This window comes from Phragmites australis, chromosome 20 (assembly GCF_958298935.1).
Source record: "Phragmites australis chromosome 20, lpPhrAust1.1, whole genome shotgun sequence".
Lineage (NCBI taxonomy): Eukaryota > Viridiplantae > Streptophyta > Magnoliopsida > Poales > Poaceae > Phragmites > Phragmites australis.
The window spans coordinates 4,974,999-5,035,946 of record NC_084940.1 but is presented as its reverse complement, the minus strand read 5'-3'; the positions used below and the strand labels follow the sequence as shown (position 1 = coordinate 5,035,946).

Here is a 60,948-nt window from a genome sequence, read left to right as displayed (position 1 = left end):
AGGCTCCGGACAACCCTGCTCCGTTTAGCCTCATCGCAACTAATCGTTGAGGGGGTTGCGTACTGCCTCCCTCGGCATCACCGTCGACTTCGTCTCCGGCTACCCCTCTGTCACCCTCGGCAGGCAACACCATTGGCCTCCACCTCTGGAATCACCAAGGGAGTCTCGGTGGCATGTCTCCGTCAAACCCCGCCGCAGCGACGCTTCAGGTAGCGCGACTCCGCCAGGCTACGCCACTATCACCACTTGGCATGTGACCTCGACGGACCTTGCAGCACTCGCTCTTGAGCAAGGACGTCCACGCTGCAACAACGGAAGGCCACCCCATATATCTAGACTTCGAGGGGGCTAGAGCTAATTCATGGTGCATCCGCTCGCCCCTCAGAACCTCGGAACCAACAGATGAGGGGATACTATTGGGAAAACGCCATAGTCTAAAGATATTTAGACGATGCACTGTGGTATTACCATAGCTATCGTAGTATCATAACCACCATGTGGTATATAAAAGGGATGAAATACCCGAAATACCTCTCTATGTACATCATAATATTTTGGAGCAGGCTAGCAATTTTCTCTACCTCTTCTCTCTATAAACAAGACCTTAAAGGGTAGGAGAGGAAGGGCTAGAGATTTTCTCCATAATACTGGCTTCATTTCTCTCTCTCTCGTTCTCTCCTCTTGATTCACTGTTCAACTCCAAACTTAATTCTTCTCTTATGAGTGGGGCTCTCGTCGTGCTCATAAAAAGCAAAAATAAATGAACACAATTTAAAAATTAATTCCCACAACCTACAATCTACGTTGTACTATAAAATTATATAATTCACACTCTGATAAGAATAAGCTTTTACAGATTATATAGACTAAACTAGATTTTCACCTTCTGCAACTAAAACCAAGAAGCCCTAGGCTAAAACAAACACGTCCTAAGATTAGGCAAAAACAGCGGCACGCAAGTTGGGTCAGTCACCCAAGGCGCTGTGATGGAAACAAACTTTGCCACGCACGTTAAAGTCTGCTTACGCACTAACTTCCCATATTAATCGAGCTTAACCGAGGTCGTCACGCACTAGCAGCCAGCGATTAGCGTGGATGATGGACGTGGATAACGAAGGCCATCAGGCCCTTCTGTTCCTAAATCCTAACCAAGGGGCAAGAACCCAACTACACGCTGCTCTCTCATGGCGATCGATTATTAGTTTAACCGCCGCGTCGCCGTCGAACCGCCGGCCCCTCGCGCTGTCGAGGCTGCTGCTGACGCGAGGGTGTCAGCGTCGCCGGGCCGCCGCCGGGGGTAGTGGCTTTGCAGCTTGCAATCTGTCGCGTGACGCCGGGGCACGCCCTTCTCGCTTGGGATTCGACTGGTTTTCTCGCGTCCTTGCGTGCGGAATTTGGCCAGGCGGTGGTTTGCTCGGTGTGCTTTTGCGGGCTGCGTGCCTACGTCGAGTTTACGCGCGCGACTAGCCTCTAGCCTAGCGACATTTGTCTGCGTCCGTAGGCGAACTGGTTAGAATAGCTAGTCATCGTGGATGATAGTGCCGAACACAAGGGCGTGACGAGAAAGGGGATCATAAAGTTGGCTGTGAGGAACACGATCGTCCAGGAATGTCTCCCACCCACGGACGGACTCAACTTTAAAATTAAGCGAGCATTTACCAATGATTAGATTTTTTAAGAAAAACTGAGTTCATTAAAACTCACTGAAAAATAAGAATTTCACTAGACCTCTCTTGGGTCCGCCTCTACGCCCACCCGAGTATAAAGTGTGGCTTCCGCTTCGCCATTAGGGCAGGTAAAATGTCAAAGTGTGGATAGCTTCTTACCAACAATTTTTTATGTTTTTAAAATTTTAAATTACAAATATATGTGTCTATCTTGAAAATTTTGCAAATCAATACACAAAATGTCGAACCAACTATAAGCGCATCTAGTCATGTGGTGGGCTGGCGGCTCATTTGGCATGCATGTAAGAGGAGCTTTTTTATTTTTATATTTTTTCGATTAAAAAATTAAATAAATAGATTTTTGCTGAAACAAATTCTAAAATTAGGCGTCTACCGCTCTCTTAGTGGGCGATAAGAGCCTTACCGCCCCCTGAGAGGGCGGTAAGCATTCCAAAACCTCTTACCGCCCTTTTAGGGGGTGGGTAGGCTGTATACCCTCTGAAGGGTAATAGCAGGACATCAACAGTAATTCGCGATAAACAGAGCTGCGAAATTCAATTTTCTCTCCTATCTTCTCTATTCAAAACAATGATATTTTGTTGCTCCAAAAATTCTAAAAAAATTTGTACATGTTCCATAATTCATGTGCAACCCATTTTAATTGAATTCACCAAAAAATCCAGTGTAGAATTTAAACTAAAATTCTCTAATAAGGCTACTTTTATAACTTCTAGCAATTGTTAGAGCTCAAATAAATTTTTAAAAATCTGGTAAAATTCACTAATATTCTTATTGGATGATTTGATAATTTCTAAAATTGTTTTCAGCCCTATATTATATGGTAAAAAAGTGGATTCCTTTCTAATGCACCATTTATATGTATTTTTATAATTTCATGTGATATTCTTCTTTTAACTTAATTTGAATTAAAACATATATAAACCTACTACTAAAAATAATTTTAGAAATTATCTCGTCACATAAGAAGAATATTAGTGAATTTTACCAGATTTTTAAAAATTTATTTGAGCTCTAACAATTGCTAGAAGTTATAAAAGTAGCCTTTTTTTAGAATTTTAGTTTAAATTATACACAGTATTTTTTGTTGAATTCAATTAAAATGGGTTGCACATGAATAATGGAACATGTAAAAAAAATTAGAATTTTTGAAGCAACAGAACATCGTTGTTTTGAATGAAGAAGATAGGAAATTGAATTTCATATCACTGTTCATCGCGAATTACTGTTGTAATTTGTTTTATCAGAAGTCTATTTATTTAATTTTTTAATCGAAAAATATATATAAAAAAAACTCCATGTAAGAGTGTCTATAGTACGGGCCTAGTAAAGTTGGGCCTACCAACGTTAACAATGGGCCGGAACGACGGAATGCCACTTCCCCTCATCCGCCTCGCGACGCGCCACGCACGGGCACGGCACGTCGGCACCAGTCGCGACACCGGAGCGCGCACGGCGGCCTCCTCGTGCCGTGACGCGCGCCCCCCTGCCGGTCGGGTGCGGGTGACCCAGTCTCGTCGCCGGGGGCCCGTGCGGCAGCCTCGCCGCTGCCCGAAACAATGACTCCCCCAACTGTCCCCTTCTTCCTCACCTCCACCACGCTCGCCCCCACGACGAAACCGCAACCGCCGCCGCAGCCATGCGACGCGCAGGCCCAGGGCGCCGCCTCCCTGGCCTCGACGGCGTCGGCGTCGTACGCCGCGCGCATGCGGCTCAACCCGCACCTCGCGCTCCGCCTGTTCGACCACCTGCTCCGCTCGGGCGCCGACCCGGATCCCGCGGCGCTCGCGCTCGCACTCGCGTCCTGCGCGCGCGGGAGGGACTCCGCCGCGGCCTCGCAGCTCCACGCGCACGCCGCTAAGTGCGGGCTCGCATCCCACCGCCGCGTGCGCGGCAGGCTCGTCCACACCTACGCCGTCTGCGGGATGGTCACCCACGCGCGCAGGGTGTTCGACCGCGGGACCGACAACGACATGGTCGCCTGGAACTGCCTTCTGCGCGGGTACGCGCAGGAAGGTGGGGGCGCGGGCGCACTCCGGGAGTTCTTTGCGAGGATGCCGTCCCGGGACAGTGTCTCGTGGAACACAGTTCTTTCATGGTGTGTTGCGAACGGGGAGTATGAGGAGGCAATCACGGTGTTCCGGGAGATGCTGGTGAGCCGGGAGTGCCAGCCTGATAGGGTGACAATAGTGAGCGTCATCTCGGCAATTGCATACTTGGGGGCAATTGCATTGGGGCTCTGGGCACATGCATATGTCATCAGGAAAGGGATTGAGATCGAGGAGAAGTTGACCTCAGCATTGATAAACATGTACTCCAAGTGTGGGTTTATTGAGGGTGCAGTTTATGTGTTCGAGAACCATGGTGCAAAGATGACCCTGGACACATGGAATTCCATGTTATCTGGTTTCACAGCGAATGGTTGCAGTGAGAAAGCCCTAGAGCTCTTCACTAGGATGGTGTCAACAGGATTGGTGCCTAACAAGATTACTTTTAACAGTGTACTGAATGCTTGTAGCCACGGGGGGTTAGTCAAGGAAGGTATACAGTGTTTTGAGAGAATGTCCACAGTTTATGGTATTGAGCCCGACATTGCACATTATGGTTGCATGGTGGATCTGTTCTGCCGTGCCGGGATGTTTGAGAAGGCTGAGGAGATGATTCAGATGATGCCGATGGAGCCAGATGCTTCCATGTTGAAGGCCCTTTTGGGTGCTTGTAGAACTCACAAGAAGTTGGAGTTGGGAAAAAAGGCAGGCCATAGGCTTATTGAGGCTGCCCCAAATGATCACGCAGGGTACGTGTTGCTATCCAACATATATGCACTAGATGGAAACTGGGGAGGAGTGCACAAGGTGAGGAAGCTGATGCTGGATCGTGGCATGCAGAAGATTCCCGGGAGCAGCTCAGTTGAACTTGATGGTGTAATTCATGAGTTCATCTCCGGAGACAAAAGCCACTCGAGGAAGAGGGATATATATAAGATGCTAAGTGAGATGTGTCAACGGTTGAAAAATGCAGGATATACTCCTGACACTTCACAAGTGCTGCTAGATATTGATGATGAGGATGTGAAACAGAGCTCGCTAGCACTTCACAGCGAGAAGCTTGCAATTTCCTTTGGGCTGATCAGCACTGCTCCTGGCACGCCTATTAGGGTAGTAAATAACCTCAGGATCTGCGGAGATTGTCATAATGCTATAAAACTTCTAAGCAAAATTTATGGGAGGTGCATAATTATTAGGGATGCAAATCGATTTCATCATTTCAGAGAAGGGTCTTGTTCTTGCCTGGATTACTGGTAAAATTTTGCTTGCAATGATTCTACTTATTACACTAAATTGTATAGTATGTGAGACAACTGTTGCCAATGGTTATTATTTTTGTCCATTCGAGAAGAATTCTTAATGTGCCATGAAGCTCATGACTTTATTGCATGTCTGTTGAATGCTATGGTACCCTTGAACCAACACTATGATTGGCATCTCTTGTGTCTCAGCAACTTGAAACCTAATTATTGTTCTTTTCAGTCTCTATGATTCAAAACTGAACATGAATCTGAGATGTATGTCCTACGCAAAAGTGTCATTAAATTCAGATAAATTTAGCTTCTTTCATATGGTAGGGACAAGGAACCATCAATAACCTGAGACATACTTAATGCTATCATCATACAGTTGCGGATGGCAGCTTCACATGAAATTTCATTTGAAAGAGAAATACATAGGTGAGGTGACAGGGTCAACTGGGCCTGCTGCTTTCCTTTTGAGGTAGTATGGTTCATTTTAGTTTCCGTCTGGCAATGAGGGTGACCTTATTTGTACATATTTGCTTTCGAATAACAGGTTAGCATTTGGGTCATTTTTTCACACATTAAATTCATCTACCTTGTTGGTACATTTTTATTTTCACTTTATTAATAAAAGGTTTGCATATTATAGCATATTATAGGTTCATCCATGAAATTCCTCACATGTGACACTAGATGTCAACATGTTATTGAAAATTTGACTTGTATAACACACTAATGGTATCATAAAAAGGTATTGCAAGTTACAATATTGTATGTGAAAAGATATATAGTACTCCCTCTGTTTGCAATGTTTGTCCATTTCTTTGGGAAGCGACATATCAAAATGTTGTCTATTGCGTAAATTTAAAGTCCAGCTATTGCAATATCGCGACTCACTACCACTACTTTGATTCTGTAAAAGAGTTTGAATAGTTATATCATGTCATTTGATATATATATATATATATATATATGTGTGTGTATGTATGGTCCTATGCCATTAACTATTTCTCGGTGCCGCCTTGGTTTGTATGCATGTTGAGCTGGACAATTTTTGTGAAATGGAGGGAGTTATACATGAGCAAAATGGCATTAGCTGTCCCATGGGCTATACCTTTCACATGATTTGAGAAAGGCCCAATAGATACATTTGGCTTGCTGTTTTCTTCTTTCTTAACTGTGAAATTTGTGTGCTAGAAATGATATTTCTGGGAGGGTAATTACCTCTAATACTTCTAGTATTGATATTTCATTTGCTGCTCTGTTGTTAATTTTGAAAGAGACATGAAGCGTTCTGCACAAGAAATTATGGTCATTATTAAATTGATCAAAGTATGGAGTGGTATTTGTGATAAGTACAAAGATCAAAAATGTTTTTTTTGGGTTGGGGGCGGGGGTGTAATCACTTCCGCCGTGCTGTTGTTAATACTGCCTGGTGGATGTAGTGGGGCTCTGAACATAAAGACAAGGGACACCTTTGATGCAAATGCACGCTTATCAGGCATTTGCATGCTTACAGCATGGATGCTGTCTTTTGTTAAAACAGATTTTTTTTGTTGCTAGTGAAATGGTTGCATCAAACCCAGTAAAGGGGGGAAAGTTCAAATCTTACATGAGTCAAATTTGAATGTTTGTGCTCATGTTTTTTATATTTAATATCTTATCTCTATATGAGACTTGGTAAGGACATCATCAAGGTAAACGAAGATGGTTATACACAATCTTCACATGGTTTGATGTTTCTCTACTGCTTTAGAGATAGCGCTGAACTCGGAGAGACCCAGGAAATATAAATCTAAGTAACCCCGTCCCATTTAAAACAAGATATTTATAGAAGTAAGCACCTATAATTTTAATTTCTTAGAGAAGACCAAGCAAAACTGGGTAGTTCTACGTGAATTATATGGAAACAGCACTTGTTCAATGGGATAATTTGCACCCTAGTTGTTTGATACATTGAAATAGCACTAAAAAGGCAAAGGCCACACTAGTAAGTGACCAGATCTGGTACATTATTGCTGTGATTTTTTCCCCTTCGCACGCATATGCAGATGCACACGCACATAATGTTATAGGATATACAGTAGAATTGTCCTAGCTCCATGCCAATCATTAACAGGTTGGCCTTGACAAAATAAGCAGCCTGCTGCCCTTATCAACTATATTAGTTTATTTCCCCTCTTGGGGATAGTTGTTTAGTGTTCCCCAGATATGCATTTTACAGTTTAATCTCTAGCTTACAGCTCTAATTACTACTCTATGAGTATAATAAGACCATTAGCATACGACATAATGCATAATTAGGGTTTAGAATAATGAGTAATTTTGGAGTATTGGTTCGGATGATAATAACCCCCAAGGTTACACCTAACATAGACCTTTACCAAAAAATATACTCACTTGCATCTCGCGTGCAGCTGGCTTTGCCACGGACTGTTCTTTGTTAATGGTTTTCAGAAAGGTGTCACATACGCTTTCCTAAGCACAATTAGAGATCCTGTACCCTAGCACATGGGAATCGAATGCTGAATTAGCACACAGGTGCACTCACAATGTTGAGATATTGTGGCCTAACTTGTACTGTAATTGAATCATCCATGTTCAACTCTCATCATTCATTCTTTGTAATGATCCCATTAAGACTGCTTTTGCGTTCTTTGCTCTCTTTTTTAAACGTAACCGGCAGGAGAGCTGCCTGTTATATTAAATAGGAGAAGAGCCCGACGGACGAAAAGATAGTCCTTCTACAGAAAAGGAAAACAGAGGATCAGGGAAACTGTTCTATGGCATGGTCCCCGATCCGAAGAACAAAAGGTCTATTCTCGCCCTAAAATGCACCCTAGGTGGTGCGCACCAGCGAAGGCCCAAATCTCGGCCTCATCAATGATTCGCTTCTCAATGGCAGTCACCGGTTGCTCCTCTTTCTCGAAGATTCTTTTGTTTCTCTCCTTCCAAATCTCCCAAGTGACTAACATGAGAAGAGATTTAAGGCCTTTCCTTGAGCTAGTGACGCAATTTGCCATGGAAGTCCATACAATTTGCTAGAAGTGTTCTTCGCTTATTGATACATCTTTCTAGTAACTGTGTGTACAAACTTTTGAAGCATGTACAAATTATGATAGGCGTGGTGGATTTGGTTTGATCATTCTTTTACTTTGAAGAAGCTTAGCATGCCCCTATCAAAACCCTTTCTACTCTGCTCTGGATCTTAAATTGCTACCATTTATCTTCTGAATCAAACCCCAGATCATTTGCTGGTATGCTCTTCCCATGATTCCTAAGTTTTAAAGAAAAGCAGTGCTGTTTTATTGTAGTGTGAAAGAAAGAACCCCTCTGAAGCTGCTATGCAGGAGGACAGTCTAGACAGGGAGCAGCGTATGTGAGATCAACGAATCCAATGCCAAAAATCTTATCTTCACTATAACATGGATGTGTTTTTTTTTTTTTACCTTTAGACTTACCCCCAAAAGACACGATTGCCAGCTAGTCCCATGCAGGCATTGTTTCATTTGTTTACTTTGAGTTCTTTGGCCGCTATTTCTTGGGGCTGTTTTGTTTGCAGGAATCCTCTGACCTCTCTAGCACCGGATGGCCCGTTGCCGACAGGTAGGACCTGATCAACACAAGTAGTCTCATCCATATGAATACTGTGTTTCCTTTCATTTTCTTCCCGAGGAGAAAAGGATATGATGTTCATATTTCTCAGCTCTTCCTCTGCTCCTGTTGACAGGCAAGCTCTGATCTGATATCATCCTGCCCTCGCATTATCCGGTTCTGAGATGCAGGCGCATTTGATGTGATACGAGAGCATATGGTACATATGAATATGCATGGCAATGATTGGAAAAGAAGACACAGATCTGCAGCAACCTTTCTGGCGAGCATAATGATGCACGAGAAGATAATCTGGTGGATGGTCGGGTCCATTGTCCCATCCTTCAATGACTCCACGAGTCCGGAGCAGCACGGGTGAATGCGCTGCGCCGAGGCCAGCCAACGCTGCCGTGCACAAGACCGGGCAAAAAGAGAGCGGCAAGGAGCCATGGATGGCGGAGGAGGTGCGTAGTGCTAGCCCCTATTGGGCTACGGTCTTCTCCTCCGCGAGAACAAGAAAGCTGGCTGGGCGTGGCTTGGAATCTATCAAGACTTGTTATCTACGTAGCCTGTGGTCCATCTTCTGGGGAGTTTGAAGTCGTATCCTTTCCAGTCTTTAGTTTACATTTCTCTCAAGATTCGGTTCCGTTGCTTTCCTTACTCCTTTAAGAGCGAGCAGCTTAGCGAGGGTGCCACTAATGGTAGGCAGATGGTCGAGGAGGACACTGAAGCTGCAGCTGCGCCGTGCTGAAAGAAAGGTAAAGCAGGCAGGGAATAACTTGTAACTTGCAGGCCACTTCTTGCAGTGTTTAGTGAGTGACCGTGGGGGGTAGATTTATCATCAGCTTCCTGATGCTTTTTCTCAAAACCCAAATTTAAAAGCTTAAGGGAGGCAAAAGCGTGTTTGGAGTGAATAAAAGTATTGCATGGGTGGGGGGCTTTAACTAATCTAAAGCTAGATTCGGGCCTTCGAGCGCCCCGAGGCTAATGAATAGTTTTAGCTGTTTATTTACTGCAAATAAAGGTTGAGATTAGGATAATCTGAACCCTGGAGCGGATCTCTCTCTCTTTCAGCTGCCTGAAACTTGCACCAATTAAAGCTTAAAACTCTAACCCTGGCTTTGCTCTTGATTTCTCTTGGCTTAAAACGTTCATAAGCAAGAGTCCATACGGTTAGAGGCCTAGAGAGAGAGAGAGAGAGAGAGAGAGGAAATATATGGAAGAAATGAAAGTAGATTTGCTTTGTTGTGGGGTCAGTAATGCCTCGATTGGCACCCCCTGCTAATGTTGACCACCATTTTCTTCAACAAAACTAATCATGCCGATCATGAAGGGCGTGTAAATAATTGTCCGTGCCGACCATTAAAAATTCCTACAGTCAAATAATGATTCGAGTATATGGGGGAGGGGGCACAATTTACAGCCAGGCTCCTTGAGAAAGCGAGCAGTTGAGCCGATAAACAATTGCCTGTGAGAGTTGGCAGTGTCAGGGATGCCGGTATGCTGTGCTGTGAACTCACTCCCAGCTCCCCCTTCCTCTTTACGTTTGTTGCGGGTGTGTGTAAGCGGTAGTAGGGAGTAAGTAAACAAAAGCAAAGGTAAACAGCATGATTAAAGGGCTGTTAAGAAAGATAAAGGAATGCAAGGAACCACTTAAAAATAAGCTCCCTCAAGGTTAAACAAAACCAACCATGGTGGTGGTGATTAGGAGTAAAGCGGCTGCCTACATCGCATTCCCTTGGCTGCTAAATTCTGCGGTTCACCATGTACTAGTGATTAGTAGTAGTTACTACTGATGAAACTACAAGAACTAGTGAACAACTGCTAGTGGCCCTATAAATGTGACAACCCTTTGCCTACAAGCCCTCTCTCTGTCTCTGTTATAGTCTATGATCTTCCCTCTTTCCTAGCTCTTCTTCCTATACCTCTTCCGGAACAGATAGCATCAGAATCTGCAGTGGGCATCTTTCCTTTTCTTGCCATAGGCTGTGACGAGAGCTCTTGCTTGCTTGCTCCAGCTATCATATTGCCTACGCAGCTGTGGCCAATGGAGGAGTTTGTGCATCTTCTCTAGGCTCCCTCTTCTCTCATTCGTCCATTGACCTTTTGGTTATTCCCCTTCTGCGCCCTGCAACTTCTGCGTGTTCTGTGAGCGTGAGCAAGATCGATGGACATGAACGAGAGCAACGAGAAAGGGATGGAGAGCAATGCCTCCTCCGGCGCCGGCATCCCGGTGGAGTGGCAGTGCCAATTCAGCGCCGCCTACGCGTCGTGCCCGCCGGCGCAGCAGCATGCCCCTATGATGGACTCCTTCGCGTCGGCCGGCCTGTGGGCGTCGACCTCCCAGGCCATGGCGTTCTCGGACGTCAGCACCATGTCGGCCGCGCGGGGGCGCGGTTTCTTGGCGCCGGTGCCCGGGTTCCTCCCGCAGAGCCTCGGCCACTTCCCGGTGGATTCGGGCTTCATCGAGCGCGCCGCGCGGGCATCGTGCTTCGGTGGCGGCGGAGGGGTGATGGGCGCTTACGCCGGCTTCGGTGCAGCTGATCAGACCATGAACAACGCGTTCAGTGGCTCCTCGGAGGCGCTCTTAGATCACCAAAGGAAGAACGGCAACGAGAAGGCCGAGCCGGAGCTCGGCCGGAACGGCCACGACGACGTGCCGAGCTCGGAGGTGGCCGGTGGAGACTGCTCGTCCAAAGGGACGTCGGACTCCAAGAAGAGGAGAAGGCCTAATGAGGTGAGCACCATTCTTGCTTATGTCTAATTTTTTTCTAGCTTCCTTTCATCAATCTTTCAACTAGCTAAACTCAGATGTTACATGGATGTATCTGTGTGTGTTTTGTCTAATGAAGATGGGAGCCGATCAGGTTCAGTCTTCCCACTTGCCTGCTGATTCTGCAAACGAGAGCGTGCATAGCAAAGACAAAGGCGAGGAGAGCAGCCCGGCAACGACCACCGGCAAGTCGAAAGGGAAGGGAGCGAAAGAGACCTCCGAGTCACAGAAGGAAGAGTACATTCATGTCCGAGCTCGGCGCGGGCAGGCAACCAACAGCCACAGCCTTGCAGAAAGGGTATAGATTTGATCACTGAGTAGCATCCCAGTGCTTAGTGTCGATGCGTTATGGAAAATTACTGAGTTGTTTTCAGAACTCTGAATGTTGCATCTCTTTGTGCAGTTGAGAAGGGAGAAGATAAGTGAGAGGATGAAGCTTCTGCAAGACCTTGTTCCTGGCTGCAGCAAAGTAGGTCTATCTGACAAAAAAAAGGAACTTGTGTATATTTATGTTGATTTCAATACAAATGTAAGATCTTTGTCTCTTGAATTGAACTCAGGTCACTGGAAAGGCGGTAATGCTTGACGAGATCATCAACTATGTTCAGTCCCTGCAAAGACAAGTTGAGGTAACAACACAAGGAGTCTGAAAATCTTCACAGCTTGTGAATTAAGGCTTTAGCTTTGAACCGAGTTGTCATATCATATAGCAGTAGAACAGAGGAAGTAGAACGCTCGATACTGAGACCTGAATAGTATTTCTAGTAACTATGATTAACCGTTGATGCCAAACGGCAAACATTGACCTTCCCTTTATCTTGCAGTTCTTATCGATGAAGCTCGCCACAGTAAACCCAAGGCTTGATCTCAACATAGAAGGGCTTCTGTCAAAAGATGTATGATAGCTTCTTGCAGTCTCTTCTCCTTTCCTAATTATCCATCTAGGAATCTCACAAAGCCAGTTATTTTTTTTCTTATCATCAGCTGCTTCGCTTTCCTGGGGTCTCTTCATCTTCCATCGGATTCTCGCCAGAAATGATGCACCCACAACTACAGCTATCGCAGCCAGGCCTGATTCAAGGGGGTGCTGCTGGCATGGCCAACCCAGATGTGTTCCGAAGAATCATACATGCACAGCTAGGTGCAAAAGATGGATCACAGGTTAGCATCTATTCAAAACAATCTAACATCATACAATATTATTTTTATTTTTAAAAAAGAACAAAGCATACAGTATTCATTTCAGACCTCAGTCTTCATCTAACGAAAAATATAGTAGTTGACATAGCTTAAGCTATCATGTAGCAGCACAAATTGCTCCCAAAAATCGTACCTCGACAGTCTACAACCCTCCAATATTCAATGGATTATCTGAACATCTAGATACCTTATTTTCTTAACGGACAAGCTACAGATATCTCAAATTTTAGGCTCTCCTATTCCTATTTAGGTTGTCGAGTTCATGAACAAACTCGTGTCCCCAAAATCTTCAGTATAGCAACACGTACTAATAATCGATAAACTTGAGCAACCAGCTGATTTAAGTTTTCAATTGTTCAGCAGATGCCCCACGCATTGAATGGGTCATTCAGTGACGTTACGCAGATGGCGTACCCGTCCCTGGGCTCACAGGACTTGAGCATCAGGCCATCGCAGGATGGGTTTCAAATGTGAAGAGCAGGCCACTTGCACATACGAGCAAAGTTTCCATCTGATTCATGGACAGGCATGCAGGCAGGCACAGGCACATAACTGATGCTGCTACTGCTGGAGTTGCAGTGCTAGCTCATCGCGTTACTGAAGCCTTTAACTGCGTCATGGCTGTGTATCGGCCGGTTTTTTGTTGTGTTCAGAAATGAAAAGGCTCGAGGAGCCCCACAGAAGCGCGCGCTGGAATGAATGAAAATCTGCGGCCTGGTCTGGATGGTTGGAAATTCTGTCTGGGTTAGTGCATTCATAGCGCACAGTGCAGCAACAATGGTTGTGTCTGTAGCGAGCAAATGAACTGCTGTGCAGGATGTAATGCAAAGAGCCTTGTTAAGTTCGTTCCATTGCTTTGTTTCAGGATGCAAAAACACTCCTAAACCGGGGGCGTTGTTTATGTTAAAAGATCAAACATTTGACTTGCGCTTCTATTACAAAGAATGATGCTAAATCATACGCGTTCATTCACCGTGTTCCTTCTGAAAGAGCTCTACAGCATCAAGTGTGCTTACAGCTTGTTAGGTTGGCTACCACACTTCATCGCATCAAACCGTGATAGCCACACTTCTTTGTAACGAAGAGTTCTTTCAGCTATGACTTAGGCAAATGTCACAAAGAAAATGAGTGCACCACATATAGATAGACTTGTGTCACACCACAACTGTGGCAAAAAAAAAATGACGTGAAAAGACAAATTTACCATTCTACTACTGTGAACTACCTCATCTTTTCTGAAAAAATTAAAAGAAGATGAGGTAGTTCACAATCGATTAGAATGCCAAACTTGTCTTTTGAAGATGAAAAACCTCATCTTCAACATAAAACTAAAAGAGCACAAGAGCTCATAACCTCGAGAGCAGAATCATTTTTTCCCTGGTTCTTTCCCCAATACGAAAGCCCCAACTTGTGACTAATCATGATCTCCAAAAAAGAACAAGAAACCACTTGCGACTGATCATGCATTCATGCACAGTGAAACTTCTGTTCACTTTACAGCTATCACCGAAGTGGACAACCGACGTACAGAATAACAAGCGTTTCGGTATATTCTGCCGGTCTCGCTAGGGTCACAGGACAAGGATAGACACCGTCAGATCCCCGGGTCACTCCAAGGAGCTGCCGCTTGCCTGCTTTTGTATTCGCCCGAGCCGAGCCCCTGTACGCAGCCGTACGCTGGCGCAATTCCGCCCGTGTGCGAGCAGTCCGCCCGAGGTGCAGGCTCCGGCGACCGCGACGCCGCGTCGGACAAACTTCTGATCGTGTGTCCGTCGCGGCACTCCGGTCGTGCTGCTGGTGCCGGCATCCGACACGTTTCCGCCGTACGGCGCGCGTGCGGAGGCAGAGCCGCCGGGCGCCTGCGGGGAGCGGGGCTTGAGCGACGCGGATGTGGATGGATGGACGAGGTGGGACGCGGACGCGGCAGCCGGCCCTTGCGGCCGGCGGGAATGTGGCGAAAGAGCCCATGCCCGCGGACCGTTTCGGAGGGTGGGCTGAAGCCCGCGTTGGCAGGCCGAGCTAATTTTCTCATCACGCAATCAACAGTAGTATAATGCGTCAATGAACCACGCAACCACTCTGTTCAGCCGGGCAGACCCGGTATAGCGACATAGGTGTACAGATGTACACCTAATATTTTTTATAAGAAATCACAATTAGAGATGATAAAATATATATACACTTATAAATTTTTGAGCAAAATATATATTTACAGTTAGATCACATTATGTATATTTGAGCATAAACTTGTTAACTAGCACAGGCTAACCCAACCAGGTTGCGCTGTCCTCCCCACCCATCATATGATGGGCTAGTCTGCCCCCTCTTGTTGGCAATTGGCCTAAGAGCACAACTACCACGCATGGAGCCACGACGTCGACGCCTTATACGCTCTAAGCTGAGCGAATAGAAACATCGTTTGTATATTACATACACATACTGTTCCTGAGCACTTAACCATATTATAGAACCTGACATCACAGTCTACGAACACCAAAAGATATCATTTTTCTTGAGCTGGAGCATTATGGTTCCATTAACAGTGAATGACCAAATCGTCTGCCACCACATTTGTTATAGAAATTGGGAAGCGATCGATCCATCTCTGACTGGGGCTCACTCCTGACACCAGCAACCACATTATTACTTTCTCTCAGGAAGAAACAAACCATATAAGAACTCAAAGATAACAAGAATCGACTTTTAATATCTCGAAAGATCACACCCGCTGGGGCCAAATCGTGGCTAGAACTTGTTAACGCTTCTTGGACTATACAGCCTCAAAGATCACTCTAGTCATGCCTCTGTGCTGCGTGCAAAAAAAGATATCAATTTTGAAACATCTAAAACAATATTATCAATTCAAACATTAAGCCTTAGCTAAACAAAGAAACATATATTATTTCAGACAAAGTCAGATTCTGATAAAACCCATTATAGATTATTTGACACAATAATGCATTAAAAACACAAAGATGATATCGCTCATAATTTTTTAGAAATAACTGCAATGATGTAAAGTTATCGAAATATTAATATTTTCATATGATGTTTCTAGATAAAAGATATCTAAGCAGGAAAGAGCATGAAATCATCATGTATGGCAATGATGCAACGACAAACCTAGGTTATAAGTTTTGGGGTGATCATGAACTAGTAGCTGCATCCAATCTCCGAAAAGTTCCGATTGTTTAGATTTTTGGAATGGGATATTTACGGAGTTATTTCAATATGTTGGTCTAGCAGAAACAACTTGTTAATTATTTTATTTGTGATGTCATGATTTTTTAGGAAAATGAAACTTTTAAGCTAGAATGGACATATTAGAAAAAATAGAGGGTGCAATGTTTTGTATACCCACTCTTATAATGTTGTGTCTACCACTGTTGTTCAGCATAACTCAGTTCAAAAGCAACGGAGTCGCAGCTGATGCGCTCCTGAAGTCCTGATGAATCCCCTTGGGCTCGATCTGGTCTGGTCAAGCAGTTGCGATGTCTCCACCGAGATGTGCTTCTTGACTTTTTCCATCTCCTTTGGCTCCAGCATCGCCGCATCACCCTAGTAGCAATTGTTGAACAATGTAACAAACGTAGGTAGTATCACCCAAGACTAACACAACTACACAAACGACAAATGGACACATACGGAAGCACATTTTATTTATTTACAAAAAGAGAGGTAAGCAAGGGCAAGAAGACCATAAGTAGATTTAATGATTCACACAAAACACAATGTAGCATCATTACACTTGTGCATACATCCACACCTGAAAAAGTAATGATCGGATAATCAGGAAAAACCTTCAGAACTTGATGTCAAAAAGAGGGGTGAAAAGAAAGACGTACCATGCATGCCTAACACTATGAATAAATCACTGTTGATCATGGTAGAGATAAAACCTATGCACGAGCAAAATGCTCAAGAAGTTAGTAAGAATAAAATACAAAAATAACACAGAAGAAGTTGAAAGAACAAACAATTACGCACCATGCTCTTACCCACTGTGCAGGGAAAAAAGCAAGAAGGACGAGTAGTAAGGGCAGAATGGACAAAGCAGTGAAACGGTGCAAGGAACACGAGGGGAATCGTATCAGCAAAGTCAGAGGATGAATAGTATCGTGACATTAGCATTTCTGACCCGTTATATTTGGAACGGACGCACCAGATTATGTGCTACAGTACCACTATAAAAAGTAGAATTGCTACAGTACCGCTATAAATAATGGTAAAGTATTGTTCACTCAGACTCATATTATTGTGCATTTCGGTGACTTTGTAAAGCAAAATCAGAGGATGCGCGTCCACATGAGGTTGATCATCTACCAGGCAATTTACTCTCCTTGTCGACCTCTCCAGCTTCTTACTCCCCTCTTCTTAAAATATGCACTAACAGATATATTAAGACAAAGTTTTAGAGTCTGATGAGAAATTATTCTAGAGATAAGCAATTGAAAAGTTATCTATAGAGTTGCCCCTGCAATAGTAAGCGTTATTTTATGTCTCTAATCAGCAAGGTCATGAGATGTGTGGTGGGTGTCAATATGTTTCACGTACCGGTTCCTAATTTTCCACCGTGGGAGGAATTGGTAGCCATGGCTAAAGGGTAATCCAAAGTCAGCTGTTGGCCTGCCAGTTTATTTCCTTTTGAGAAGGAAAATTTGTCGATTTATTCATACGCACGGATAAGGTAGTAACTTCACCTAGCCTACCTGCAAACTTAGTCTGATTGCCTCGATCGCCTTGGTACCATACACACGAATAGGATGTAAGCGGATAGCCCACTAGTCCACATAAGAACTCGCGCGTATGTTACTTTATTTTTCACCTACTAGTATAAATGGATGCAAAAATATAATTATAACTATGGTTAAGCAGGCCTCAAAACCCACAAGCCCACCCTGCTTGCATCCCTACACATGGACAGGAGGATGTCCTCGAAGATTCGGAATGCTTCGGTGTCGCTGATTGCCTCAGCCTCCACATCCATGCCGTCAAGCCACAGCTCCTCACACCTCCCATCTCCCATGGAGAATCTTGACTCGGCCATGGCGTCGTTGGATACGGCATAGCACAGACACCATTGCGCTGCATGGCGCCTGGAGCTCGTGGTGTGGAAGTCCATGACCACCGCCGCATCCTTTGCTCGCTGGCCTCTTGCCTTCTTCTCATTTGGGTGCTCTGGCTGGCAAGATGACTGCAGCCGCCACAGTAGTGACTGTTAACTCAGTCGTTGTGATGGGTCGGAGAATCGAAGCTCCTTGACCTCAATTAGGGTTGCACCCTTGTGATCGGACGACACAAGTTTGGCCCCTCTGGCTAACTGTGGTCTATAAATTTTACATAAAATCCTCGCATTTGGATCAGGATTAATAATCGCGGTCTAATATTTTGCAGTAACCTCTAACTTGTGGTTATTAATCAAGACTCGTATATTTGCATATAACCCCTAAATTAGATCGTGATTATTAATCATGATATTAGTATTTTAGAAACCTTGAAGTGGGACACTATTATTAATAGCAATCCAAATATTTAAAAAAATAGTTCTCTTCGCCGCCTTGTTTTCCTCCGCGTTCGCTCATGACGGAAAAATTGATGATTTGCCAAAAAAACTTAAACCAATTTGATTGCAATGCCATCAGAACCAATGGCAAATAGCCCCCTCTCTAAGTCTATAACAGTGAGATCAATGGCAAATAAGAAAATTCCATTTTTAACGGTGGCAAATAGTCAATTGGCCCGCTGATGGCTCCCGCTTCCCGTCCGGCGATGGCGATGGTCCCACTCGTCCTCCGGATATCCCCTCACCCCGTTGATCTCCCCTGCCAAACGCCGACGTTGGGTGGCATAGAGGATTCCAACCACTTCTGCGAACCCGAAGCAGACGAGGTCGGTGAGGAGGAAGAGGCGGTGACTCCTCATCTACGTTCACGAGAAGCGCTGTCAGACCCCCTCTTTTGGGGTCACCTCGTGTAGTCCATACCAGTCCCTGGATCAGTAGTTGGTATGCACGAATTCCAACAGAAGTAGACATCACAGACATACATCGATTAAATACGATAATAGAGTACAACACATAGTTCATTACAATAGAGGCCCGAAGGCATAAATTAACAAACCCTCAAAGCACAGCGAAAACACATAAAAGCGATCCATGCCCTACATGCAGCTTGAGTGCAGACAAAACCGACTTCTCTAATTTTCATCTTCTCTTTCGACGAAGTCGGCCTCTGGATCATCTGGATCCACAATTAGCAAGTGTGAGTACATAAGGTACTCAGCAAGTCCTACCTCAAGGGGGGAAATTAGATGCTTAAGGGTAGATCAAGGATAAGGTTGTAGAGTCTTTTAGGTTTTGCGGAAAGCTAGTTTTATTGATGCAAGGTTCATTTTGCAAAGACTAACTTTAAAAACACTTCCGAAAAGAGCACATAAGTTGAGCTTATGGGGGTTGACGGCCCTGGGGGAGATACATCCATCCCGCCAGTTCCCATAAGACTTTTGCCAGCAGACACACAGTCCAGGAGGCTTAGGGCACAAAGCCAAAACCCTTCTTTTCGAAAACACGACACACAGCCCACTCACACACCAAGGAGATACTCACGCCGAAAGCGGCGGCGGCCGGGCGACGGAAAGCGGTGGCGGCCGGGCGACGGAAAGCGGCGGTGGCCGGCGACAGGAGGGACCAAGGTACGCCCACAGGGGGAGGGAAAGGAGGGAGAGGGAAGGAGATAAGGGGGCCGGGGCGGGGCTCACCGGCGGTGGCGCTCGGAGTGAGGCAGCGAGGCGGCGGAGTGCTCGGGGAGAGGGAGAGAGTGGGAGTGAGGTGAGGGAGAAGGCACTGTTCACCCTTATATAGGGGTCGGCGACAGGTTGCACAGCGCGAGGGGCTGCGCGACGCGGGGCGCGAGGACTGCCGGCACGGCAACGGGACAGCGCGGCGCGACGTGGCAGGCGACGGTGGCAGACGGGTCACGGGGAGGGGATGGAGGAGATGGAAGAGAGAGGAAGAGAAGAGAGAGAAAGAGGGAGAAGGGAAAATTTAGGGATTTGACAAGCGCCGACCAGCGCGTCGATCTCCTCGTCCGCTCCAGTAATGCTCGGATGGCCCAGCAGCACCTTGGCGGCGCCGGCACTCAGGGCGCTGAACGCGTCCTCGGCGCGCGCTCGGGCGTCCTGGATCTTGGCCAGAGAGAGCCGCACCGCGCGAGGCCGTCGTCGTCGCAGAGGTCATTGATGGAGGCCGGCAGCGCAGCCCGGGCTGTTCCCGCAGCTGCGCAACGCGAGGAGCTCGACCACCCCATCCCGGCGTGGCGTCCGTGAGATTGCTGGACGTGTCAGGAGCTCGTCCTCCATGAGCGTGATCAGGTCGACCCTGAACTCCGCGTCGCCCGTGCCCACAGTCACGGCGGAGGCCGAGATGCGGATGTTGGTGCGCCAATGCACTGTCGCGGAGATCATGCCGGCCATCGAGGAGTAATAAGTGCTTCATCAAGGCAGCCGATGCCGGCAACGTTGTCTCGGAGATCCTGGAGGCCCGCCATGCAAGATCACAACTTCCGGCAGCTCAACAATATCGATGGTACTCAAAAACCAAATTTTGAGTCGAATGGTCGTAACGCTCTCCGATTTCATCGATGTCTGGCCTAGGAAGACGCACGCCTTCGTGGCGATATGGCTTTGGGGGATTGGTGGCTCAATTCGTCATGCGACGAACGGCCAGCTGCGCCCGTCTGGGAGCCGTTTCGCCGTGGAAGGCCGGCGACGGCGCCAACTGGAGCAGGAGCACCGAGAGCAGGTCCCTGACGAACGACAGTCTCTTGATGCTGTGCGCGCATAAGGCCATCTCCAACCGTTGCCCGTCGCAGTCCCAAATCCCTTCCCGATGGGTAAACGCGTGCGACGGGAACAAGGCGGCAGCTCCAAGGAGTTCCCTTCCCGGGCCGGCAGCGGACGGGATAGGAGAGAGGTTCCCACGCCCGGGGGAACCTCTCTCCTTTCCCTTCGCGGATTCGCAGCGCGGGGCAGGGGGAGTCGTTTGTGGGCGCGCGCTCGGGCGGAAGAGGCGGCAGCGAGGGGAGGCGCTATCGGCGACCGCGACGGAGGAGGAAGGTTGGCGGCGTCGGCGAGGGGATTCAGACGGCTGCCTCGACGGGCGCGTGTGCAGGGACGCGACGCCAGCCAGGGGAGCAGCGTACGAAGCGCGGCGGCGACGCGGAGTGACGACGGGAGGTACGAATCTTTTTCCCCCAAAGTACTTGGATCTGTGGATGTCGCGGTACAATAGGCAATCCGGTGTACGGGTGCTCAAGGAGGCGGTCTCCTCCGGTGGGGGGCGGGTGGAGAGTAGGGTTCCCGTGCGAGGAATGGATGTGGAGGCGCTGCAGCGCGAGGACGGGCCGAAGGCCAGCTCTGCGTGAGGGCGACGAAGGTGTGGTTCCAGATCCAAGGAGTCCGGATGAAATGGAACAAAATGCACAAAGTATTTCGTTCTTCATCGTCGCCCTTCTGTATTGGATTGTGGACGAAGCATGGGTCGCCGGAGTGCTCACTGACAGAACCACCTTTGGCTTGGTCTGGGCAAACACCTTGGGGTTCATACACTCTTCTTTCCTTCACACGAGCTAGCCTTCGGTATACGAAACACCAAGAACATTGCTTTTCCCCGCACGTTTGATGTGTGACCATTGGATGGGATTTAGCTGTTAATGTAGTTTACTTATGTACAAAACTGAAAACTAATCACAAGGATGGGATTGTTCGGTTGTTCTGTTGCATTTTCTTGAGGCTATAGAGTTGCATTGCATGTTCAGTCTTGTACATTTGTGGTATAGTTCATACTTTCGTAGAACAATCAAACTATTGGTTACATATATTTCAGAGTTTGTGGTTACATATATTATGGAAAAATTGGATGGTACAATCTGTTGGTTACATATATTTCAGAGTTTGTGGTATGCCTTACTTTTCAATGCTTCGATCAGTTGAATCAGTATAGGAAGCTTGTCATTCATGAAAGGCACTGTAAAATCTGTACGGTGCTTGACTGAGTCTTTATGTTTGTTGGCACATTGCAACGTCGCCGATGCTATTCCTCCGTGCTTGTAGATGGATGCCGCAATGGTAGCTCGTGTCGTGTCGACGATGCAGGACCATGTCGCAGAGGCCGCTGCTGCTTTGAAGAAGGTGGCCAATGATAACTTGAGTCCCGACAGCACCCCTGCTGCCGTGGATCTCAACATGGCACTTCTGCAGGTCGAGACCATTGCGGCGGACTTGGAGCAACTCGTGTTCCAAGTAGAGGATGCTCTTAGCGGCGGTGTTGTGCACAACCCAGTTGCTTCGGACGCCAATTACAGCGTGGCAGTACAAGAGGAACCATCAGCTTCCATGGACAGTGACGACGACGTCATCCTTCCGGCTGATACCAGTTCGGAAGAGCTTCTTGTTGAAAGTTCAGATGATGGAATGACCATCGAATCTGATCGTTCATGGAGGCTTTAGTTGGGTATGGTGTTTGTTACCTAAGTGTTGGGAATCTGTGAAGTCCAGGTAGCCGGTCCCCAAATGGTTGACCTGTAGTTAATTGTCTTGTACTGTTGTATTCCTCCGTGTTGTAATCATTGTTGCGTAAGACATATCCGTCGTCATGGTAATGGTAGTGAATCAATCTAGTATGAATGGTTTATGATGAAGTAATGACATTAGCTCGAATGCTTGATTTTGTTGCTTGAATGCATTGCTAATTTGTGCTATACAGTGCATGTTTCCTCACTAGTTACAAACAGAGGTAGCAGTACATCATGTTGTTGTGCAGGAGTCAACCTTTTTGCAGTCCAGGAGTGGTTGTTCAGGAGTAAACCTTGATGGACCGAACAATGTGAACCTTTGAACAGTTCTCAAATTAAACATTTTTGCAGTGAAGAATCTTAACCTTTTTGCAGTTCTGCATTTCAACATTTTTTCAGTTATGAATTGTAATGGTTTTGTGTTGTCCTGTGCAGGTTCTCCATGGATCCATTCTACGAGAGTTTTCTTCAGGACGGAGTTCAGCGGATGACATGGTCGGGGCCACAAATGCAGGGGGCATCGTCTTCAGTTGCAGCTAGGGCAGAGATGGGGCAGTTTGTGTTTGCCGAAAGTCCCGATGTGCACCCTGTTCCGGAGGAGGAGGTGGGGCAGTTCAGCATGGGTAGTGAGGGCAACATAAGGAAGAAGGTGACCACTTCGAAGAAGAAGAAGAAGGCGGACCCGAAGACGGACCAAACAAAGTGGACAGATGCGGAGGACGAGCTACTCGTCTCTGCATGGTTAAACGTCAGCCAGGACCCTATAGTTGGAACTGATCGGTCAAAAGATACGTACTGGGGAAGGATCACCAAGTACTTCAACACGTTCAGGCAGCCTTCAATGATGCCTAGATCCGATAAGGCTTTGATCAACCACATGAAGGTCATCACGGACGCGGTTAGCAAGTTTGCGGTTCAAGTTCGGAAGGTCGAGCAGCTCAATCCAAATGGGACCAACGAGCGGGACAAGGTACATAAGTCTGATTTTGTACTTTGCTTACTACCGTAGTTAATTCTGACTACAATTATATCACATTGCTGCTGCTGTCTTGAAGTGGGACCAAGGAACACAAAGTCTATCACATTAGTTTATCTGATTCTTCAAGGTTTGTCATGTTCTCACAGAGAAACACAAAGAACAAGGATAATTGCACCTCCTGTCAATTGTGCCCGTGAAAAGGGGGAAAATGAAAATACATAGATAAAAGAACTATGCTTCATAATATGGTTTAATGGACCAAATATTAAGTATAAGGCATTGAGTGTAATTCAAAATATCAGTGCTGTCAGCATTTTGTTCCTTTCTTGCTTTCTTGTATTCTGCCCTTTTTCTTGCTTCTTTATGCCGACCAACGATTTAATCTAGTGTGTAATGCAATAAACAACCTTAAGTGATATATATGTCTGTCATTACTCTATCTAGTGGTTGCCAACCTCACTTATAACTAAGCATACAATACTAGTCAGGACTATGCCACCAACCTTGCCAAGTACACATTGCTGATGTCTTGTTGTAGGCTTATACTTGGTCACCTGAGTTAGTGCTCATGGCTGATTGCATGGCGTGTTACATTGCTTATACTTCTGTAGTATGTGTATGGTTTGATCACAAATAGGTAGGCTTATACTTATGTAGTATGTGTATGGTTTGATCACAAATAGGTATGCTTATACTTATGTAGTATGTGTATGGTTTGATCACATATAGGTATGCTGTCTTTTTCATTTACCTTTTGTGTCATTCTTTTGTGATTCGCAGATGGCACGGGCTTGCACAGCGTACAAGGGGATTGAGGGGAAGCCGTTTGCTTACACGCACTGCTGGGTTATGCTCGCAGACCATCCCAAGTGGCACGCGCACGAGACCACGAAGACACAGAAGGTGCAGGAGGTAGCTGACGCACAGTCCCACCCAACACCCTGCAATGAAGTGCCAACCGACGCAGCTTCAAACGCCTCTACAGATCTTCCTAGGCCCATTGGAAGGGAGGCAGCTAAAGCGGCCCGTGCGGGGAAATCAGCTTCCAGTTCTTCTTTGCCTACCGTGTCTGGTGGGCTGTATGCAACTCAACTTGCTGAGATGAGTGAAACGAAGAAGATTATGGTGGAGCTGAAGAAGGAGCAAATTTCTATCATGCGTCTGCAGGCATCCGTTCAAGTAAATGATCAGGACGAGCGTATAATGAAGGTTGACTTGGAGAGTGTTTCTGGTCCCCTGAGAGAGTACTACAGGAAGAGGCAAGCAGAGATCTTAGCGCGATGGACTACCGTAGAACATAACCCGTAGAGGTTCAGCCGAATGTTTGACGTTGCTACTTGGGCCTAAATTCGACATTCTATGTACTTGTGTGTTAAATTTGAACTACTCCTTTGTTTGACGTTGCTACATTACAGCTTGGGTTTGCTTGTGTTTGGACTAGAACTCGGAATTTTTTTGCTTTTGTCGCCTGCTTGTACATCACAGCGGACATGTTTGCATGTACATTATGAGCAGTATATGTTTCCTCCTGTTTGGAGTAGCCCTGAGTATGTGTCATCGATCTCTCGATTCAATCAGTATGTGCAATAGGGCCACAGTCACGATAGAAAGAGTTCATAATTTATCGGTACCTTACATTGCAATTGAAATACCATAAACTCACATTACAATGAAGACGCTTCGACTAGACCGAACATTACTAAAGAGACGTTCGAAATTAGACAGTACAGATGGGCGGAACCTTTTTGCCTCAGTATTGAGCTCCATGGCGACTTCATATGTGCTCCACCAAATCATCACGCAATTGGTGGTGTATTGCCCGGTTCCTAATTGCTTCAGTTGCTTCTATGTATTGGAGCACGGCTTGGTCTGGATCACGACCCTCGATTGTCGCTTTCTCGCCCATATATTCAAACACCTCATCCATATCGGTGCCGCCTCTCTCGTCCTCAATTATCATATTGTGCATTATGATACAAGCGGTCATAATGTTGTGTAGTGTGCGTTGTTCCCAAAGTCTTCCTGGACCCCGAATTATGGCGAACCGCGACTGCAGGACGCCAAATGCGCGTTCTACATCTTTCCGAACTGCTGCTTGCATGGCGGAGAACAGCACGCTCTTGTTCCCCCTTGGTGATGGGATAGGCTTCACTATGGTCGCCCATTCAGGGTAAATTCCATCACCTAGGTAGTAGCCCATGTCGTACGTGGTACCGTTTATGGTGTACGACACAGGAGGGGCAGTCCCGTCCGTGAGCCTGCTGAAAATGTTAGAGCGGTGCAAAACATTTATGTCATTTAGACTACTGGGCATTCCAAAGAAAGCATGCCATATCCATAGATCGTACGACGCAACCGCCTCCAAAACTATAGAGGGTTTGCGCGTATGACCGGTATACGCGCCATGCCATGCTTTCGGGCAGTTCTTCCAAACCCAATGCATGCAATCGATGCTACCTAGCATCCCGGGGAACCCTCTCTGCTCGCCGATGGCTAACAGTCGGGCAGTATCCTCCGCGGTGGGAGAGCGTAGGTACTCATCGGAGAAAAGCAAGACAACAGCTTCCACAAACTTTGTCAGGGCAAGCATCGCTGTGCTACCCCCAATCTGAACATACTCATCCACTGCGTCAGAACTGACTCCATATGCCAGTTGCCGTATGGCAGCTGTCATCTTTTGAAGGGGGCTTAGCCCCAGTTTCCCAGTGGCATCCCTCTTCTGGCGAAACCATGGGTCGTGGTTCTCCACAGCAGTGGCTATTCTCAAGAACAAAGCCCGACTCATCCGAAACCTGATAGGGTGCACAATCGTTAGTAACCAAAGACAACCTGCAATTGTGTTTGTATGGAAGATGCGCGTACCTACGACGGAACAGTATATCACCATACACTGGGTTGTTGCTGAAGTAGTCCCGAAATAGCCTTGCAGCACCTTCCTGGTGCCCACGATCTATGACCGCATGTCATAGGACTGAGCCCCGATGACGAGTGCGACCTTGGGTCCGAAGCTCTTCCTCCTCGATGGCGACCATCATCATCAATTCTTCCTCATCGTCGCTCGAGTCCGATGAGAACATGAACTGATCTCCAGACGTAAATGAGGTCATTGTGTAAGTGTGGAATGTGGACGCAATTGTGCCTCTCGACATCACGATGACCCCTCTTTTGTAGCCAGGACAGTCTTCTCGAGCAAGCAACTCCCGTCTAGCTTCACATGCAAGCTACCAGCCATGTGACCACTTCCTTCCACGAGAAGGCTCGTGCCCACGAAGGCATCAGGCATGTGGTTCCTGCCTTGCAAAGGAAAGCTCGTACACACGAAGGTACTACCGATATGCTATCTAAAGATGTATCGTGTACTTACAAAAGACATGTACAAAATACTACATGCGGCCAAGAAACGGGTAGCGCGCGTGCACATCTTTTCTACGGATTTGGGAAGAAAATAAAATCGAGAATAAAGTGCTACAAACATTGCTCGCGAAAAAATGTTGGGTTCCAGGCACCACCATCTTCAAACTCACCATAAAAAAACTTTACATTGTATTCATACAACGTATTGCAGCCGTATTGTATCCCATGTGGCGGTTATGAGGAAATGGTAAAATAATACAATTTTGTTGGGGAAGGGAACAGGGAAGGGAATGCTGTTGGAGTGCAGGAACCTGAAGGGAACGAATCTGGGAAGGGAATCTCTTCGGGAAGGGATTTTTGGATGGGAAGGGAAGGAAACGGTTGGAGATGGTCTAACACCCCCCTCCCCCCCCCCCCCCACAAAACACACACGCATGCACGCAGAAAATGGCACCATCTTTTCAAAAACCAGCGCTAGAATGCACAAAGTATGTATAAGACATTTTGTTTGAATGAGTAGCCTACAAAATTTATCCTCGCAGCTCAACCCGAACCAGATCCATGCTGAATCCAATGTTCTTACAGCTTTCTTGCTCAACCTATCATAAACTAGGCTCTGGTTCGTACTTCTTCAATTTTGCGCTCATACACTTCCGAGGCATAGTCCTTGACTACAAGACTCACACTATTATAAAATCAGACTTATATATCGGCTCATCACTACATATTTTTAATAGGCTAGTAGTGATGCCATACGGAAAGAATCAGCCATCGTAACTTATGAATCAATAATTATAAGTATCATCACTACCGGATGGTGGATTAAGCCGGCAGTGATGAGGAGCAAAGTATCACTGCCGACTCAATCCATCGACAGGCAATGATAACATAACATCACTACCAGCTGGTTAAATTAGTCGGCAGTGATGTCCCCCTTCCCCACCTACTTCAAACTTGAGCTAACAGACAATTCGATCAGAATTTTCTCTCCTCACAAACTCTCACACGACAGCACTCACTTCATTCATTCTCCCCTTTTGATTCTCCCACCACTCAAGCTCATTTTTGTTAAGAAGAAGGTATAGATGAGTTCTCTCCAGCTATCCAAACAAAATCTCTTCTTTCCTCTCCATTTGTTCATTTATCTTTTCTTCATTTTTTGGCAAGTGAAACTTGTATTTTTTTTTTAAACAACAAGCAAGCTTTTAGGAGCCTCTTGAGATCAAATAAGTTAAAATCTCCAAGTTAAATCCTATATTTAGTTTTTTAACTCAAAATGTTACTTTAAAAACCAAAGTTGATCTTATCCCTTATTTTAATTTTTAATGAATTAGAAAATTTCATCATAATATTTAGGTATGTAGCAAGATCCAATTGTATTTTTGATATTTTATTTAATTAGCAAGTTCCAATATAGAAACTTTATATATGAGCGTATTTATTTTTCATGTTTCCTTAATGAGTCATAGATAAGGGGTTGAATAATAAAGAAATTTTCTAGGAAGGTCACTAACAAATATTCATCGGAAGCAGACGTGAAAGCATGCAAAAGGCGGCTCCTCCAACCCGGGCCGATTGCCGATAGGAGATGATGAGGTAATTTATTTGTTGGTGATCACAAAATCTTCTAGATATTGTGAATTTGGATTTACAATAATAATATAATTGTATATGGACAGAAGATGGATGTACGATGCGAGCCGTGTGAGCGCAGAGTACAAGAATGGCGTGGATTGTTTCCTGGTACAAGCTGTGGCGCACAAATCAAATACACAATCTCAATACATGTGTTGTCCATACGTCGATTGTGAGAACAAGAAGCAGTTTCCCACCACCCAGTAGATACATTCTCACTTGATGCCAAGAGGTTTTATGCCTCGCTATACTCATTGGACCGAGCACGTTGAAGCTGGGATCGTGCAGGAACGTTGATACATTGGCAGAGAAGACGAAGACTTGTGCACTGATATACTGGCTAATGAATACACCGATATGCCGCCTGCTAGAGATACGTTGGTCGATGATGATCTAAAGGAGATGTTGGCCAACGCGAACGCCAACACTGATGATCTGGAGCAGATGTTTCGCGATGGGGAGGGGAACTTCCAATGAAAGGGAGTTTCAAAAGTTCCAACGTATGGTAGAGGACTCTAAAACACCGTTGTTCCCAAGATGCGAGAAGGAGCACATAAAGTTACGTACCGTGCTTTCACTGCTACAATTGAAGGCAAGCAACAGGTCGTCTGATACAAACTTCACAGAGTTGTTACTGTTATAAAAATTGCTTCCAAAGGAAAATATGTTATCAAAAAATACGTAATAGGCCAAGCAGGTTGTGTGTCCATTGGAGTTGGAAGTACAAAAAATACATGTATGTCTAAACGATTGGATGTTGTATCGCGGAGAGTATGTAGACTTGGAAGCTGTCTCGTCTATGGTGCATCGCGGTACAAGTGTGACCGTGATGATATCGATGGTGAAGGAAAGAATAAAAGGCCTCCTGTCAAGGTGATGTGGTACTTTCAGATAGTCCCCCCATTTGGAGCGTTTATTTACGAACAAAAGGCATGCTGAATTGATACAGTGGCATACCGAGGAGCGTAAGGATGATGGAATGCTGAAGCACCCTGCTAATTCTAAGCAGTGGAGAAACATTGATAGAAAATACAAGGAGTCGTTTGAAGAAGATGTGAGGAATATAAGATTTAGGTTAAGTACGGATAGGATGAATCCATTCGGTAATATGAGTAGTAGTCATAGCACTTGGCTTATGACTCTTTGTATCTACAACCCCTTCTTCATTGGTTGTGTATAAAGCAGAAGTACATTATGATGTCGGTGCTGATACCAGGGCCGAGGCAACTTGGCAGCATTACAGTACCTATGCATCAAGAGGCCTGACATTGCATACTCCATTAACCGTGTATGTCAGTATATGCAAGCACCCACGAATTTCCATTGGGGAGCAGTCAAGAGGACCCTTTGCTTTCTGAAGCATAGTTCCACAAATGGCCTCTGCATCTATCAGTCTGGGTCTTTGTTACTGAGTGCCTTCTCCGACGCAGATTGGGCCGGCTGTGCAAATGATCGTCGGTCGACTAGAGGTTTTGCAATCTTCCTCGGAGCCAATCTCGTTTCTTGGAGTGCTTGGAAGCAACCAACAATGTCAAGGTCGAGCACAGAGTCCGAATATAAGGCTCTTGCAAACACTACTGCTGAGTTGGTGTGGGTACAGTATGTTCTTTGAGAGCTAGGAGTTTCTCAGCTGAGAGCTCCATCGTTGTGGTGTGACAATCTCAGAGCCTCCTACCTTTCATTAAATCTAGTCTTTCATGCCCATACTAAGCACATAGAGGTGGATTTCTATTTTGTTCGTGAGCGTGTTGCACAAAAGGCTCTAGAGATCTGGTTCATTCATTCCAGAGACTAGCTTACGGATATCTTCACCAAACCATTGTTATTGATGTATTCTCTTGACTACGCTCCAATCTCAACATAATTACCAGTAGTTGTGATTGAGGGGGCCTATAAATGTGGCTTAGTTCTCCGGTTGTTACAAGAGCAATAGATATCAGCAAGAGGTTGTTTGTGTTTGTTGTAAAAAAAACCAGCCAATCACCGTTATATAGCGTCGAGTATATATATGAAGAGCATGCCACAACTTTGGTGTGTGTGTTAACCCTAATCACTTCGTCATGGTTAGCTCTTTCAGAAAGAAAAAAACAGTAATTTGTTCTATGTTAAGTTGTCCTCGTACTTCAATATCTTTCTGAACCAGCTTTTCCAAGAAAGGAGCGGTTTTTGCACTCTGAAGACTATTTGGTAGCAATATAATAGATTGCCTTCTGGTTTTCAGGCATATTTTCTACGTATTGATCAAGACTTATATGATATGTCTCATGTTTGGAAGAGTAGAACCGTAGCAAAGGAGCAAGACGCTTGTGATTTCCTGTGTCCGCAATACAGCAAAGCTTCATGAACTTGCCAAAGCTCTCCCAGAATGTATTGCAGCCCTGCAGCACGAGTGACAACAATCTTCAACACAAGTACAATAAAATCAACATATGGGGATGAAACAAGGTTCAACTCTAAACTCTAACCTCTTTGTCATCCTTCTCGGCAATCTCTTGAATCATGTCAAATTAATGTCTTCCTAACAAGCCTCTTACGCATAATTCCGACCTGAAACATAAGGATGGCACCATTATATCCAAACATCAACAGCATCATGTATCTCGATCAAACATATTATATGGAAAACATTTTACAGAACTTACAATTCTACTCCCCGGCGGGCTTCTCGGCGACAGCTGCGTCGCACCTCACCCCGACCATCCTCCTCCGAGCCTCCCACCCCACCCCTCTCACGCACCGCACCGCGCCCCTCCCATGCGTCACAATCGTGGCACGCGGTGAACCCGACGACAGGCTCGGCCTCAGCGCGGCCACCGATGACCCCCCCAGGCTCCTGCTCAGCACCGGCGCCATGAACGAGGTACAGAGACTAGAGACCAAGGCCAAGTGCTCGCGGCTTCCCTCGTGTTTGTTTGGTGGTTCGGTGTGACACTTGGGAAGTTACGAACGAATAAGAGCTAGGGTTTATATGGAGAGAGAGAGAGAGAGAGAGAGAGAGAGAGAGAGAGAGAGAGAGAGAGAGAGAGAGAGAGAGAGAGGGAGATGGGCGCGGGGCGATAGAGGGTGGGAGGTTGATCTTTTTCCTTTTAGCGGGCGACCGTTTGAGCGGAGAAGATGGCTGAGTGGAAGGTGCGGGACCCTCATTTGAGATGTCATATGGGCCTGCTCTATGTGATTTCTGGGCCGCTTCTTTAGTTGTTCGGGCTCTGCACAGTTTTCACGCCCCTAGACTAGGATCGGGCCATGCGCGAAAACGTCGAGCAGCACCGCACATACAGCCCAACAGCACAGGTTCCCGCCGCCCCTCGGACACACACACCATACAGGCCAGCCACCTGCCGCAGCCCACCGGCCGAACCGGGCTCCCACCTCCCCTCCAGTCACGCCACGCATTTCCACTTCCCGCCCGACGCCCACGGCGTCCCTGCAAATGCCCGCCGCCGCAGCAGCGCCACGCTCGCGTCGCTCCGCACCCGCCAGCGTCCTCCACCCACCCCTCTGCACCAGACACCACTGCCCCATTCCCCAGACACATGGTCGCGGAACCCGAGCGCTGCCGGCACGGGCCCTCCCGCCCGCGCGCTAGCTGCCGGACAGCCGAAGCCGTGTGCTGCACCCCGACAACGAATGGAATTGCACGCGCGTCAATATTCTGAAAATGGCATGAAGATGTACGTTACGGTACGGCGTCCCGTGGGAACCAACGCATCTGGCGCCAGAGCCCGAGCTACTACAGTACATTACATGAACGAAGGAAAGCAGGCCAGCACGAAACGTGCACTTGTGATTGTTCCTTCGTTCTGCGCCTCTGAAACCTCTGCACGAAAAATTTAGCTGCCGCGCCCGTGCGGCACTGGGTCAAAGATCTGGGACACCAGAGTCAGGTTCAGACGCCGGGACAACAGCAACTCTACTTAGGTCCGTTTGTTTGAGTTTTTGTTGATTTCTACAGAAGCTAAACTTTGAAATAAATAGAGTTTTAAAAAGCTAATTTTTAAAATATTGAAAAGCTAGCTTTTGATAAAATAAACTAAAAACTGAGAAGCTGACTGAGAGATGTTTCTCTGATTTTTGATGTGTTGATAAGCTAAAAATTTTTCATAAAAACTAACAGTCAAAAGTCAAAAAATTAGAAGCTAACTTTTAATAAAAACTAGCTTTCATCCAAAGCTCAAAAACCACCGCTGAAACAAACAGACCCTCTACTACCAAGTGGTCATCACGACTATCTCCAGCATTAGCCGATGAGACCCACCCGCTGTCTAAGTATACCCAACCGACCCCAAATTCAGTGTCTCAGACTGGTGATCCGGCTTCGCTGGGAACTAATCCCCATTTGATCTCACGCGCCAATTTTTAATCCGGCCAGCACGACGCAGTTGGCGCCAGATCTTTGACCGGGGAGTCGTTGAGCTGAGAAAAACAAGCATTAGGCCCTAAACTACTGCTTACTAGGGGCACGAATCTTGACTGTTATATAAGTAACGTGGCCCTCGCTTAGGTAACTTCAAAGCTCCCCGACCAGCTTTAATAATCAGGCTCTCTCGATCTCGCTCGCCGGGCTCGATCACCACTGCCACTTTGGAGCCGCAGATCACACTGCAAGATATGGCCCGGCCTTGGCCGGCGCCAATGGTGTGCTGCGCAACGTCGAACAGAACAGATGATAATCAACCAAATAGTGGCCGTTTTGTTTAACTCCGTGCCGCGCAAGTAATTAAGCGCAAATGTTAGTGCTGATTGGTACTTGTAGCGGAAGTAAATCATCTGACATAACTGTATCATGACGTGGTCGCTGACACGTGAGTCAACTCTCGTTAGTTCCGTATGACAACTACGAATAAGTAGGAGGAACCGCTTCCACTCGTAGCAGGCACAGTGACGGATCTCTGAAGGAATCTGAGACCGTAGCTAGTGATCTCCCCATATGCACCCAAAAAGTACTATAGGGAGTTGGATCTTATACAGTGTTGTTTAATGTTTACTACACCCTAAGAACACAAGATTCGTCAATCTGAAGACATCGCAGAACACATCTCACTGCGGTTTCAATTCCAACCGCCCTTTGTTCCTCGCCGCATACGGAGGCCCGAAAGAACAAGTATTTCCTCCTTCCATTCGCATCGACCGCGGCAGAGATGTGTACTGGATCAGCAGAAGCCTCAATGCAAGCGAGGCACATCAAGCTGGGAATTGAAGCTCGCGTCTGTCTGTCCGAATGGCCAGTGCGCCGTGCGCGCACCGTAGATCGATCAAACTGATCAGCTCAGCTCCCGGCCTCAGATTTCGATATTGTCCATGTGCAGACCAACTAGATTGCTAGGACCACTGCATCGGTGAGCGAGCACGACAAGCCGCGGATTAAGAAATGGAAAGGCACACAACCAGGACAGTTTGATATTCTTGAGGGGGCGTGTCAGACGGCGATTTGAATACACAGTGGCTCGCTTTGACTAGCATTTGCTGTGGAGTTCAGACGTTCGGTTCAGCTGATCACTGTGGGTTTCAGTTCTGCTGGCAAGGGTGAGGGTGCTGGGTGACTGCCTGCCTCCTTATAAAACCCTGCACCTGCCACCTAAACCTCTCCTTTCCTTCGCTCCTGGTTCTGAATCAGCAGCTCCTCCCAAGTTGTTGCTGAAAAGGGTGTGTCGCAAGATGAGGTGTGCAGTTGTTCTTCTGGCGCTTCTGCTCTCCTTGTCTGCACTATCTGCCGCCACTGCTGAAGCGCACAAGGTTAGTGGAATTTTGCAGATACCGGCCTTCAGTTCATGGCACTGGTGGTTGTAATAAACTAGTAATGGTTAATTTCTGTATCTTCTGACAAGTGCAGGAACAATTGGGCGACAATGCGGTTTCGTTAACCGGTCGGAAATGGTTGAGAGGCCGGAAGATAATGGCAGCACCGAGGAATGGAGATGGCAAGAGCACAGGTTCAAATACTGTCCCTGTCCACGGAAAGGAGAAAACTGTAGATGTTACTGTTGTCGGGTTAAGTGGTGAGAGGTCTGGACGTAAGAGCGGCGGCAAGCGAAAATTTGACGGACACATGCCGTTCGATTCCGATTACCGCGTTCCGAGAACTCACCCACCAAGGAATAACTGAAAAAAGGCAATTACTTCTTTTTAGTTATAGCCTCTGATAAGTGCTATCTTCTGGTTTATCACCTAAACTTGGACTGCTAATTGCGTAGTGAAGTGAAACTACTGCTTTTCTAAAAGGAAATCACCAGTAGTTATAGCCATATAGTATGAAGGTTGAGGTCTGAATGATGTACTGAAAAGTATCATTTCTGTTGTTGCAGGAGCAAATGAGGAAGCAGATGCGTCTGCTGAAGCTGTACATGATTCGGTAAGTGCTATTGGTCTCTCACTTCAGCGTTTCATGCATTTCTGCAGCACACTGCCACCTCCACATTTGTTTGCCACTCTCTGCTGTGTGCTGATGGTTGTAATTTGCTTTCAGGGTAAAAGGAGCAAGGGATCAGCAACTCACTCCATGTTTCAGGAAGCAAGGCATGGCGATACGGCTGCCGTGGCGTCTGAGATGCTCGGCATGGACTACAACTACCAGGTGGCTGCCCGTCGCCACCAGCCGGTCAACAATGACGCTCCGTTGGGTGAGCTCGCCAAGAAGCCCTAGAGATTTTGACTTGGGTGGCTCCTGGAGCATAAGAGAAGCTGAATCTTGCTTTATAGATACATCTAACCACAGTAGCCATTAGCAAATGGTTAGCTTAACTAGGTAGGAGGAACTCGCTCTCCAAGCCACATGTAGCCCATGCTTGGTCCTCATGGAACAATCTGAGGTCGGTGGAATGGGCGATTTTGGTTGTAATGTGCTTGCATGGAGTCTCCATGATGGAGAGCATCTGTAATTTGTGGACCAGCAGCATTTCTGAAGTTCTATGATGGTACTTGAGGTTGCAGCATGTGCCAACAGGCAACAGTAAAGATGGCCAACTGGGTTGGACCTAACGGGCCAGCCCGCGGCATGGGAAAATTGGCCCGGCTTAGGCACGGTACGGCACGAAAGTAAATGGGTCGGGCCAGCACGGCACGGTTAGGTGGGCCGTGCCTGGGCCGGAGCCGCGGCACGGCACGGCCCATTTAAGTTTTTCTATTTTTTAAGGTTTTATATAATTTGTTTATCTCTAATACATAAAGAGATCCTTAACAGGGTGGTAGAGTCATTGCTTCCCATGTATGAGATCTTGAGTTCGATCCCTACATTCGGCGGTTTTTTATGTTTTTCGGGATTTTCACGTGTTAACGGGCCGCCAGGCCAGAAAAATACTAATGGGCCTATCGTGCCACGGGCCGGCACGGCACGGCCCAATCTTAAACAGGCCGTGCCTGGGCTGCAACCACGGCACGTGGGCCGGCACGGCACGACCCGTTTAGCTAACGGGTTGTAACGGGCCGTGCCTGACTGGGCCCGTGCCATGCCGGGCCAGGCCGCCCATTTGGACATCTTTAGGCAACAGCCAAGAAGCCTGTTTCAGCCTTCTTGGACCAATGAGAGCATGTCATTTTTCGGCCCACTGTCCATATTGGGCCAAGCTCTAGTTTTAGGCTTTATATCCGATTTCAGAAGAAGCTATCGGAATTCGGAACCCCTGAATCCTCGTGGAAACCCGCACCCCGGCCACGACCGTACCGCCTCGATTATCTCAACCGTCCGTTACACCCCTTGACCCGTCCCGATCCGCACACGTGTCCTGTTTTCTTGAGAAAACCCTTGTATTGTTTTAAAATCAATACACAGTCCAACCATCCCGCAATGAACAGTAAACATGCTCGCCCCCTCAAAATGATTTCAACGCAATTCCGATTTCACGTCAGTTTTGCGTTTAAACCACCATGGGCGATTTTGCGTGAAGCTCCCCACTGCCCTGTCCCGCACCGCACGCTTGGCCCTGAGCCCTAGTCGTGCATGTAGCGAAAATGGGTATATTAGATCATGATTATGATTTTGGTGATTAATAAATATTTTTCAAAAAATATATAATTAATAGGTCTTATAGATGCAATACATAAAGAAGCCACCGGAGTCGGGAACGAAATTTAATTGAATTGGAGAAGTCCTAGGAGAAATGACTATATCGGAAAGTCCGATGATACCACAAATATACACACCGGTGCAATTTCTAGAAGGATGTAAAACTGAGCTAAAATAATATTGTACTCACTTGAAGGTCCAGTGATCAGAATTAACGTACACCAAAGCATTTAACAGAAGCTCTGCAATTGCTGAAGACTGAAGATCAATACATCAGAAGGCCCGGTGATGAAAAGACAATGCACACTGGAGTATTTTCAGAACTAAGAGAAGATGAAGCTATACACACCGGAAGGTCTGGTGATCAGAAGATTAATACACCGGATAGTTGAACAGTGAAGAAGTTAGCTCGGTCAGACTAAGTATGCACATTGAATAGTTCGGTGATAGAGATGAAGGATACATCGGACAATCTGATGTTCAGAAGTGGTTCTGAGTGAGTTCTAACAGCTAGTTTCTGAGGTTGTACATACTGGATGGCCTGGTACTTGTACTACTGTTATCACCAAAACATCCGGGTATTTATAGTAAAGTTGAGCAGTTAGAGCAACGACTAGTTGGCAAGTTTGAGGCTATAAATATCCACCCACTTAGCCATTTGAAGGTGCTCAAGTCCAAAGAAACTCATATACACTTGAGAAGACATCCAAGTCATCAAAGTGTTTAAAGTGTTCATCTAAGACAATTAAGTATACTATTAGAGAGTGATTAGTGCTTGCAAGCCTATAGAGAAGTGTTTGCTAGGTGCTGCAACCTAGAGAGTGGATCAAGGAGTGATCCAACTGTGTACCGAGAGGTACACTGGCGTCTTGAAGTCATGGCGACTTGCCGGTAACTTGTTGACCATTTAACTTGGTATGAAGCGATGGCAAAAAGATTGTGCGGGAATACGGAGACCTTTCTCTTTGTGACAATAACTCTAAAGTGAAGACGACATATAAGTGACCCGAAGAGAGGTTAGTGGTAAGACCTCACCTTAGTATCTTGGTGGCTCATTGTGCTTGATGTTTTATCTCGGTGACTTGATATCTCAAGAGCCGTGACCGGAAAAGACTTAGCGACCGGAAGCATATCCTTTGTGGAGTTCCAACGTGAATTAAGGGTGGCTTGTGTACCACCGATACCACAGAATAACTCTTATGTCGAGTTTGTCTCTCTACCTTATTTATATTTTTGTATTTACATACTTTCAATTACCATACTAGAGTAGATTGCAATTCTTGAGCGGTAAAGTAAACACATTAGATAAAACTAGAGCATATTTAGATAGAAATTAAGATAGATTTATTTTATAAAGTTTTGAGCCACTAGTTTCTAAATATGCTAATTTAGCCCTTTTTAGAATGTCACCATTTCACATAGGGCGCAGGTCCGGCGAAGAAGGCCCCTATTGTAAGAGAAACTGCTGAATGTCTCAAGATTTTGCTCCATTGCTATGTAACGGAATTTGGACATTGTTGAAACTCTCTAGTATATATCATGTAAGTAAATTAGTAGTCTTTTGATATTTGTTTCAGAGTTCGGTAAGAAGGGTTAGACAAGTCTCTTCGGATTCTTTAGCGTATTTTGCTTTTATATAAATTGCTAAAGTTCACTATAACAAAATCCTTTGTAGGATTACTCTTTTCAGGTACCAATAGATAGAACCCCATATGTAACTCAGGTGAGGGAGCAGAAGACTTCCTTCTATCTGGTGCTCCACATTTTTGAGTATGTACCTTTCTCGCTTCTCATTTGAATGAGATTTTGAATTGAGTGTCCTCATTCAACACCAGTTTGACAGCGTCTTGCTTCTATTGCATAACATGGATATTTTGTTTGTGAAGTAGATGCTGCATCAATGCCAGTTAGACTGTCTGCTTGCTAGTGAATTTCTTGGCGAAGTCTACAGTTGCTTTCTGTACGTCTTCATATATCTCACTGCAGACTTACATTACATAAGACTATTTTTATCTCTCACCGTAGTGCTAGGTTCAGAGATGCTTGGACCATCTCAAATAATTATTCTAACGTACCATACATAGGCATATGAGTCATTTATCAGTTATCGTAAATCTCAACGGTGTAAGTACAGCAAGGTATCAAGGATTTGTGACGTATAGACTAGAACACAGATAAAGTGAGCCATTTTTAGAAATTTAAACCTTTATTTTTGTCTGCATATTGGCACATCCAACAAACAAGGAAATTAATTTCATTTTTGTAGAAAGGGCTTAGTTGCTGTATGTAGTTCAGGTAGTTTCAATAATCGTGAAGAAAGAAACCAGCTGTAGATTTAGTGATTCAGTTTGTTTCATTTTACTCTACATTTCAAGTTTTTCTCTCATCTTAATTTGAGCGCACCCTGTTAGATTTATTTTTTGTTCTTCTGTTCCAGGTAGCAGTGTGTGTATAGTGGCAAAGAAGATGTACTTCTTTGATCCTTCACAGAGTCAGATTTTCTATTCATTCCACGAACCATTTTGTAGTAGAGATGAATTGTTCTACTATCAGTTAAGCTTATCAACTAGATGGTTTCACGTGCCCAGGTGGGTAGAAAATTATTGTTGAATCCTGTAATAGCTTGTAAGCCGAAGAAGCTTCTGCAGACTTCAGCTCCTATATGAAACAAGCTACTGATTGACTATGAGATTGTTGAACGGCGGGAAAAGTATGAAGGTACATGATTTTCAGATCATTTGTGCTTTACTTCTTTCTTAATTTCTTAAGGTTGATAGTTGATTGATGTGATCAATCTTTCCATTTGATGCTTTCTAAATGAGATAGTGAAGTTTGACAAACTCAAAAAGCTGTACTACAGGATTAGTTGTCATAAATGTAATGGAGCTGTAGTGTCGCTGTAACCACAACCTCATTAGGAGGACTAAGCTGGAGAACAATCTGCAGAACTTAATCATTAAGCTTAACTATAAGCGTACAGCATTCTGGAAAATTTATCCCTCCCGTAATCCTTGTTAGATGGGGTTCGAGTGTTTAACCTATCCAAGTTTTGTTTTAAAATGGATGGCGCCAAATTTACCGTGTACTGCTCTTGAAGGATTTAAATTTGCGATTGGCTCGATTTTTTTGGTTTGCTTGCAGCAAGTGGATCACAAATTGCTGCATAATGGGGTTGAAAGGCTAGAAGATTGCAGTGAAGTCTTCTTTTTGTAGAGCGCAAGGATGGGAGCCCACAAAAGCGAGGACTGGATTAGCTTCCATTGTGTTATTGGCTTCCTGGTGCCCTGTTTTAGCAATGCTCTCTTAATTATTTGTTTATTTGTGCTGAAGTGGTTCAAAGTCATTATTTGTTTGATTTTAGGCTCTTTTCCTAATTTAATGCAGCGGAGGAAGGTTCTGTCGAGAACCTTAACTCTCTGTAAATATTGGTCTCAAGCCATTGTGATGTTTCAAACAGCTTACATGTTTGCTACGCACTCAGTAACAAATTGGTTTCAAATCGGTGAATGCCACCTGCTTCGGGAACTCAACTGCGAGTTGGCATTTGATTCTATGAGTACAATAACCATGTAATCGTATTCAGTTATAGACCGAGAGAGTGGCGCGCCCAGCTTCTAGTCTCTTAGAGAAGTTGAGACACAGACAGACAGACTCCTTGTCCAGACAGAATTTTCGGCTCCAGCACACAGTAGCCCAGCTCCATGCCGTCTGGAACAATCTGTACTGATTGCAAGGTCCGTCTCGGCGTTCGTGGCGTCTCCCCCACACTCGACGCCAACATGCGCGCCCACCATGCCTCTCCGGAGAAAAACGAAGAGCTACAATAGCACTCGTGGGCTGCATCCAGCTAGCTCCGGCGCTGCGTCCGGTTCGGGACTTGGAATTTTTGGAGTTCCAAGAAAGGAGACGCACAGCAGCAGCCTGCTGCTGTCCGCACGGCCAATGGCAGCCGTAGCTTTTTGCACTTTGGGGCCCATCTTGCCGCCGAGATAAGGCTGCGTGACGCGGCCAATGATAGAGGCAGGCAGGCGCCGGTCACTGCCTCTCGGGCTCACAGCAAACGCCCATCGGCAGAAGGTGCCGGGATGGACGTCATCTTCTGCCCAGACCAGACGACTGATTGTTCTTTTGATCAGCGAGATGAGTTCAGCTTTTTTTTAATCTCATTTTCTCCACGGAGAGTAACGTGCACTTTGATCGTTTGTGAGATGGACTGGCCACCAAACCTGATGGGAATAAAAGGGTTAAAATGTCACTTCTGTTATGGATAACAACACTGTGACGGCACACTTGAGAGCCCACAGGATGCTGGTGATATCAGGGACAGTCCCAGCCCGAGACTCCTCCGATTGCACACGTCGCAGCAGAAAACTGAGTCAAAAGACTGGCGCTTTTTGCAACCAGATATTACAGGATATTATGGCCAAAAAAATTGACTAGTAGACAAAGCAATGCATGTTAATATACCATATCCGGAGGTGAGACATGATCGCGGATGAGCCCCCACACTGATGAAATCAACCAATCATGCAAGTATGAGCAGCACACGCACTGAAATTTAGGGGGATTCTTTGACACTTTCGGAAGCAACTTCTAGATCGTTCCTTGGAAGCATCGAAGTATCCCACCGGTTTGCACATCACAAGCTCCAAAACAGACAAGCTCCAAAACAGAGGAACATACATAAATTACAGATATAGACAGATGATATTTATGCATATCCGTAGTAGTTCGTATTATGGTAAGCGTCTCCAAAATGGTACAGCGGCGAAGCCAAAACACTGCCAGCACACTCACCACCATTAGGTAACGGCCGAGATCGAGCCCGGTGTTGCAAGGTACTATGTACGAAGAAAAAAAAGAACTCATCTCATATGTCAAGGACGGTCATATTCTTGAACCACTTCTATCTTCTCCAAACACCTACAAGCACAGAGCTGCTGCTGCTACCACCGCAAACAGACACAATTACTGCTGCATACCTGAGCTCGAAGTCTTGAACTACATTACCTTGGTGGCTTCTCTTCTACAACTTTCAAAACTGGCAAGATGTGCCCAGCCTCGGCATAGGGCGCAGGCCGCCACCAGCAGTGTGCTTTTGGGCACGGAAAGCACTCGGGAGCAGCTCCTGGAACTTCTCGAGGAATGCACGCCACTCATGAGGGCCCATGTCCGACAGCTTCACAAAACTGGCGCTGGGAGAGAGCAACTCATTTGCACTCTTGCTACCAGACTGATGCTCACTAGCTTTGCCAATATAGTTAGTTTTACCAGTCACCTTGCTCTTTGGAACACCTGAGTGCAGTGGCAATGTGCTGGTCAAGGTGTCGGAATCCTCCTTGGTAGTGTAGGTGCCATCCTCATCCTCATCACGCTCATCTAACTTGGACAGTGGATTCCTGAAACCTGCCTTCATGGCCCCAAACTTACTGAAAGCTGGTGCTTCAAATGCATCTGAATCATCATCACTGTCAAGAGGGAACTGGGTGAAGTCATCATCGCCTTCTTCAACTCCGGCTTCATCAGAAAGAAAGAGTTCTCTTTCGTCGACCCACTTCCTTGCCTCCATGCAGAGCAGCTCAAGCTCACTTGGCTCCTCTTCTTTTCCAGTGAACTGCCTGCTCATCATCTCTCCTATCTCTGACAAGCAGAGGCCAAATGCTGCAGCTTCCTTGAGAAATGTTGTTGACAGCACCAGCACCCTGAGACATGCCTCACGGATCATGGGCAGCTCCATACGGAGCATCTCAGCATCTTTAACAGGATCAAGTTTTGCAATGTATTCAAGCTCCTCCTCAGTGAAAGGAATGGAAGCCTGTGGCCAGTGGATCCATTCAAAGTAAGGGTCTTCTAGGCATTCTGGCAGACAAAGACCATGGTCAATAGGAATGAGTTCCGTCTGCTCTCCAAAATTGTCAGCCCCAGGACCAAGCTTCCTGACCAGAAGATTTCCAGCATGCCTATCAGTGTTGAAGATTCTGATGTCAAGGATGCCAATCCTATGAACTGCAGATACAGGAAAGCTTGAAGTCCCATGGTCACTGGCATCAAAATCATGAGGAATGAACTGCTGCAATGATGCAATCTTGCTCACAGCCGGTGATTTGTTGCTGAAGACTTTAGTTTTGCAGCCAACACAGTCGTTCACATTGAACACAGTGTGTGTTATCTTGACCAGCATAGTTGGAGGAACATTTGCAAAGTAATTGTGATCGAGGAGGTAAGCAGCAACCTCTCGGAACCCTGTCTCACCGACCCGCACAGATCTTTTGAGGCCTGGCTGTCCCAGAGTTTTCCCCACGAAACCTTTTGGATTGTTGGGAGCAAATGGTTCCTCATCGGTTGGCTTCACAATTGCAACACGCTCGCCCCAGATATTCTTGAAGTAGTAGGCACCACCCATCCCACTGTTAACAGATACCGGGTCAACACCATTCTTTATGGCTTTAACAACATCCTTAGCAAGCTGCTTCATCCGAGAGGAAGGGCTTGAGCAGCCAAGGATTTCAATGGGCCCACTCCGGTCTCGCTGCCACACATCCTTTCCAGTAGGAGAGAGGCAAGGTGTAGAGTTGCTTCGGTGTATCTGATTCCTTTTGAGAAGCAACGGTGAGTCATTGCGAATACTGCTAAGATCATTGTTCAGAACCAGATCACCAAAGGTCAGTGAGCTCTCATCTGTGGGAACATTGAGGGCTATCTGCAGCTTTTTTTTCACAGTCTGTGCATTTTCCCCCCTCTCTAACTCTATGCCAAGGACAGAACCATTGTCAGTTTGGACAAAGACTCTCTTCCAGCTCAGTGGTCTCCCCTCAGTGCTGCTACCTCCAGGATATTCACTGCTGAAGCTCCGATCCAGGACTGCAACAGCCATCTGTGTCTGCACAGGACAATCCAAGTCCCTGGGCACAGAAGGGCTGAAAGGAGCTGCCTTTATCTTCTTTCTCCTCTAATGTGCTCCACCAGAGAAGCAAGCAAATAGGCAACTCGCCACAGAGCAATTGCCAGTAGTCTACAGAGAAGATGTCTTCACCAGCTCTGCATCAACATGAAGCACTCTATCTAACCATTGATTGATATATATACCCTGAGATGAAAAAAAAATGAATTAGGAATACTCAAAATATTGCACAAATTGATCTTACATGCATTAACAAATGTAAGATTAAGGGAAAGAGAGGAAATATGGGAGACAACCATCAAGAACACCAAAGGAAAACAAAAGGAAATACTACTGGACAGTCTAAGAAGAAATTTATGTATGTCTTACACAGTGAATTGGCTAGCACATCACATATTGATAGAACCTCAACTTGCTTCCCTAAACAAAGATTCTTAGCATCATCATGTTTGTTCATTTTAGTTATAATAGTACAGTCTTTAGCTAAAGCAAGAGGTAGCCTGGCTTCCTAAAGTTCTCGACACAACAAACCTATTACAGTTGTTAATCAGAATGAAGTAGTATAAATTACCGTGAAGAATTCTACAAACCTTGAATCTGATTTCAAGTTTGCACCAATAACAGAAACAAATTGATCAATTATAATGACAATAACCAAAAGAAAATCAACAAGAAATGACAGAGAGCTTAGATCTCAACCTCAGATGGAGGGTATGGTTAGTTGGCGTTTAACATTTCACATAAGCATGTACACATGCCCCGAAATTGGAATATGGAAAATGTAATCATCTTCTCATCAACAAAATCGATCACTCGAAGAAAAACAGAGATCGATTTTTCCCTATTCGGATAGAAGGTTGATCGTACATAACTCAGAAGAATCACGTAACAGAAAAAGAGGCGATGCTCCTATGGTAGATCTCTAAGCCAAGCCGGTGATTAAGAGCAAACAGCTACCTAAAATGATCTAGATTGCAACCAGAGACGAGCTAGGATGGATTAAAGCTAACAGGCACTGAAAGAACTTCACAGTTCCATTAATAAATCCATTAATTCATCCACAAAACACTCTGAACAAAATCGCTTCCCCGCACACGGATCCAAAAAAAAAAAAAAAAACCGTCAGAGTTATACGGGAACGATTCCCCCTTCGCTGACCGCATCAAATTGTTCAAATTGCGGGGATGTTTTCACACTACTGGGAAAACGACACTATAGGACCTAAGAACACAAATCCAACGGCTTAGACTCTTAATCCTCCACACTCCTGACGATTACACCCGAGAAATCCACAGGTAATAGGCTCAGAAATACGAACTGCGCATCGATCCTGTACGTTCGTAATTGATTAGAGTAGCCCCAAACCCCACACATTTCCAATTGAACAACCCAAAACACGACAGAAAAATCACAGAACCCACAAGTCGTAGAAGCATTTTCAAATCCCGTACCAGTCACCGATGAAATTTGAGACGACGGCTTAGAATCATACGCTAAACCGAGCACGAGAACGAAACAACGCGAGTTCTCTCGCGCGTCCTCATTCCCACCTAACCACTACGCGAAAGTCCGAGATGTCGCGACGGCGCAAGCCCGCGATAGCCTCGCCCGCCGCAGCACCAGTGCAACCACAGGCCGAGGGGGTGGGACTCACCGGCGGGACGGATCTGGGCGCTCGCGGGCGGTAAATGGCCGGAGCACCGCCCTCCTATAACTCCTACGGCGGGGATCCGACGTCCGGAAGCGTCGCCGGCGCAGATCCGGCGGCCGGGCGGTGCGCCGTACGCCTCCCGCGGTGGCGCGCGACTCGTTTGTCGTCTCTGTTTTTTTTTTCCTTTTGTCTTTTTCCTCTGGGCTTAACTCGCCGTGGACCTTGGAGACGGGTTAACGTAATAACCGCGGTTAAGGTGACCCTTCCCTGCCATCTTATAGCCTCGCGCTTTTCCGATAAGGCCCTTCGGAACTACGGTATTTGTAGCACGATGCTCCTGCATCTTGGGTCACAAATACCAATGATATCATTCTATGACTTATATATATAAATACTACTGAAAACCCTTATATATGTATAAATTTTAGATATTAGGATTTAAATGCTAATAATGTCGTTCTTTCACGCTTTTACCACCACAACAAGACGTGGTTCCTAATAAAATTGATGAGCTTAGCTTCTTCAGATTTATTGTGGCCACGATGTTTCTGAGTCACCTTGATGCCTTGGCTCGTGTGACAACTTGGAAGTTTTTTTCCTTTTCTTGTCCATGAATTTGTAAAAGAAAGTATAAGATCTTAAGTTTGATATTGAAATTGTAGCTCTGTCCATCATGTTTCCCAAATGGTTTTGGAGTTGTCGTGTCTTCAAACTCTTCCAATTTGTTCTCATTAAATCTAGAAATAATTTGAGTTGCCATCACTTCAGAATTACTCGTGTTCTTCAATATTTGCTCGTGTATTTGCACAGCCAATCAAATAATTTCTTAGCTTGCAGAACCAAACACAACTAGATATGAGAACTAGCTACTAATCCTACCTAAAGTGTGGCAAGCTCTCATGGTTTTTTTGACCATAGAAGCTAGAGAGAGCTAATGAAGCATCACACAGCGCAGATATGGCTAGAAGCAAGAGAGCATGCAACCTTTGCCTCACTAAGCTGCGCGATGATAAACAGTCCTTGTGACGATTGATGAGCAGTTTTATCAGCTAATGATAAACATATCATTTTAGATAAAACATAATCTTCAATGCATAGTTTTAATCACTATTATCTATTAGAGTATATTTATTAAATCTATTGAATTTGACATATTACAAAAATAATAAACTACATATATGATTGAAATACTTCTAAACTAAATATTTTAAAAGCTATTATTAGTTAAAGTTTTAAAAATTTAACCAACCTTTTTTTTCAAAATGATATGTATTTATAAAAGAAGGGAGTATAACTTAGGCAGGGATTACATGGAAAAAAAAGTACTAGTAACACCAAACCAAGTCCCTATCCACAAAAAGATAGTATTGCGGTACTTAAGTGCAAAGCAGGCCCAGATACTTCCGTGGCTCGAGCGCGGAAAGACGCGCAAATAATATTTCTTGGGGGGGTGGGTGGGGGGGGGACACAGGAAAGCGAATTAATTAGCGAGCCATCACTCCGTCTGTTTGCTTTGGGATCGGAAGAGTCTAGAACTCGAGGACGATGATCCCCACACCGATCGCACCACCTGGCGCGGGGCGAGAGGACGGTGACGACACCGCGCGGGCCCCCGTGGCAGCGGCCGCTCACTCGCGGTGCGCGGTGACCGCGTCCGCGCGAGCGGCGCGCTGCCGGCTCCGCCTGCCCACTGGTGGCGCGCCGCGTGCGATCAGAGGACGGGGCCAGCAGGGAAATCTTGTCGCCCTCTAGCCCTCGCGAAACCGTACCGCGGCAGCTTCTTTTTTTTAATTTGAGAAACAATATATAAAAGTGCTTATATTCATACTATCACACGTATATATTTATATACCATCTATTGATATGTAATTTAAAGATTGACGAAATCATTATTAACATTTTGTTGTAGAGAGTACATTACTTAACATTGAAAAAAAAATTCATCTTAATAACACACGATGAGAAAAACTAGAGGTTTAATATCTGATGAACACCTCTCCACTAACAATTCAAATCAAGTTTTATTCTGACGCAGCTACCTATTTCACACAACAGAGGACTCGACTCTACCGTCCACTTGAGAGTATTCCGTCTTTTGCCGCGTTCAGTTACTGGAATTAACCGGGCAGCCTAAACATGCAGCAAATATGAAACTACATATAGTTGCATAAATTTGGTTTAGACATCGGCAAGCATCGTTCCTAGCGCTGATAAATTCTTGAGCCCGCAGGTGTAGACCATCTAGCTCCATGCGCGCCTGACCACCTGTTGAATCACAACCTGATTAACCCATTAGTTTGAACAAGTATGCACCTACCTGATTGGGCCCATCCTCCGTCAAGCATATGTAACAGTACAATAATAACGTCTACCAACGGACAATGCCTGTCCTGATCGGTTGATCTCAGGCTTTCACCTGTCCATTTCTCCCTGATGCATGCTTGACAGCTTGAGAGTTGAGAGGGCCACGGTCCATGGTATTCGTTCAAACTCAAGGGTTGACGCCTGAAGTGGGCCGGCGAGCGATGTCGATAACACGAGACGAATGGACAACTTCTTCACAGGAATTGGCATATAATAAAGCGATCTAACATATTAGAGTTTAGTTGGACGCATCACAGTCAGGGTTTACAAATACATTTGATCTTCGTAAACCGGCTCCTGGCGATTACTGCGAAAACCGCGGTAATCGTACAGTAATTTAGTGAAATTTAGTAGGAATTGGTCTAATGTCATCAATTTTTTTAATTTTTTTTTTGAATTTTGAATTTAAACTTAACCGAAAATTAATCGATTTATAAATATGGTGTAAACACCGAATCGACCAGAAACAATGATAACCAAGTAGTTACCGATAATTTTGTGAACCATGATCAAATTACCATGCAGCAAGAACAATAAAAGCAAGAATTTTGCATGTACCTACTATATAGGTGGACAATACTATATTTCTAGAAAGCAAATATTATGTGCACGTTATACTAAATACTAATTTGTAGTTTGAAATTGTGAGGAAATTTGGTTACTTTAGATATTATATTCTAGAAGAATAATGTTTTCTGCTCCTAGACCAAAGAACGTGCAGGCCTGTCCGTGAAAGATGAGACAGAGCTACCTGCTCGATCGTTAGTGCTCAGAGAATCACTTGGTAGTAGAGGAAACAGTGCAAGCTAGGCACTAACAAACGTGCCATTGACCTGCCGGGTAAGTGCCCCACTCCGCAACCCCAAAGCAACAACTTTGAACTGGAAGATAGGATTAGTCATTGTTTGAGCTGAAGTACATCTTCTTTATATAGAAAACAATATTATCGAAAACACAATGAGAAGATATTCTGGATTTGCTATTTGCTCTCTTTTTCAAATCCAGGGGTGCCACTTAATTCAGATTTCTATTAGTGGAAACCAAGATCTAGGATTTGCTATTCGACTGTCGATTTATGGAAATCAGCCGAATCTTTTGATCACAACTACTCATCGATGCTGATAAGCTCTGCCCACTTGTGATGAAAGAGGATTTGAATCAGCAGCAACTGCCTCTATTGTTATTTTTTAGTTTTTGTATTTTAGAGTCGGTTCCCAGTCTCAATTTCATTGCAAAGCCCCTTTTATATTCCTCCTTCAGACCACCTTTTTTTTAATGAGGCTGGAACGCTCTATTTGTGCTCCCTTCATAGCCATCTCAATAATTGAGATGATGGATTCATGGAAGCAAGCATGGGAGGTGATGACAAATGTCATTTTTTTTTCATGAAATCAAAGCAGTGGGAGCTCTGCCATTCAATAGAGAAAGGAATAAAGTTTAGAATATAAAAAAAGAGAAGTGCCAACACCCTCAGCATATGAACAACCGTTACATAAGGTTATGTGGCCTCGTCAGTACTGTAAAGGTTGAAGGAGGTGTGTTTGTTAGCTATAAACATGATTTGATGCGCAATACAATTACGTGAGGAGGGGAAAGACACATGAAACAGCCATATTAACCCAAGGGTAAACCTGAAATTCATTGAATTTTTCTTAGAAGTTGTAAAAGTGATGCATGGAATATTTGAATTCTCGTATGCACGGATAGTGAATATAAAACAAAAATCGACCATAATAAAGGCCAGTGGTTTTTCCCTTTCTTTGGAAAAAGGCAAATCGAGCCAGGAGCTTGAGGCAAAGCTAGTTTCCACTCCTTCGTGATCGGCAGGATGGAAGCACAAGGATTCTGACGGGCCACAGGAAGCAAAGAACCAATGCAGCCGCAAAGGCGCCGTGCACGTCGTCACACCCGTTCTGACTCGAGCAGCAGCCAACTAAACCAACCGAGCAAGTCATGCACTGGTACATACGTACGAAGGGGCTTGTTAATTGGGCAAAGTGCACCGCACGCATCAGACGTTGATTAACACCGCTCCTCTTCAACCACAAGCTACCAAAAGTTTACAACCTCGATTAGTGCATCACCAGCAGCCATGTTATCACGCCCTTCATTTGCATGTGCAGCGTAAAAGCCATCCTCCTGCAGAGACATCATCAAACACGCTAGTTTTAAGGCTCTCCAAATCACCCTTTCCGCATGCCAAATATAACATGTCCTCCCACGTCACCATCGAGCAACCGTCAACCTCTCCTCTCGCGGTCTCACCTTCCAACCCTTCCCCTCTCCCCTTCCCCATCGACTAGCCACTCATTCCTCCCCGCCACAATGGTCCTCCGGCTCTGCCCGCGCACATCTGCTACGCTGCACCGACCTCGCCGCCAGCCACTTCCGTCAACAAGTTGCCCACCGCTAGGAGCTGAGACGAGCCCGCGGGGTCCCAATTAAGGCCACCCAATCCCCGACCTCACCCCTGCGGTGCTATTCCTCATCCTCAACCTCGTCATCGGCACTATTGTCATTACCTCCAAGGTTGCCGCGCCGGTGGCTGCGAAGTAGGACGATGTTGCGGCTACGGGTGGAGCTAGTGGAGGTGACAGGGAGCAGCATAGGAGGTTGTCCCGCGTGCCATCGACGGCATTTGACCGGCTACGGTCCTTCAACCTGTCTCGCTTCGCCACCCCCGCGCCATAGCTCGCCGTGGCCAGCGTGATGGATCTAGGGTACGAGCAGCCTGCAGTGACGATGGACAGGGAGGAGGGCGTGGTCAAGGTCGAGTACGAAGCGGAGCGCGCGCACATGGGAGGAACAGGTCAGAGGCGAAGCTGCCGTGACTGCCGACGAGGCTACACAAGTCGACCAGCGACAAGTCGGGTGGTGGGTGAGCCAAGGGCTTCGCCGCCGTGCCGCACCTTGATGTGCATGCACGGCGGTGGCCACGTGCCGTGCCCAGTGCTAGTGTGAACTCCTCGTGTTTTGCTGAGGGCTTCACCATCGTGCGTTCTTTTGCTTGGCTGCGTTCTAGTGTGCACGTATGTCGCTACCGTCGAGCTATCATTGGTTCTTTTGATCTTTGATGAGCTCCAGCGTGCATATGTCCGCTTGCGCTATGGCCGTGGGAGCGGGTTTGATGCAGGTACACGTCATCGTTGAGGTTGGCTGGGATTTGTGAGCATCTGTGTGTTCTTGGCCACAGGCCTACATTGATCCATTGATGATTGACCGAAAGTGTTGTGGCAGGTGGTTTATGGTTTAAAATGTTACTAAATTATAGGAGGGTGGAATATGAATAGTATATTGGAGTGGGAAGATATATAGAGAGGAAATCTTTTTAGATGGTCCTCTATACAAAGATATGGATGATATAATTTGGCTAATTTGCTGGAGATGTTGTTAGAGAGAGCATTGCAAGCAGCGTGTGTGGACGTGGATGGATTAGGCTGACACAGGATCAATCCAGTCATGAGGGCTCAATAAACAAAAATATTCACGCCTTGCTAATCTCTCTCCAACCCGGGCTCATGTAGCGGTTTGGTGCGGCTTGTCATCTCTTTTTCTGCATCTGTGCTCGCTCGCTTCGCTCGGCGTCCACAGATCGATGATGCCGGTGGGCAAGCGAGTGGGCATGGCGGGGAGCAAGCAAAGCAGCCGAATTAGATGGAGCATGTGCCGAGCGAGAGGGACGTGTTGTCGTGCCTATTGCTACATTTTTTTAGGAGAATGACGGTGGGGTTTGCCCACCTGAAAATTTTATCATTGCAAAAAACAAAAAAAAATGCACTTTTACGTCATCGGTCTCAAAGGAGACAGAAGGAACATAAATGATGAGAGAGCAGGAGAAGAAAAGGAAAAACTTTAGCTGATTACATCCGCAGGGTTTGTGCACCAATCCATAGCTATTTCAATATTCACTGAGGATTGGGCTCGGAAAACCCAAAGTCGAAGGTGGTCGACAAGAAGTCACGCAGTGTCCAATGAGCCTGAGTTGATGTCATCAAAGATAATACGGTTCCGTCGCTTTCGGGCTACCCATAGAAGCAGGAGAATAAGGGTGTTGCAAACGGGCTCCTGCAGGTGGTCAAAGGTTGTAAACACTATCGAGCAAAAGGCGTCCACTGTTTCTAGTTGTCCAGTCCCTAGGAGGATGCGACTCCAGATGCCGACGATTCCACTGCATGTCACAAGGAGGTGATTGATAGTTTCCGATGTGGAGGGACAGAAAGGGCAGCTGGGGTTTAGAATGGCACCGACAGAGTAAAGGAAAGCCCTGGTCCTGGTGTTCCCATGTCGAAGAATCCAGAAGAAAATTTAGACTTTTTTCGAGGTAAAGTTTTCCCATTTGTGTTCTTGAAGCTGCACATCCTGTCTAGGGGGGCAGATCATCTGGTAAGCCGACGCTATTTGGAACCCCGTAGCACATGCGCTCCTCATCCACCGAATGTCTGGGGTGTCTCTTAGGGAAAGAGAAGATAGGTTAGCGGACAACATGTCAAGTTCTGCTCAGGCGGTGGGTGTGAGGCGCGTCTAGAGCTCAAGATTAAGGGAGCCATGTGCCAAAGTATCATAAACCAAGACTTTCTTGTAGGTACAGTGTGAGAAGGCGGCGGGAAGCGCTTCATTGAGGGGGGGAGGTAGGGAAGTCCAGTCATCATGCCAAAAGGAAGTGGTTTTCCCGTCACCAACCTCCACCGAGGTTATAGCCATGTAGAGCGTCATGAGACGAGAAACAGTGTTCTAGGTCGAGGTGTATGCAGGCGATGCCCAGAATCCGGTATGGAAAGGGTGATAGGTTTGGATGATCCAGCGGATTCAAGGGGTGTCTTGTTCAGAGCAAAGCTTGTGCAGGAGCTTGAGAAGCAGGCTGATGTTCTGAGAGTGGAGGTCTTTGAGCCCCAGGCCACCATGCTGCTTGGGGCAGCAGGGCGTGGCCCAGGCAACCTGTCAATCACCCCCACTGCATTTGGTGGCATCTTCCCAAAACATAACCCTTCTTGGTTGGTCGATCTTGTCTATAGTGGACTTAGCAAGCTCAAAAATCGGCATAACATAAGTTGGTAGAGCTGAGAGGACAACACCGGTTAGGGTTAGGTGCCCAGCAGGAGTTAGAAACTGTATGCACCAACCCAGGATCCGCCATCGCACTTTGAGAGCTATGTAGTCCAGAGCAAAAGCAGAAAGTTTCTTATCAAAAAGAGGCAACCCCAAACACATCTGGGGGAAGGTTGAAATGTTGCAGCCAAGAATAGAAGCAAGGGGCATTGTCTCCACAAGGGGAACATGGATGGGAATAAAATTGCTCTTGTGGTAGTTAATCTCGAGCCCGGTTGCCGAAGCAAAGTGATCAAGAAGAGTCTTCAAGGTCAGCAACTGTGTACCATCTGCAGGGAGCAGGATGAGGGTGTCATCCGCATACTGGATGATGGGACAAGGCAGGTCTGGTTGTAGTGAGTGACAGATGGATCCATCCCTTGTTATCAGCCGTAACAGCACGTAGGCCACAATAAGGAAGAGGTACTGGGAGAGCAGGTCTCCCTACCACAGTCTCCTCTTGCATTGGATCCAATGCCCAGGCACACCATTCAGGAGGACAGTCGTGTGCCCCGTCTGAAGCAGGTGATGCATCCACCAACACCACTTGTCACTAAAAAAATAGGAGCACAAAATCAGATCTAGAGCGGACTATTCAACCAAGTCAAAGGCTTTTCGAAAGTCAAGCTTGAGAGCTAAAGTAGGAACTTTCCGCTTGTGACAGCATTAGAGAAGCTTAGCGGCCATGATAAAACTCTCAGAGATGTTGTGCCCTTTGATGAACCCGGTTTGGCTGTCCGGTAGCAGGGAGGTGATTATAGCTTGTAAGTGGGTTGCTAAAACTTAACTCAGGAGCTTCAGGGGGAAGTTCTGGAGCGAGATCGGACAAAAACCATCAGTGGTGGTAACATCATCCTTTTTTGGGAGGAGGACAATATAAGATTGGTTGACACAGGCCAAGTTCGAGGTCATAGCGTGAAACTCACTGAACATTTGTCTAATGTCATCTTTGACCACATCCCAAAAGGTCTTAAAGAAACCAGGACTAAAACCATCTAGGCCAGCGCTGCTATCAACTCTCATGTGCCATAAGGCATGCGAGATCTCATCATTCTAGAAAGGGGCATCCAAGTGGTCCAAAGGGAACATATCCAGATAAAGGTCTGGGAGCTCAAAACCCCAACGAGTCGGTGTGGAGCTTCCTAGGAGAGAGGTATAGAAATCCCTTAGGATCTTCTCCTTTCTTGAGTGGTTGTATACTGGCACATCACGATCATGCAGAACTTTGATTTGGTTCTTCTGTAGCCTGGCCGAGGTACTTGCGTGGAAGAAAGCAGTATTATCATCTCCAAACTTACATACCTTGAGGTGGTACCGTTGATGCCAATAGATTGCTAGGGCTTTATGTTGTTCTAAGAACTGATCTTTCACTAGATCCATCAGGAGTGATTCAGCATGACTCAGGGGCCGAAGCTCCTTCACAATGTCCATAAGAGTGATGACCTGCTTGCAAGCACTGACAATTCTGCCTAGGTGCTTCCATTTCCTGGCCCATTTTTTTGAGCGAGCCCACACCCATTTCAATTTCCTGGCCAAGCGAGAGGGCGCCCCCTAAACTTGGTTAATGATAGCGCCCTAGACATCTTGAACTAAACCCCTGTAAACTTTTTTGGTGGCCCAAGAGCGCTCATAACGAAACACATGTGAGACCGGAGCAGTAGAGGTAGCTGTGACCAGAAGGGGGACCTGATCAGAGGTTGTCCTAACCACATAACTAAGAGTGGAGTTGAACAGAAGTGCTCTAAATTGGAGTTGATCAAAGCTATATCTAGACGGACCAAAGTGGGTTCCCCTATTGTTGTACCAAGTGAATTTGTGATATAACAGGGGCGGATAATGGAGGAGAAGATCATCGATGACATTGGAGAAAGCATTCATAGTGTTGACTGAGAAGTTGTTGTTATTCTTGTCTTCTGGGAATCTTGCAATGTTGAAAGCTCCAAATAGAAGCAATGGGCCTGTAATAACAGAGGCAAGGTGGCAAAGCTCAGACAAGAATCCTTCGCACTGATCATCTTGACAGGGCCCATAAACATTGGAGATAGTGAAGCATAGGTCATCAACCGTGGATTCAAAAGAGGAGGATAGGGTGAAGTTTAGCTCAAGGTGACTGGTAGCACAAACATAATGTTCTGGCCAAGAAGTCAGAAGCCCACCTGATGCACCAGAAGAACACTTGTAGCTATAGGAAGAAAAGCCAGGGGGAGGAAGGCGACAGCTTTAGCCACAGGGATGTCCTCGAGCTTAGTCTCCTGTAGGCAGATGATGTGCAAGAAACTATGAACCATCAAGTTGGCCTTAACATCTCGGCATTTATCAGCATCACCCAGACCTCGGACATTCCACCTACATATGTTAAGCCTTTTTAGGCTAACATGTTCCATCATAAGTGACAATTACACCATGAGGATCAAAGCTAGAGCACAAGGTAGGAACCGAAGTAGTCCAAGATGGCAACAAGGTGGAGGTGGTGCAAGGGCAGCAAGGAGCGGTGCATAGGGAGGTGCTATCTACATTTGTACAAACAAAAAGAGGTCTGCACACATAGAGAACATAGCAACACCGAAGAGCGACTAGCACCGAAGGTTGCTTCCCTTGATGGTTGTGGTAGGGCGATCGTTCCTCATGGGGCACCCGCCTGCTGCTACCTTGAGTGTGCGTGCTGTGTTTCGCAGGTCTATGGGAGCACACGATAGCTCACACGAGGTGCATCGCGGAATAAGGTACCTACGGAGCTAGGGTGCACAACCATGCAAGGACAGCGATACAGGATACAAGACACGAGTGTCAAAAATCGACTAGAATTTAGGTATATTATTCGGCAAAGAAAATTTGTACATGCGAAATATAACTTGGAATCCAACACTGACACGAGTGTCAAAATCCAACTCAAATTTGAGAAGTCCTATTGAAAAAAAAAATTGATCACATGTGTCAGGTAACACCATCAAGGACAAGGAGGGTTCTCGAGAGCGCGACGTGGAGGGGCTCTACTGCTTGTGTGCATGACAACCAGTAGGTCATAAGGCTTGAGAGTATAATTTTCTGCTATGCAGTTAGGGCGACACATGTGCCGCTCCCATGTGGTAGTGTTAGGGAAGACATATGATACGAGGTCTGATACCTGGCTGCGCTAGGGCTAGGCACTGCCATTTGCTGGATTAGGCCGAGTGCCCTTGGATGTATGATTTTGATTGGACGGCTGGGTACCACGGAACCAAAGTTGTCCGAGCATGCCGGTTGTGCTTGTTACTTGGCAACATAATACCCAACACCACAACTATCGCTCGGCGTATGTGTATTTACAGCTTACATGTTGTGGTCAGTGAGTACACTGAGCGCTTCTTTATTTCGACATGAAGTTTTACTGACATCATGTTTAAGTGCATTGGGACCAGTCAGTCGTCTTATTTCACTGGTGGCCAACTACACTGCATGCCTGCAACAAATACAAGTGGATGAACATTATGCGTGCATCGGGGAATCCTCGTAGGATGCTGCAAAAAGGCACGGTCGCACATAACTCCATCCGATAGGATCAGAAAAGGGCTGCGAAATCAAAGGGGAGACGTGTTGTGCGTTCCAACGAATTTGCAACCCGATGCCCTGATGAGCATGTGTTGGTCGGTCATCCTCCAACAGCTCAAGCTTTTTCAAAAGCGATTGATCCATCACATAATCACATTAGCCAATATTTCAGTACAATTTATGTCGTCGCTAAAACGGTTTTAAGTTGTTCCTAACCCAATCCTCTGAGTGCATGCCATACACTAATCACTCGCATCAATCACATGGTTCACGAACACACATAGCGGTTGTTTTAGGATAAGAGCTAGAGGTAGCATGGCGTTAGGTGCACCGTTGTGATGGCCGTCACAAAGGAGCTCGTCGCATGGGGGAACGGACCACGTCCACCCTTTCACGAGATCAACACTTGAAAACAATGGGGCTCAAGCCACCAAACTGTGTCGGGTGCCTGTGTGAGTATGATGAATCAAGCGGTCACATGTACAATTGGTGGCTCAGAGTTCGCTGGCTCTCGATCGGCGTAGGGATTTGTTGGGTGTGATTTGGATAGATCAGCTATCACCGGCCGTCTGGCCAACTATTGTTGGCAAACTTGTTGTGCCTGTTGGTTAGGAGAAGTGTTCGGTTTAAGCTGGGCTAACTACGGATCCCCACTTGTAAAAACATGCGCCTATTCCTGTCGGAATGGCATATGGCACACTGAAAGTAGGGTGGCATTTCCATTCGAAAACTGTAAACGAAATTATAAAGTGCATGCATGGATGGCTGGATCCAGGGGTTCCAACCCTTCTACAATTTCGTATCCAATGGTGCCCCCAACAATTTTTTATCATCAATCAGGAAGAGAAAGAAAAAAAAGAGGGAGGAAAGGAAAAAGAGGAAAAAGAAGCGAGAGAGATGTGATGAGCCCTTATGTAGCTCCTTTGCATCCGTCGGACCGTCACTGCATGCATGCCTCCCTTTGCAGTATTGAGTAGTGCTCATACAGATGTTGTGTTGTGAGGTACTCCCCAAAATGCAGATCTAACAAAGCTTATACTTGTGAGGTATTTGCATACATTATAGGGAAAAAATCCAAAAATATGCAATAAATGTCACCATATTTGCCAAAATAGATAACATGTCAGTGTATTTGCAAATCTAGCACCTGTATTCGTTATCTCAAACACCGAAAATTGATTCTGATACCTAAGGCACCGAAAACTCCTGTATTTGGCACCTGAGGTGCCGAATATAGCACTGTTCACCGTATTTGGCACCAAATACAGGCCGACCCTGCTCACGTCGCGTCGAGGGTCGGTGCTTTCGGTGCGACAATCACATTGTTTCGCTTTTGTCGCTTTTTTGAACCCATGCGTTATCATGTTTTGCTATAAAATGCGAGTGGACTGGTTTTATAGCACAATTTAGTTTTATCAAGGCACGGACGAATAAATAAAGAAAGGAACTGGATGAGTTAGTGTGTGTAAATTTGTTTCAACGTAATTTTGTTGACATTTTATTATTCATTTAATGTATTTGTGTAGGTAACTTTTTAGGGAAGTGATGTCGGGAGGATACAAAATCTAATTTCTTGAACAACAATAGTTGTGAAGTATGATTATCAAATAACCCGGTATAGATGTTACATACGCTGATAAACATTACATGCGATATTGGATTTTTCGTCGCTGTGCGAATGAACCCTAACCATAAAAAGATGACGACAACAAATGTTGATATGTACGGTACGCCTAATGACTAACTTAATAGCGTGCCACTGCTAAACCAAACATGCCTTAGGGAATGAAAATGGACTAGATTACAATAAATGCTCTCTACTGAGTGCACCTAGTATATTTACCATTTCATAGGGCATCAGGGCCCTCCGCATTAGCGCAACGGACCCTCTCCCTCTTTCTTTCTCTCTCTGTTTTGTGTGCCTCAGCCATGGCACGCTCCTTGGCTGCCTTCCTCATACGCTCCTCCTCCTGCTGTTGCTCGTACTCCTAGCATTCGTACCCTTCCCTCCTCCACCACATGCTCTTGTCGACCCACCGCTTCTGGTGCGTATTTTGCTCTATGTCCAGTCATTCCATAAAGTCACAGATAGGTGAAGAAAAATGGACAATTGAAACAGGGTAGATTAGTAAGATAGTGCATAAAATCATATGGAAAGTGCCACATTAGTGATATACATCGCTATACCGGTGGGTACTTGTACGATCTATATCGAGGCAAGTTGTACTGGTAGTTATCACACATGAAGGAGCATAGACCATAGGTGTAGGAGATGTACTGAGACTCGTAAAGCCTACAAGGGTCATCACAGAAGCACATCGGCAGTTCAACTCCTTAGGGGATGAAAATCCTCTAATGTTTCTTGGGTGGACTTGGTGGAGTTGAGGAAGACATTGCAGTTGAGAGAGCTGAGGAATGAGTGGTCTATCCTTAGATAAAGGTAGGATTATTTATGGTGGCTAGAGGTTGGTGCATGGACTGAGTACATGGGCTTTGCTAGAGGCTGGAGCATATGATTCCCTGTGAAAGCTGGAAAAATTATGACATTGATGTTTGACAGAGATTCCCTGTGAAAGCTGTTGCTTGGTGTAGTCATTTCATCCTGCAAAAATTCAGCAATGAGTTATTGTTCCTTTGCAAGAAGGTATAGAATCCTATCCAAGTATTCCTTGTGAAAGCTGTTGATTTTGAGTGGGTGTAGAAGTAACATCTACCCCTTTAATCTTAATCCAAAGTCGAAGCTTGCTTTAAGCATTCATCCTAAAGCAAGCACAACCCGAGGTTAAACGGTGCATATAATCACATTGTTGATTTTAGAGTTGCAATTAATATTAGTCCCCGAGATGCTGGTGATACATTGGCGTGTCTAAAGTCTAAGTTCACAAATACCTTTCATATGTTGGAAAAATTGTGCTTGGATAGTACGTTAATATAATAAACTTACCATCATAATGATTAGATAAATAGTTCACAAATAATTCATAAACAAAATAAATAGTCTTGTCTGCCATTTGCATAGTTCGTAATGCATAGATGTTGAATACCTAGATCATGTCAAGATGGCAGAGGAAAGTGACAATGCAAATTAGCGGAAAAATGCCAGCTTTGCCAGTCAATGCTATCAAGGTAAGATTGTTGTCGTCTCCGATGTGGTAATGAGAAGTTGTAAGAATATGTACCAGCAAATCCACCATCATTTTTAGGGTCATCAATGTCCTCCGGAGATTAAGGCCTCGAAGGTAGGGGTTGTTGTGGCATAAAATCATTGTCGTCATCGTCATTTTGAGCTATTATGGTATTAGCACGTCCTATTTCCTTGTCGGTTGTACGTCATCTCGATATGGTGCGTGAACATCCTCTTGCAGTGATCATTAAACCTTCTACTGTATTGCTGCTGGAACGTCGAGGCATTGGGGTAATGAAATCATCATCCTCATCATCCTCGGTATTTTCTGGATGAGTAGTAGAGGGCGCCCCTGTACCCCTTAGATTCGCTGACTGTCGTCGTCTTTAACATGAACCAGGCATGACACCCCTGCCGAAGAGCTTATACATCACTAGGAAGTTTGTAATGTCTTTATTGATCAATTGTGCATCTTCCGGGAACACCTAACGTAAAAGAGGGGCATTTGAATCGATGGAAAAAAAGTTGGGTGAGCACATAGGAAATTGCGAACCTGAATGTGAGATGTATACTAGTCGGGCAACATCAATATCGTTCTTTGCCTCCTAGAGAAACCTAGAACAGAAGGATGGTCGGTCAGTTCGCACACCCTGAGGTACATTTGACGCTGCTCATGCAAGAGGGCCCTAAGATCCTTGGTGGTTATATGTTGGAGCGGACCGGTTAACACAGAACAGAAGGGTCTTACATGCAATTTGGACACGGCTTGGATTAGGTTGCTCTCTTTGAAGGGATCATACTTCCCTTCACACACAACCTGTAATGAGGCATTAATTACTATATGGATCGTTGTAGGTATCCATAGAAAGCATGTACTTAAAGATCCCGTCATAGATTTATTAATCCTTCACTGCAACGTTATGGCTCTGTACCAAAGCATGAATCCCTGATTATTTAAGAAACATTAAACAAGTATTAAATATCATAATTATTAGACAAACATTACATAAATTGTGTGCCAGAATTATTTGACAAGCATTATATAAATTAAAAATAATTAAATTAACAATACAGTGAATAATACATAATAGGAATGACTACGACAATAAAGTCAATAATACATATGCAGTTAACAAGTGCATCGAACAACTGCACTAGTGACTTGACAATGACGATGTCACACGTAATCCCCAGAAATGTACTCGTCCGTTTGGTGTGCGACCCTCATCCCATCGGCCTACTCTGGCCCCTGTCTCGTGTTCCATTGCTCGTCATCATCAACGTCCTGCCCCATAGGACCCTCACCGAATGTGTATCTCACCCACTAACTCTACCATACATGTACCATGAAGAAGGATCCTTATGCGGCAGTGTGGATGCCCCTAGAACGTGCTCCGATGGAGTCTTGTGTGCCGAAGGCTCGCCCTGCTGGTACCACTATGACACCCTAGGTGCATTAGGATATTGAGGGTACTGTGCGCTGAGGAGCTCGGTAAAGCTGACGGCCTGCATTACAGCAACCCAGTCAAAATCATGCATGCCACTTCAGTCAGGCGTCTGCTGCATGCAAACAACGATGTATTCGTGACGAGTCGATGCTGTAGGCGGAGGTTTCAGCGTAGATTGAGGAGGTTGTGTCCACTGCGGGACCTGTGAACCCAGTGAACACTGCTCGGGCGCAGGAGCCTGCGTGCACTCCTCACGATGCTCTAAAGCAGAAGGTGTCTCTCGCGACTGTGCCTGAACGGGTTCATCACGGGCACTGGACGAGTGCCACCTGTAGTAGGCACAAGACGAGTCCATGGCTGGTAGGTCATACACCCTCTAACGCGTGGTACAACCACCTAGACCACGTATAGCGGACAGGAAGTGGGACCCTCTCGTCCTCATATAGTCCCGGTGAAGGTTTCGATCCCTCCGGGTTGATGACCTGCTTGCTTCCCCACAAGCTTGCTCCGCCTTCGTATGCATCTCGTACGTCTCTTTGGTCTGTATAAGATGAGGGTCATACTAGTAATACAGAGGTTTAATAAATAAAAATTGTTATAAGTACCGCAACAATTACCATAACATGAAGAAGGTGGGCACGATCCTTGAGGAAGGGTCTAGAGTCTGGCTCTATAAGTCCGCTGAGTAAGGTGACACACGTGCACGGACGGTACAACGAAAGTTACTCCAAGTACGTGGCATCGTCGTATTGTGCAGCAGGAATGAC

The 60,948-nt window shown here is 45.8% G+C and overlaps 5 protein-coding genes across 9 annotated transcripts; 3 read left to right on the top strand and 2 right to left on the bottom strand.

Moving 5' to 3' along the window:
* The first annotated feature begins 3,052 nt into the window (after positions 1 to 3,052).
* Positions 3,053 to 10,700, top strand: LOC133901784 (pentatricopeptide repeat-containing protein At5g48910-like). 3 transcript variants are annotated; one of them, XM_062343275.1, is made up of 5 exons: positions 3,053 to 4,986; positions 5,363 to 5,412; positions 8,540 to 8,583; positions 8,708 to 9,329; positions 10,590 to 10,700. In XM_062343275.1, exons 1-3 carry the CDS (start codon positions 3,245 to 3,247, stop codon positions 8,548 to 8,550), a joined length of 1,803 nt encoding a protein of 600 aa, XP_062199259.1. In that variant the 5' UTR covers positions 3,053 to 3,244; the 3' UTR covers positions 8,551 to 8,583; positions 8,708 to 9,329; positions 10,590 to 10,700. The 3 variants fall into 3 exon arrangements, with proteins under 3 accessions (XP_062199259.1, XP_062199258.1, XP_062199260.1); XM_062343274.1 differs by lacking the exons at positions 8,540 to 8,583; positions 8,708 to 9,329; positions 10,590 to 10,700 and having other exon boundaries at positions 5,363 to 5,808; XM_062343276.1 differs by lacking the exons at positions 8,540 to 8,583; positions 8,708 to 9,329; positions 10,590 to 10,700 and having other exon boundaries at positions 5,311 to 5,402.
* A 38-nt stretch (positions 10,701 to 10,738) lies between these two features.
* LOC133901785 (transcription factor bHLH49) lies at positions 10,739 to 13,468 on the top strand. Of its 2 annotated transcripts, none has more exons than XM_062343278.1 (7): positions 10,739 to 11,308; positions 11,424 to 11,642; positions 11,748 to 11,813; positions 11,905 to 11,973; positions 12,169 to 12,240; positions 12,329 to 12,505; positions 12,908 to 13,468. In XM_062343278.1, the coding sequence occupies exons 1-7, from the start codon at positions 10,739 to 10,741 to the stop codon at positions 13,016 to 13,018; spliced, it is 1,284 nt and encodes a 427-aa protein (XP_062199262.1). In that variant the 3' UTR covers positions 13,019 to 13,468. The 2 variants fall into 2 exon arrangements, with proteins under 2 accessions (XP_062199262.1, XP_062199261.1); XM_062343277.1 differs by having other exon boundaries at positions 12,905 to 13,468.
* An 11,398-nt stretch (positions 13,469 to 24,866) lies between these two features.
* LOC133902388 (uncharacterized) lies at positions 24,867 to 25,766 on the bottom strand. Its single transcript, XM_062343973.1, has one exon. The coding sequence runs from the start codon at positions 25,764 to 25,766 to the stop codon at positions 24,867 to 24,869; it is 900 nt and encodes a 299-aa protein (XP_062199957.1).
* Positions 25,767 to 33,443: 7,677 nt separating this feature from the next.
* LOC133902286 (uncharacterized) lies at positions 33,444 to 34,982 on the top strand. The gene is made up of 4 exons (XM_062343892.1): positions 33,444 to 33,814; positions 33,912 to 34,011; positions 34,384 to 34,430; positions 34,545 to 34,982. The coding sequence occupies exons 1-4, from the start codon at positions 33,737 to 33,739 to the stop codon at positions 34,719 to 34,721; spliced, it is 402 nt and encodes a 133-aa protein (XP_062199876.1). The 5' UTR covers positions 33,444 to 33,736; the 3' UTR covers positions 34,722 to 34,982.
* Positions 34,983 to 40,768: 5,786 nt separating this feature from the next.
* On the bottom strand, positions 40,769 to 44,875 carry LOC133901647 (phosphatidylinositol 4-kinase gamma 7-like). Of its 2 annotated transcripts, none has more exons than XM_062343082.1 (2): positions 44,636 to 44,875; positions 40,769 to 43,167 (listed from the first exon to the last, which is right to left on the bottom strand). In XM_062343082.1, exon 2 carries the CDS (start codon positions 42,952 to 42,954, stop codon positions 41,116 to 41,118), a length of 1,839 nt encoding a protein of 612 aa, XP_062199066.1. In that variant the 5' UTR covers positions 42,955 to 43,167; positions 44,636 to 44,875; the 3' UTR covers positions 40,769 to 41,115. The 2 variants fall into 2 exon arrangements, with proteins under 2 accessions (XP_062199066.1, XP_062199067.1); XM_062343083.1 differs by lacking the exon at positions 44,636 to 44,875 and adding an exon at positions 44,433 to 44,611.
* Between the last annotated feature and the right edge of the window lie 16,073 nt (positions 44,876 to 60,948).

What these genes read in the sequence shown, in the direction of transcription:
- LOC133902286 (XM_062343892.1), top strand. Translation starts at nt 33,737, where the DNA reads ATGAGGTGTGCAGTTGTTCTTCTGGCGCTTCTGCTCTCCTTGTCTGCA. An exon ending in TGGAGATGGCAAGAGCACAG is followed by an intron (nt 34,012 to 34,383) that starts GTTCAAATACTG and finishes CTGTTGTTGCAG; the next exon opens with GAGCAAATGAGGAAGCAGAT. An exon ending in CTGAAGCTGTACATGATTCG is followed by an intron (nt 34,431 to 34,544) that starts GTAAGTGCTATT and finishes ATTTGCTTTCAG; the next exon opens with GGTAAAAGGAGCAAGGGATC.
- LOC133902388 (XM_062343973.1), bottom strand. Translation starts at nt 25,766, where the DNA reads ATGACAGCTGCCATACGGCAACTGGCATATGGAGTCAGTTCTGACGCA.
- LOC133901785 (XM_062343277.1), top strand. Translation starts at nt 10,739, where the DNA reads ATGGACATGAACGAGAGCAACGAGAAAGGGATGGAGAGCAATGCCTCC. An exon ending in GCCACAGCCTTGCAGAAAGG is followed by an intron (nt 11,643 to 11,747) that starts GTATAGATTTGA and finishes CTCTTTGTGCAG; the next exon opens with TTGAGAAGGGAGAAGATAAG. An exon ending in TTGTTCCTGGCTGCAGCAAA is followed by an intron (nt 11,814 to 11,904) that starts GTAGGTCTATCT and finishes AATTGAACTCAG; the next exon opens with GTCACTGGAAAGGCGGTAAT.
- LOC133901784 (XM_062343274.1), top strand. Translation starts at nt 3,245, where the DNA reads ATGACTCCCCCAACTGTCCCCTTCTTCCTCACCTCCACCACGCTCGCC. An exon ending in TGTTCTTGCCTGGATTACTG is followed by an intron (nt 4,987 to 5,362) that starts GTAAAATTTTGC and finishes ATCATCATACAG; the next exon opens with TTGCGGATGGCAGCTTCACA.
- LOC133901647 (XM_062343082.1), bottom strand. Translation starts at nt 42,954, where the DNA reads ATGGCTGTTGCAGTCCTGGATCGGAGCTTCAGCAGTGAATATCCTGGA.